General features: G+C 45.5%; 1 protein-coding gene across 1 annotated transcript; it reads right to left on the reverse strand.

The window, feature by feature from the left end:
* Window positions 1-47,263: 47,263 nt before the first annotated feature.
* On the reverse strand, window positions 47,264-56,233 carry PDCL3 (phosducin like 3). The gene is made up of 6 exons (XM_046659949.1): window positions 56,079-56,233; window positions 53,750-53,882; window positions 51,247-51,337; window positions 50,848-50,991; window positions 49,858-50,066; window positions 47,264-47,631 (listed from the first exon to the last, which is right to left on the reverse strand). Exons 1-6 carry the CDS (start codon window positions 56,082-56,084, stop codon window positions 47,489-47,491), a joined length of 726 nt encoding a protein of 241 aa, XP_046515905.1. The 5' UTR covers window positions 56,085-56,233; the 3' UTR covers window positions 47,264-47,488.
* Window positions 56,234-72,089: the final 15,856 nt, after the last annotated feature.

Consider the following 72,089-nt stretch of genomic DNA (forward strand, 5'->3'; position numbering starts at 1 on the left):
GAAGAAAATGAAACCATGGAGCCCCTTGGGGTTTAAAGCAGTGTTGCTGTTATGGGCTGAGTTGTCCCCCCAAATTCTCATGTTGAAGTCTTAACCCCCAGTACTTCAGAATGTGACCTTATTTGAAGGTAGGACCCATACATAGATGATTAAGTTAAAATGGGGTCATTATGGTGGGCCTTAACCCAATATGACTGGTGTCCATATAAGAAGAGGAAATTTGGACACAGACACGCAGAAGGGAGAAGACCACATGAACATGAAGACAAGCCAAGGAGTGAGACCTCAGAAGAAACTAACCCCACTGACACCTTGATGGTGGACTTCTGGTCTCAGAACTATGAGAAAATAAATGTCTGTTGGTTAAACCCCCTAGTCTATGGTACTCTGTTTTGGCAGCCCAAGAAAACTAAATAGTTCCTGTTTCTTGGCAAGGAGACCACTGGCTCCAGGGACGCGTCCATCGGTTCTTTCTCAGTGTGTGCTTTGTTGTTCTCTGCCAGCCAATCCCTCCTGCATGTTAGCTCCACAGTGACACTAATAAAGAACAAGGGTCCAGCAGGGATGTGCTCTTAGTATCCCTGACCCCGGGAAGCCAGGCCCAGGCACCGCTATGGGGAGGGACACAATTCTCATCTGTAGTTGACACACAAAGTACCTGTGGGAAGTGGGACTGTGGCAGGTGACGTCTTGCTCTCTTTGGATGAGACCTGCTGTGCTCGGTGGGCCAGAGACAGGCAGTGCCTTCACCGACTTTTCACACAGGGGAGGCCTGCAAAGGGGTCATTTTTCTTGAACCAGCTGTGACAAGCTGAGGGCCACATAAGCCTCACCACTGTGGTGGAGGCAGGGGCCCTGGTTCAGGAGGAGAAGCTGGTGCCTCCCAGAGGCTTGGGCCTGCGGGGCAGTTATGGGGACCTGGGGAGGCTCTACCTCAGTGCTTTTAAAACAAGTGAAATGTGGCTCAGAGGCCCCATCCTGCTGAGCGGAAACCTACTTTTATTCTCACCCTGCCCCCTCACCGACCCAGGGCTGCACAAGACCCAGGAAGCTTGTGGAGTGTCAGGAAACAGGGGGAAGCCTCGCCCTTTCGGGCCCCAGACTGCCCTTGTCATGCACATTATCCCACGCACACGTCCCTTGAAAGGGGCTCTGCGGCTTCCAGGTCACTAGGGTGAGTCAATGCTGGGAGCCGTGGGGCCGGTGGTCGAGCCCCTGAAGGACACCCCTGTCTGTCTCTTCGGAGGTTTTACCTTTCCAGAGCCTTTCCAGGGAGAAGGGCCTGGTCACCACTCATGAGAGCCTCGAACTCTATTCCTTCCCAGACTTGAGGGTTAACTGATGCTCGCATTAGCTCTCCCTCTCTCTTCTCCTCTCTCTCTCTTTTCCTTCTCTCTCTCCCCTTTTGAGAAGCTCAGGATTCCAGAAAAACAAAATCCAGGGGGGTAAGGTGAAGCTAGGCAGGCTGCCTGCAGGTGGTGGGGAAAGAAGGTGGGGACAAAAGGCAAGTACACACCTTGTCTCGTCTGGCCACACCTGCCACACCCAGCTTTGCTTCCTGGCCTGGTCTTGGGCCAAGAAAGCCTGAGTGTGACTCAGGTCCGGCAGTCTCGTGGCTGCACTCAAGGCTGCTGGACTGCATCTCCCTGAGGTGGGGACCACGTCTTGCTTCTCGTGACGGGTACAACCATTTACTGAGGGCAGGCCATGTGCTGAGTGGTTTTCTATCAATTATCTTTAACCCTCATAACACTTGAAAGTAGGTGTTACCGTCATCATTTAACAAATGGGGAAGTTGAGGTACAGGAAGGTGACTCACCCAAAAGACCTCATAGCAGATAGTTGCCAGAAGTGGATTTGAACCCAGGTCTGAGTAGTTCTAAAGCCTGCCCTCCCAGCGCCCAGCCGGTGCGTGCTCCTGATGGGCCCCCAGTAAATGCAGCTTGGTATGCTTCCTCCTCGGGGAACATGCTGGGAAGGCAGGGGTCAGGACCCAGCCACGCAGCGCCTCCCTCGGCCCGCTCAGGAGAAGTCCTGCTAAGACAGGGGACGAAAAGTTTGAAGAGAAGAGAAGCTTATTCACAGAATTTTCAAGAACCCCACCTTCTCTTGGCTGGGCATCTCTTTCCACTTCCTGCTCAAGGGGCCTGGCACGTGCTCAAGGCCTGAAGCAGCAGCTGCTTTTGCTGGAAATGGACTAGGAGAGGGGCGTGGAGCCAAGTGAGTTCTGTGGCCGCGTCTCTCCTACCCCAGACCTCCGGGGTTCAGGTTTACGGCTCCAGAGCGGGGAAGTGTCCCTATGCCCTCTTTGCACACATCACATTCTTGACGGAATCTGTTTTAGAAGAACATCTCTAGACAGTAGCTGATGTTCCAGGCCCTGAGGCATTCTCCTTGTAGCATCATGTAGCTTGGGTGAGGGTAGGGCATGTGTGAATGTGTGTGTGAGTGATTGTGGGCACGTGTCTGTCAGCCCCTCTGCCCGGCTCCACCATCAGCCACCTCGGCAACATCCCGACAGTTTAACAGGGACACAGTGCGGCCGGAGCAGCCTTTGACAAACCAGCCGCTGAGCTGGCGCCCTCGTTTCTGCCATGACAACAAAGCCTGTTGAGTCGGAGGCTCCAGAGCCGTCCTCTTAAGTCACTCCTTCAACTGTTTCCTTGGGCACGGCCTCTCTGAAGTTACTACTCATTAGGCATATTGCACACAGAGAAAAAGTAGGTCAAGGATTAAAAAAAATCATCTCCAGGAAAAGCACTAGAATTGTGTAAAGCTATTTTGAACTTGCATGAGAGTTTTACAGGGGGAAATATTTTGCGTAGGGCTGTCTGCGGTCACAGCCGCCTTTCGAATGGATGCCCATCCCTGAACCTTTCATGTGTTAAACTCGTGATCTCACACTTTCATTTTTAAAAGATAATTCTGTCCAATGGGATGAGCAGCCTCTAAGTCTAGGTTCTGGATGATATGGGCCACCTTGAGGGTCCCCAGCTGACCAGGAACTCCCTGTAAATGGGCAGAAAGAAAGAGAGGAAAATGTGAGCTTGACCCTCCAGACGGACATGTGCGGCCCAGGGTCAGAGAGAGGCCACCAGGCAGAGCGGCCAAGGGAGCATAGAAAGTCGGAGCCTCTAGAAAGAAACATTCCAGCTCATTCTGCTCTGACACATGCCTGCTCTGTGCCAGAAGCTTTGCTGCTGAAATGGGTATATTTAGGAGGACTAAAAGGTGCATTGGGATCAAGGCAACAGGTTGCAATGTATCTGAATTCAAGGCTTCCTGGGTGTGGTGGTTAATTTTGTGTCAATTTGGCTGGGCCATCGTGCTCAGCTATGTGGTAAAACGTTATTCTGCTTGTGTCTGTGAGGCTGGTTTTAGACGAGATTCACAGTGAAGTCAGTGGACTTGGAGTAAAGCAGCTTGTCCTCCATTATGTGGAGGTTCCTCGTCCAATCAGTGGAAGGCCCCAAAGGAACAAAACCCTGACCTTCCCTGAGGAAAAGGGAATTCTGCAGGCAGACGGCCTTCGGACCTGAGCTGCAGCTCTGGCTTTTCCTCGTCCTCCAGCCCGCCGGCCCACTCTGCAGGTTGTGGGCTTGCAGGCTCTATGATCACGTACATAATATAGTAGATATAAGGATAGAGAGAGAGAGAGATTCTGTTAGTTCTGTTTTTCTGGAGAATTCTGACTAAAACACGGGAGGAAGAAGGCCTTGAGCTAGGAGTCAGTGGAAGGAGGAGTGCAGTAAAGATGGTGGCACCCCCGTGGTATGTGGGCGCGAGTGTGAGCCCCGGTCTTGGCCGCCCTCGGTGGGAGCGTGTTCCACATGCCCAGGCTGCTGCTGCTCTTCCTTGCCGGGCTGCTTTTGCCATGCTGAGCTATCATGATGATCCCCAGCGGTTTACGGGCATTATCTCAGGCAATCTTGTTTTTCTCTTTCACAAAGGGAGGAAGGGAGAGAAAAGGCGGGAGAGAGTGAGAAAGCTAGCCTAGCACAGCTCTGCTAGGTGGTTCCTTGCCTTGGTTGTGCTTCCCTGGAAGGAAGCCAGCACACCTTGCTCATCCTTCACTCAGTGATCAGGTGCTCCTATTGGGAGCACATGATGGTAGTAGGCCATCGCTGTGCCAGTTGGCTAAGAAAGCAGCATTTCTGCTTTTCTGGAAACTTCCATACAATGTAGTTCCCTAAGGAAAACATTTAACAATTGTCGTTTGTGACTCTGATCAAGAGGTAGGCATCAGATAGGACAATAGCATGTGGTTAAAGGCAAAGACACCCCCAAATCTTTAATCATTTTAAGTAATGAAAGTGTGTGAAAGCCTTATAATATTAGAGCTAAAATGTACCATCAGGGAGGGTTTAATCTATTTTTTTTCAAATGAAGAACAAGATCCAGATAATTATGTGAAATATTTACAATCACCCATCATATTGGTGCTGAGCTGAGCATAGAACCCCGATTTCCAAACAGTCTAAACACTCTCCATTTCACCACCCGTTAAGAAGTTCTTTGATAAGAGGGCACCTGTACACGGTGGGTAAGATTGTGGCAATGCTATAAAATCTTCCTACTGCATACCATAAAAGTCTGCTCTACTCATGGTGACCTACCTAAATTCAATGTGCCCACTGCACAATCCACTAATAAACTTGTAAAAACAATGATTGTTGTTCTTTCCTAGAGTTTACCTTAGCTTTGGGGAGACAGTTTGACAGCCAACATTTCTTAAAATTGCTGTTCAGGGCAGACCCAACTGGTAATTTCTTGTTCTCTCAACAAATGTTCCTCTAATAGGCAGTGACCTGTAAAGTCATGCCAGAGATGATTCCTTCTAAAAGTATTCTTTAAATGTTGCATTAATCGATTGGTGAAATGGGAACCTTGGCAGTTCAGTGGGCAAGGCAAGCCAGAGCACAGAAGAATACATGACTGAGTGGTAAATCTGGTGGCAGGCGGTGTAAGGGCTGCAGGGATGCTGGAAACGTGAAGGCAACAGTGCGAGGGTAAACTCTGAGAACTGGAGAGTAGAGTCAGGGCAGGGCCTGAAGGATGACTGTGGATGACTACAGGGACTGGAGATGCAGGCATTTGTGGATTTCAGTGAAAATGGCTGCAGCTTCTTTTTGCTCCTTCTCTCTTACAGTTGCTTTAGCTCTTCCTTAATCCATGCAGGGACACCTTTGATTTCCAGGCGTCATTCTCTCCTTGCTTTCCATGCTGGAAGCCTTGCATGGCTGGCTTGGCAGCCTTAACTAGATGGGACATCTAAATCTTCAAATTGCTTCATTCTGGCCTCCATGTCACCATTCCATCAAAATTGCCCTAGCCGATGAGCACTATATAGCCCAAACCCATGGAACCTTTCCACTGTTCACTCTATATGACTTTTCAACAGCCTTTGGTATAGCTTGGCCATTCTCTCCTTCTTGAAACACTTTTTTCGTCCCTTATTTCTGGGATATTATACTCTCAGCACTTCTACTATGCTATCCCTCCATTACCAGCAACTCCTCCACTACACAATGTTTACATGTTGAGGATCCTCAGTGCTTAGTCCTGAGCCGTCTTCTCGTTTCTCCCCTCCCTCTTGCTCTTAAGGGAGCTACTTGCCCTGCTCAGAAATGCCCTAGATACCAAGGTATCTAGGGAGTACTGGTAGGCAAACCCCTCCCCACTGGGAGAAACACAGCATGAAGGCCTGTTACCCCCTTGGGCAGCAACAGCAGCAGGGACCAGCAGAAGTCCAACAGCACCAGATGAGGCAGGCAGACGAAAAGCTCTGAAAATTTAGCTGTTATCGGAGCCAGAAGACACAAAAGTAAGGCAGGTCACACATGCTAAACCTACACAGGGTATCCAACTGCTAATGGAAAGACTTAAATAGAACCGGAGTCTCCTAACATAATAGACAAAATTTCCAAGATACAATAAAAATAATCACATATCCGACCAAGAACCAAAAATATCACAGCTTGAATGAGGAAAGACAAGAAATGGACATCAATACTGAGATGAATCAGGTGTTGAAATCATCTGATAAGGATTTTAAAGGAGCCATTATAAAAATACTTCAATAATTAATTATAAGTTTTCTTGAAATGAATGAAAAATCTGAGTAAAGAAATGGGAGTTATTAAAAAGAGCCAACTGAAAATTATAGTACTGAAAATACAAAAACAGAAAAAACTCACTGGATGGGCTCAACAGAAGATAGAATCAGTGAAGTTGCAGACAGACAATAGGATTTATCCAATTTGAAAAACAGGGCAAACAGACTGAAAAAAAGTTACCAGAGATTCAAAGAACTGGGCAGTAACAAGAAAATATCCAACATTCATATTATTGGAGTCCCAGAAGGAGAGGAGAAAGAGGGCATGGATGAAAGAGTATTTGAAGAAATCATGGCTGGAGATGTCTTGATTTAGCAAAAGACACAAACCTACAGCTTCAAGAAGCTGCATGAATTCCATACAGTATAAACTCAAAGCAATCGACATCAAAATACATCATAATTTAACTTCTAAAACTAAAGTCAAAGAAAAATCTTACAATCAGTCAAACAGAAACAACACATTACCTATGGGGAGCAGCCATTTGAACGACAGTGGATTTCTCTATGAAATCATGGACGCCAGAGGGAGGTGACACAACAGTTGTCAAGTGCTGAGAGAGAACTGCCAACTGCAAATTCTATATCTGGCAAATTATCCTTCAGGAATGAAGAGGAAATGAAAAACATTCTCAAATAAAGAAAAACTAAAAGAATTTATTGCTGATAGACCTACACTGAAAGATTGGCTAAAGGAAGTTCTCCAAACGGAAAGCAAATGATAAAAGAAGGAATCTTAGAGTATCAGGAAGGAAAAAGGAATACCAAAAAGAGCAGAAATATGAATATATACTAAAGACTATCCTTTTCTTCATGAGCTTTAGAAATTATATTTGATTATTGAAACAACAATTATAACACCATCTGATACTCAAGACAGTGATGTCTAAAAGTGGGGAAGGTAAAGGGACCTAAGTGGAACTGAAGTTTCCATCCCTCAGTTGAAGGTAAATATTGACATCAGTAGACTGTTATAGGTCACACATGTATATTGTGATATCGGGAGTAAGCACTACAAAAACTTTACAAAGAAATATACTCAAAAATACTATCAATAAATCACTGTGGAATCCTAAAATTCTTCAAATAACCTGCAAGGAGTCAAGAAATGTGAAACCGAGAATGAGAAGCAGAAGAAACAAATAGAAACCAAATAATAAAATGCCAGACTTAAGCACTAACATATAGATAATCACCTTAAATATAAATGGTCTAATTAGTCCAATTGGAAGACTGGATTTTAAAAAATGACCCAACTCTATACTGTTTATAAAAAACTCATCTCAAATTCAGTGACGTGGATAGGTTGAAAGTAAAAGATTGGAAAGAGAAGCTATGCAAACATTAATTTTTTAAAAAAGCAGGACTGGCCATATTAATATCTGAAAAAGTAGACTTCAGAGCAAAGAAAACTACTAGAGATGAAGATGGAAGATTACATAACGGTAAAGGGATCAATCCCGCAAGATGCTATAACAGTCCTAAATGTGAGTGCACCAAACAACTAAGGCTCAGAATACAGTAAGCAAAACCTGATAGAGCTGACAGGAGAAATAGAAAAATCCACAATTATACCTGAAGACTGCAATACTCCCCTCTCAGCAACTGATAGATCTACTGGATGGAAAATTAGCAATGATTCAGAAGATCTGAACAACACAATCAAACAATAGGATCTAATTGGCATATACAGTGCACTCCACCAAACAACAGAATAAACATTTTTTTCCAGTGCTTACAGAACATCCATCAAGATCAACCATATCATGGGCCATAAAACAAACCTCAACAAACACTAAAGAATTGAAATTAGAGTGTGATCTCTGGCCATAATGGAATCAAACAAGAAATCAGCACTAGTTGGGCTGGCCCCATGGCTGAGTGGTTAAGTTCATGCACTCCGCTCCTGTGACCCAGGGTTTCACCGTTTCGGATCCTAGGCACAGACATGGCACCGCTCATCAGGCAACACTGAGGTGGCATCCCACATGCTACAACTAGAAGGACTCACAACTAAAATATGCAACTATGTACTAGGGCAATTTGGGGAGAAAAAGAAGAAGAAAAAAAGAAGATTGGCAACAGTTGTTAGCTTAGGTGCCAATCTTAAAAAGAGAAAATCAACACTAGAAAAACAAGAGGAAAATAACTAAACAAGTGGAAATTGAACAACACACTTATAAACAATCCATGGGTCAAAGAGGAAGTCTAAATAGAAATTCTTTAAAAAGTACATAGAACTGAGTGAAAACGAAAATACAGCATGTCAAAATTTACAGGATGCAGCTAAAGGAGTGCTGTGAGGAAATTTAGGGCACCATATGCTTACATTGGAGAAGAGGAAGATCTCAAATCAATAATCTGAGTTCCCACCTCAAGAAACTAGAAAGAGAAGAGCAAAATAAAGCCAAAACAAGCAAAAAAAAAAAAAAAAAAAAAAAAAGAAGGAGTAGAAATGAATGAAATTGAAAATAGGAAAAGAATAGAGAAAATTGATAACAAAATAAAAGCTGGTTTTTCAAAAACAATCAATAAAATTAATAAACCTCTAGCAAGACTGACAAAATGAAAGAAATGCAAATCATCAATATCAGGGATGAAATGGGCTCTATCACTACAGATCCTGCAGCCATTAAAAAGATCATAAGGAAATATTACAAATAACGTTAAGCAGGTATATTTGGCAACTTAGAAGAAATGGATTAATTCCTCGAAAACCACACACTATTGCATCAACCAAGATGATGTAAATTATCAGAATAACTCTATAACCATTAAAGAAATGGAATGTATCATTGAAAAACTCTCACAAAAGAAATCTCTAGACTTACGTTGTTTCACTACAGAATTCCTCCAAACATTTAAAGAATTAACACCAATTTTCCACTATCTCCTCCAGTAAGTAGAATAAGAGGGAACATTTCCCAACTAATTTTATGATACTAATATTATCCTAATAATAAAACCAGAAAAAGACAATACAAACAAAACACCAGACCAACAGCTCTCATGAAGTTAGATGTTAAAATCCTCAACAGAATATTCATAAACCTCATCCAATAATGTATAAAAGAATTATACACTATAAACAAGTGGGATTTCTTTCAGGTATGCAAGGCTGGTTCAACATTTGAAAAATGATTCAGTGTTATTCAATGTCCTCAATAAGTTAATTTAGAAATATTCTATAATCATATCAATTGAAACAGAGAAAGCATTTGACAAAATCTAACACCATTCATAATAAAAATCTCAGCAAGTCAAGAATGGAGGGAAATCACCTTAACTCAACAAAGAGTTTCTACGAAAAAAAAATTACAATTAATATTATACTTAACAAGGAAAGACTGAAATCTAAAATTGGGAACAAGGCAAAGATGTCTATTCTCACCACTCTTACTCAACATAGTACTGGAAGTTCTGCCCACTGAAATAAGGCAAAAACAAGAAATAAACAGCATAAATTTTCTAAAGGAAAAAACAAAACTCTCTTATTTATAGATGACATGATTATCTCTATAGAAAATCCCCAGGAATCTATAAATAACGTTCTAGAACAAATAAGTGGGTTGAGGAAGTTCACAAGCTACAAAAATCAACAAACATATTGCATATTGTATGATTTCATTTAGACAGCATTTTTGAAGTGATATTAGAAATGGAAGATAAATTAGTGGCTGCCAGGGGTTAATGATAGGAATTGTGGGGAGAGAGAGGTGGGTGTGGTTATAAAAGGGTAACATGAGGGAGCCTCATGATGTTGAAATTATTCAGTGTCTTGATTGCATTGTGGATACGTGAACCCACACAGGTGATCAAATTGCATAGGTCCTCACACACACGCACGTACAGACAAATAAAAGGAAAACTCGAGAAATCTGAGTCAGTGGACTGTATCAATGTCAGTATCCTGGTTGAGATATTATACCACAGTTTTGTAAAATGTTGCCATTGGAGAAACTGGGCAAAATACAAGAGGAATCTGTTTCCTGAATCAGGATTTTCTCAAGGTCAAGAATCTCTGCTTCAGCTTTTGATTTCTCATGCAACGCTTAGCACAGAGCCCTTCACATAGCCTATTCTCAATGAAGCCTGAGAATTTCCTTATAATTGATGATATCACCTGAGGAATTAGGCAAGAAAGATTATCAGGATCTTTTTCAACAGAAACTTGGACAAGTTCCAGTTATTTGGTATTTACTTTTCCAAGGCCAATCTTAGCTGTGAAGACCCTTGGTGTAGGCTCTCAGTCCATGCTCTGTTTTGGCCACACAGACACATGACACGCACAACTGCAAAGACAGCGTTCTCACCCCAGTACTATGGAGTCCTGAGTGATGGTTCTCATAGCAACCATCAGAGAGCCACTTCACATGTGTACTTGTAAAATCACTGGACATGACTCATATCTGCAATCCACCTTCTGCCAGGATTAGGTTTCTTTCTTGTGTTTATCTTTTAGCTTATTATCAAGCACATCATGGCTACAACAGGATAAATAATCAGTGTTGTTTAATCTCAAAGAGCCCTATAGTGGGGCTGTCTTTAACCCCAGATGAGAAATGATTACGTTTGATTCAATTAAACAAGTGTTGAGCATTTTCCACATCCGAGGCACTAACCTAGAATCTCTAGGGGCAACAAAGAAGAATAAACAATGGTCCCTGCTCTCAGGCAGCTGACAGTGTCACGTGGAGGGTCTTTGTGCCAACGCTGTAGTAAAAGATTGGCTTTGGGATGAGTTTCTAGTGACTACAGACGTGAGACCTTGGGACCTTGGGAGAGATGAGTTCCTGGTGGGTGGTGTGGATGGTGGCGTGGGGAGATGCACAGAAGGGTTACCAAAAGAGCTATGGGCTACAGCGGTTAAGAGCCTGCTCACCAAATCCACCTGTTTTATTCAAATCCTGGCTTCACCACTTACCAGCAGGTAATCTTGGGCCAGTTCCCCATCTTGAGAATCAGGAAACACTATCAACCACTGACAGGTGGTGTGGGGAATAAAAGGTAATGCGTGAGGCCTGCTTAGCACCGAGTCTGGCATACAGTAAGTGCTTCCTAAATGTTGCCTATTATTCCTGAGCTGGTAGGAAAAAAGATGAATAAAACATAAGTCCTCTTCTTGAGTTGCTCTCAGTGCAATGGAGGAGACAGACACGCATGCAGATAGACTACAGGGCAGTGGGTCTGTGCTGTTACAGACTGGAAGATCCGATCATGGATCTCACTCAAGAGGCTGTAGGGAGCCACTCACAGATGCCTCCTGGTCATCTCAGTGCCTGTCACAGCTGCCTAAAGCAGATTTTATTTACACTGCCACCAGCTTTCGGACTAGCCATTTACCAAGGACAAACACATTACGAGCTGAGCACGCTGGTCACCTTGCCCCCTCACCATGTTCATCTCCTCGTCACTGGTTCATCGCTGCACGTGGCTGCAGAAGGAGGCGTGTTCCACGTGGGCTCCCCTGGTTCCCCACTACAGATGTGGCCGCAGAGAGACACCTGCTGAGGGGCCATCATTACCACAAGCCCCTTCAGGCACAGGCATATCCAGCTCTCCCACAGCTCACCATTTCTGATGTGAGAACAGTCTCAGGACGTTACCGTTTCTTATCCTGAGGAAGGCTCCCCCGTTTCCCGGCAGGGAGCAGTCAGGGAGGCAGATGGATTCCGTCTCGTAGCTCAAAGCATCCTTTTCCTCCTTGCTTTGAGTTGGCTTTGTGCAGTTCTGTGATACAGAGCGCGCCTTCATGGACTCGCTGTCCTGGGGTCCAACTGCTTCGAGGTACAAGTCCTTTCTGCCCAGTATCCTCCCTCGGACCCTGGAACTTGGCAGAGCAGTGCGTTGAGCTCTAGTGTCTGCCAGACACTGAGTCATCCTCGGCACAGAGAGCTATACACACGGGGACAGAGAATCGGTCAGGGCTTAAAGTCTGAGGGGAAAACTTTCAGAATCATCAGTTTGAAGTCTAGTAAATTTTGTCTAAACATAGTAAGAGTTATTTTTCAGAAGGACTAAGAGCAGAGTGGAAGGCGCACCATTCCTCTGCTTCCTTGACTAACACCAGTGCACAGGACACCCAGGGGGGTGGGCTGAGGCCTCGCAGGCCGGCCTGGCCCTGGGGGCTGGGGGCAAAAACTGCAGGGAAGACAGAGTGTCAGAAGTCGGGGCTGGGGGCGCACGGCCCAGGGCGCAGGGCCCGCGACTGAGCGGGGCCGCCCTGTGTCCCTGGCGGGGTGGGAGGGGGTCAGACGGGCTGAGAGCAGGCCCCTCGGGGTCTCTGCTCTGAGTCGGGAGCAGGCAGGAGGGAAGCCGGGGTCCCATCCTGCCCCATGACACTACTAGGGGAGCACATTCTCAGGGAGCGCATTCTCCTGGGGCCCCAGATTAGAGACTGGGAGTGTTTTCTCCAGGTGTGAAGGGAGATTCCTCTTGTAGAGAGAGCAGCTCCCTTTACCCCTTTAGCCCAAGTTCCCAGGTCTAGAGGCTCTGCAGCTGATCAGAAAATAGCCTGAGGAGCGTCACAGCAGAGGTCAAGGACTACAGCCTGGACACGCCCCTAATAGCCTCTGGGGCCAGGGTGGTTCCAGCACTCTTGTCCCTCTGTTGGTGATGGAGCCCAGGAGACCATTCTCCTCCTGCGAGCCGCCTCTCCAGCTCCTGGGACTCAGCCGGTCTTTCTCAACCTGTCCCGGAAGCTCATCCCAAACTGCCTATATTGTTTCAGTCCAAACCCCACTCTAGAGCTCTAGATGTTCCCAGTTTGTTTTAAAAAATAAAAATTCATGCTCCTGGAGTTGGACGAGTACTGACTGGACAAGGGCAATGCTCCCACGTCCTCCCGATGCACAGGTCACACTTGGGGAAGTGAAAGGAGGCACAGCCAGACCAGAAGGTGAGCAGGATGGTGAAGGCACAGAAACCACGGTTCGGGAGAAAGCACCAGTGGAGCTGAGTGATGGGAAGACCGAGGGTCATGCTGCAGGCAGACTCAGGGGTGTCGGAAGGAGGCTGACCCTTGTAGCTCCAAGGGCAGAGGCAGGAGCAATAGGTGGCCATTCTGGGGCTAGGGAACAGATATTGGTGTCACCTAAGTGGGCCTTGAGCCCTTTTTGCAGGTTTCCACAGGGGAGTGCGGTCATGTGCACATACTTGTCCCAAGAAGGATGCCGTCTACGTGGGAAGCCTGTGCATGAAGTTGCAGGCTTGTGCGTGGAACGTGAGAAAGGAAGGGGACACTGCTCACTCCAGCCCATCAGCCCCATTGACTCTGGGGCAGGGCAGACTCTGCAGACTCCACCTCAACTCGAACCTTCCTCATGATACACAGACGGCAATACGCCTGACTCACACACTCCTGAGCATCCATCACTCCTTGAGTTTGGGTGGAACTGGATGCTCAGGCCCTCAGTCGGGGGTTCTGGGGAGAGAACTCCTGCTCTGGGTGGGAGGTTGAGCTAAATAAACCCCCAAGCTCCCTTACAGCTCTGAAAAGCTGCACGAAACTAAGCTTCATCTACTTGTGCTGAAGTAAGCTCCAAGCAATGTACAAGCAAGCCCTCCAAATTTGAGGCCCCCACTGTTCTGGGCACCAGATGTACATGCACTCTCCTCTTTTTTGTGCACCCATGTCTACAGCTGCGTAGCTCCAGAAACATCCTTCCAGTGCCATCTTTTGCTCTTCCCACATCACCACCTGAATACTGGCTTTACTCTGGTTTTTCCTGGGGAGTTCTTGCTCTCTGGAATGCAGCTGCCTCACATCCTGCCTCCTTCATCCAGGGTTTCCATCAGCTGCTGCCAGGCTCCAGGAGCACTGGGCCTTGCAAGGGTCAAACCTCCTTTCTGTTCAGGTTTGCACGGTGACCCACTGACCTACTTTTCCCGTACTGCTTGGCGTAACTCAGCATCCTTGCAGTCAGAGCGCCCCTCCTCCACGGATCTGTGATGTTTAGCTTCTACGACAGGAAACGTGAGGGTAACGGCCTGCAGATAAAAATATAAAGCATCGAGGTGTTCATGGCTCCAGGCAGGCTCTGTCTAATTGCACAAACATCATTTATCATGAGAGATGTGACAAATTCATCTTTATTCTTTTCCAGCTTACAGCTCTGTGCTCTCTCATGCATGTCCATTAGGTTTACTTTTCCCACTTTCATACTTAAATGAAAACAAATTGGCTCATTTACCCTGAGACTCTCAGCTTGACAGAGATTGAAAAAGTGTGTGTGTGTGTGTGTGTGTGTGTGTGTGTGTGTTGCATTTGCTTTGCCTCAAAGGGTTGGGATGTCTAGATGGAATGGATCATTCAAAAAGAAAGAAATTTCTAGAATGTCTTCAATCATCTGCACAAAACAGAGTCTGAAATTGCTCAGAAAAAAGCTCATTGATAAAACAACAACCATAAACAAAACTAAATCAATGTGTCAGTCTGTTACAAATGTCACAGCATCACGTATTATTTATACCTCACAGAGAACTGAAGCCAGTTGTGGAATTACTTTTTCTTGCCTGTGTTAACTGGTTTGAAAGAAGACAGCTGCCAGGGAAGTAAAGCCTGATATGATTCAGAACAGGAATCTGCTGAGAGGATTGGAACAGGAGTAAGCCCCAGATCAAGGAGGAGGCGGGGGTGGTGCCTGCTGATGGCCAGGGGCACTCCCACGGGCCAGGCTGGGGTGCCCTGAGCCCTCCTTGTAGGAAGGGATGTACAAGTCTGGAGACCCAAGTATGGGGGGACCCTCTCCCCTGGAGATATTTCTCCCCTTTTAAATTTCTTGTTATTCTTTTAAAATTTACTGTTCTTCTTTTTAAGTTATGTGAGTAATGCACAGACAGCTGATACAGGAGTGTGAAGAGGAAGTTCCCTTTACCTCCTCCAATCCCCATCCCTAACCCTTTAGTTTGTATTTTTCCGGAACTCCACGTGCGCTTACATGTCTGGTGTTGAGTGTGTGTGTATATATATAGTCTTACCTAAGTGGTATCAACCGCATTTGTTAGAGTTGCTCACTTCCTCCCTCTTGAAGCTCCTCTGCCCTTGGTTTCTGGGAACCTTCCTCTTCAAGCTGTGCTCCTACCTCTCCGTCTGGTCCTTCTCTGCCTCCCATGTGAGTGATCTCTAAATGAGGGCGGGTCCTTGGCTTGGTCCAGGACCACTTCTCTTCCCTCTTTGATCTCTTCATAATGTTTAGGAGATGACAGCTCTCAAATATGTTCTTCTAGCCTGCAGCTGCCCACCTGACGGCTCAGCCTGGACCTCTCACAGGCCATGAAAACTGGTCCAAACAGAATCTTTGGTTTTGTCCCTCCTGAGCCTGCTCCTCTCCCAGTCTGTCCACCATTTACTGGCTACTCACCGGGACTCCTCCTTGGTTCCTCTCTTTTCTTTCTATAGTCCAAACCATCAGCAAATCCCGGGGCTGGACCACCCAGAATCTGCTCACTTCTCAGCACCCCACCTCTGCCACTGTGGTTGAGCCACAGTTATACCTCTCTTGAGCTGCTGCAGAGGCCTCCTAACCTGCTCTCCCCACTTCATAAGCAATGCTTTTTATAGCAGGTAGACCGAGTTTTTAAAAAGTAGAAGCAATCATGTCACATCCCTGCTCAAAACCCTCCCTGCCATCCTCAGAAAAACCCCAGCTCTGCATGGCCCACCCTTCGCACTTCTTGGTCCTATTCCAGCCATGACTCCAGTGGCGTGGACTTCCAGGGGACTGAGCTTTGTTCATTGCTGGGTCCCCAGCACACTAAAGATTCTCTCTCTCTATATATATATATATATTTCAGTTAAATGAATTAATCTTTATTTTACTTTTCAAATGTACTGCCTTGGAATTTTTTCCTCATTGTTATGTAATTTTTATCTGTATCTTTGGAACTGTTGCATAGTATTCATCATTTGAATTTGTTTTGGTTTATTTAACTACTCTCTTACTGATAAAAAATTGAGTTGATCCATTTTCATAAGTGTGATTAACAAATAAGCGGAGAAATTTAGGAGAGGGGTTCTAGTCCTTATAGGGAACCTATGGAGGGATTTGAAGGTGTCTGGGAACCCCTAAAAGGGCATGTGAGCGTGCCTGGGGATGTGAGTATGGAAGTGCTTGGTCCTGGGGAATACTGGTTTCTTAACCTCCTAAAAGTTATGAATCCGTGGATCAGGCTGTTTGTTTAATCTAACCCAGGCCATCTACTGTGCAGGCGCTGCCAAGCCCCAGCAAGGAAAACTACCCAGTTTAGAAGAAAACTGGTCAGTCTAGAGGCCTTGAGGCAGTGTGGTCCAGGTGGAGGGGCCAAAGTTGACACTTGTGGACCTGCCACTACCCCCTAGTGATGGATGGCCACCTCCAAACCTTTGTCGGCCTCTTCGCCCCCTCCTGACCTTGGGCCCCATGAGATCTGCCTACCTCCGAGTAGCATGTGGGAAATGCCTTTGTAACTGAAATCGCCATAAAATGACAGATGCTCTTCTGTTTTTCTGACCTCCCAATTTCCCCATCTCTTAATCCTGCACTAAAGGTGCACAAAGGGGAAAAAGAGAAATATAAAATGAGACCACAATAAGACGAAGTTGACAAGAGTAGCGATGAGCTCTTTAAGACACAGAGTCTCTGAAAATTCCACTGAGGAGAGAGATGCCTCCCAGACCCTTGCCTTGCAGGAGGAAGTATTAAATCTGTGGCTTGGGCTGCTATGGGCTTGTTCGTACCCCTCAGCGCTTCCTGTGGGGGCGATCAAGTCTCAAAGCAGCAGGGAGGAGTTGAAGGAGGACCAAAGGATGCTCCCTAAAAAGCCTTGAGAAGCAGGTCCTCTCCGGGACCCTGAGGAGCAGGTCTTGCCCACCGGCCAGTCTCACAGGAGGTCCCTGTCTGTCCACTCCCTGCCAGCTCCTCAGGGCTCTGACCACTGAGTCCTGGCTCTTGCTTCAGATTCAAGAGTATGGGTGACATCTAGTTCTCCAATCCAATGTCAGGTATCTCAAGGCACTTTCCTGATGAATGAGTGGCTTTGATGCTTTGAGGCAGAAGGATATGGTGGGTGGTCAAATGTGAAGATCTATATTATCTGTTAAAATTAATGTTGTATTATAAATCCAAAGTAGCAGAATGATTGAAAGTATGGACTTACAGCCAGACAACCTGAGTCCAAATCCCAGCTCCGCACTGATTATCCGTACTCTTGGAGGAGTTTCTGCATCATTCTGTGCCTCAGTTTCCTCAACTGTAAAACGCCAGTAAGATAGCAACTCTCTGTGGTGGAACCCCCAGCTGTTCTCCCTTCTCTCTAACAGCAGAATTGCGGCCTGGCAGGTGCTGGCTGGCTATATGTGTTTCCCAGCTTCCCTTGTGGCATGGTCATGTGACTTCATCGTCTCCCACGGAATAAGTGGAAATGACTCACACTATTTCCAGGTTGGGCCTTAGAAGAGCAGCTTCTACCCTCACACTCTTGTTCCTTGCTTCGGATGGCTTGAGCAGCAGTGACTGGAACGACTTTGGAAGGCACATGTAAACAATAGCAGAGTAGCCATCAACCTGGTTATGTTGTCTTCCAACTTGGAACTCAGACTGTCACACGAGGGAGAAATAATCTTCAGTCAGTTTAGAGCCGCGGCATCTTTGCATCTCTTTCCTAAAGCAGCTGTTGTTATCCTTACTAAAACCCTACTTCACAGGGATATTGGAAGCATTTAATACGTCTATAGATACAAAGGAATTAGGACAATGCCTGGCATAGAGTCAGCGCTGTATATGTGTTAGCTAATAGCACTGGTGATGAAAATATTAGAAAACATCATCATGTAATTGGGAAGGAGGAGCGTATGTAGAAATCATGTGGTATATTTCAATGCTACCTATCAATGAGGTGTGCACGATGTGGAGTTTCTATTGTCCAGCCCACAGCTCAGCACCATTGCCCAGACCACCCACATTTGACTGGTAATACAAAATAGAAAAGTACGTAATATTTTGGATTGTGTCTTTGATTACAAAAGTTCTTTATGATGACTAAAATAATACGTCTGACTCAGAAAGTTCCCAAGATGGGGCATTAGCAACTTGTGCCAGGAGGCTAGGAAGGGAGTGCTAACAACATGCTGGACAACCTTTCAATTACCTAGAAATAAAAGTGTGAAGAAACTGACGCACCACCCCTTTTCTAAATTTGACTGTGGTATTTCTTTGTGTCTTCTTTCCTGATTGTCCACTCTTACATTGACACTTTGGGTAGGTGCATTTCCAGAAAATCCTGGAGGCTCTTGAGCACTGTGGAGCAAAAACCCCTTACAGCCGTCACCCTGGATGTGCTCCCCTGGTTGCCTGGTTACTGGAGGAGAGGGCTGTTGGGAGAAGGCTGCCCGGAGGAACAGCAGGTGGACTACGGAACCATGGAGGGGCCAGCAGCGTTTTGTTCTGATCAGTGCACGGAGTTGCTGCCTCTTCACCATGTGACAGCCCGTACAGGGATAGCTGTCCCTGCTGTCAGTCAATGTTAATGGACACATGGCACCCACAGAGGGCCACTGTGGTCGACTGTGTCGATCCCTGCTTTGGACAAGAATGAGAAACACCTGAGCTATTTCCAGCTTCCCTGGCTGGGGATATTGACAACGATCTTCTACTCCCAAGCTGTGGATCTGAGCCAGAGACGGACAGCTCCTGGAACCAAATTCGAGCGGGCAGAAAGGCTGCCATGCTAAGATCACGTCCAACAGCCCGAGTCCAGAGTGCTCCTCTCATTGCCCCGCATTTGTGAATCAGCTCTAGAAGTCCATGCAGAGCTAGATTAACAGAGGGCACTGAGAGCTGTCCGACTCCCAGCCTAGCAAGGGATCCCAGACGTCTGCACTCCCCTTGTAGCCTCTGTACCTAGCCAAGAGCCTGCGCACTGTGGCTACTGCACAGGTGTCTGATACACCTAAGTGAAGCACTAAGTGAGCAGAATGCAAGTCAGCAGGTGGTCCAGGCCCAGGCCCATGCTCTGGGCACAGACAGCCTGGTTCTGCCACTCACAGGTGACACCACCTTAGTCTTGGTCCTTTCCTCTCTCGGGCGTCAGTATTCTGATCTACACAACGGGAATAGACAGACTTACCTAACGGAGCTTTCTACAGATTAGAGATAAGGTAGGCAAAGTGCTTAGCAGAGAGTCTTCCATATAATTTTGTTCAATAAATGGGGTGACAGTCCTAGTTGGACCCATCTGTTGTCCTGGAATAATTATCAACAGCACCCACTTTCACATTCAAAAGTGTTCCAGTCTGAGTGACAAATGATATGGCTGCCCTCTCAATAAGTGATGATGACAACAATGACTAACAGGGGCAGGAGGCTAGTTGGGGACTGGAGTGGTCCCTGCATGGAAGCTTGAGTTGCATGGCTTTGAGCCAATAATCAAGGCATCTTCGTGCTCAGCATCATTCAGCTGCACCATGCAGAGGGCAGAAGCGACGCAGGTCATCCTGCATAGAGCAGATCAAAGCACAGAGATTATACATGGGACGCTCCGTTCAAGAAGGATTCTGTCCTCAAGAAGCCTCCAGCTTTGCAAGATAAGGGCAGTAGGGGATAAATAAGGCAGCCAAGAGGAGATAGAGGTGAGCAGAACAGCGCAGCGAGCCCCGAGGTGTGGAAGCTGGTGTGCTTGTTCACACAAATGCAAAAAGACTCCTTTGAAGGGTGGGGCTGGGCTATAGGAAAACCCCAGAAGATAAAACCATGACTTTCTTCCTGACATTGTTCCTCTCAAGAACTTCCTTTTGTTTTCTCCTCAGCAATGAGCTTTATAGAGACGTCACAGATGACGACAATGGCAGGCATGTGTAGGGCAAAACCACTTACAAACCCAGAAGCAGCAGCTGTCATTTGTTGAGCTAGAATGATGTGCTACACCTGTCGCTGGTCATTTCTTTACCTCGGTGAATCAATAAGGCTTGTACTGTCATCAGCATTTCAGAGAAATGGAACTTGGAGGATGAGGCCGTTCCGCCGTGGTCCACCGGCTGGACAGGGCAGGGACTGGATTCGACCTGGGTCTCTGCAACTCCAGTTGGGCTTCACCGGTTCCCTGGACATGGAGAGTTGTGGTCCATGGCAAAGTCAGAACACGAAGGCTCCCTGCAGCCCAGGCTGTGGCTGCTGCCCCTCGACAGCTCCCACTACAATGGAGTAAGCCAGAGAGTCAGGCACGAAAAGACCAAGAATACCACCGACGGAAGCCCCACCCTCAAAGACAGTCCACAGAGAGACACAGAACATGTGGAGTGTCAGCTTTGTGGAAGCATCAATCTGAGTCTCACCCAAGTCCCCTTTGGGCCAGTGGATGTCCACCTGGGGAATAATACTAGCAATATTCAATGTTACCTGAGCACCTATTATGCGCCAAGTTCAAGGTTTGGCGCCTCACTTGAGCTATTTCTTTTCATCCTCACAGGAACCCTCTGAGCCAGGTGTATCTGAAAGTGTGTACAACCCCCTACATCATAGTCCTGGCCAGCTCCATCTCATACACAGAAACCCAGTGCCCAGAAGTTTCTGGAAGGCAGAATATGTTCTAATTCAGGGTAACAGTTTAACGTCTTCTGAGCATGAAGTGGGACAAGTTCCCACCTATGGGCCGATGGGCCATGGCTGGGGGCAGGGTGGCTTTTAGAGCTGTGAGTCCTGGGCAAGTACGACCCTTTCTGGCCAGTTTGTTTCCCGGCTCCATCTCGAATGATGAGTGTGTGTGTGTCTGTGTGTGTGTGTGTGACATGAACACTCAGTTCTATCCAAGGAAATCACAAAATGTGAAAATTAATCTTTCTCTCTAGGAGAGAAGCCTTGGGGATTATGAAGTACATTAATGGTATAATAAGCAGGGAGGAGCTCACGTCGCTGGCTTTGCTCTTGGAACATAAGAAGGAGCTGTGAGAAGAAAGATGTGCCCCGACAGGCCTCCCGGAACAGGCCATGCCAGAGGCTCCAGCGTGTCGTGTCGTTGGGTGAAGGGCAAGGCCCCAAATGCAGAAGTACAAGAGCGGGCCTCCAGTTTCTGGGGCCGGGACAGGAGGCATAGGCAAGGGTAGGGCCAGAAGAGTCTGGGGGAATAGAGAGATTGTCCGGGCAAGGGTTTGAGCACAAAGATCCAGTTACCCAGTTGGCAGCAAGGTGGGAACCTGGCAGGAGAAAGGTAGAAGGCCAGTTGCTAGGAAAGAGCTCCAAGAGAAGAGCAAGATGAATGGGATGCTGAGTCTACTATTTCCATTCGAGGAGCTCCTCCAGGGTCCCCTGACTCAGGCTGGTAAGAGCCGAGGGCTGCACTGTAGGTGCAGGTCATGGAGAGGTGTGGGAGCCAGGCTGGGAGGAGAGAGACCCGGCAGGTCCCACATGAGACGTACAGTGTTGGTCTGGACGCTGCAGGTAAAATCCAGCACAGAGTAGAGGTGGACGTGGCTGCTCATGCACTGCTTTTCAGGGGCCCCTGGAGTACCCAGCTTCCAACATCCTTCTGACAGCAGGTTGTGTGAAACCTTTGGAAGCCATTCCCTCTCTCATACTTTCAAAAGAATTGGATTCCCTGAAAGTAGGTCAGGAGCTCCTGAGAAACTTAGGGATTCTGGCTTTGATTTTTCCATCTCAAAGTTCAAAGAGCATGAATAAGTTCATTGGAATAAAAAAAAATATTGATTTTTTTTGAAAGCCCAAACATGCTTGGCATGAAGGGAACTGATAACTGAAGGGGTTGGGAACACCCCAGTTGTGGCCCAAACAACACTCACCCACTGTCTGGCCCCACGCTGTGGTCATGGCTGATCCCCTCCTGAGGTGGGGCAGGTGCAGCCCCGGATCCAGAGAGAGACCATGACAGTGGATACAGAGACCAGCATGTCTTTGTGCTGCTACCCTCTGCCCAGTTCCGCTTATGATGACCACAGTGCACACTGTCATTGAAACTGCCTTTCCGCAGGAGTCACAAGGACAGTTTATTATCTCAGTGAACATCAGAAGCCTCCTGTATATTGGACAGGTTTCTTTACTTCTCTTTGCTAGAAAGAGGAAATGAGGGGATTCCCGCCAGGGGGAAGGCATCAATTCATTCTCGGCTCATGGCCCATGATATGAACATAAGTATGAGCCATGCGAAGAACACAGATCTTTAAGAACCGGGACCACACTCTGCTTATTTTGCATCCTCAGCAGTATTTAGCCCAGGACTTCGTCCAGAGTCAGTTCTCAGTGAATGATTGCTGACTACATGAACAAGGGAACAAAGCTTGTGAGCTCAGAGTATGGCATAACAGCATCTGCCTGGGAGGTTTTAGAGGGGATTGGGAGTAAGGCAGAGAGAGTGAATCCCACTGCTTCTTGCCAACCTTGATGGGCATCTATTGGTTCTGCCTCACCAGCATCCCCACTACCTTCTTCAGGCAGCGGCACCCAGATTTTCCAGTGACGCCGCATCTCTTTCCCCTTCTCAAGTCAATTGATCTGATTTGGGTGGACCTGACTTCCCCAGGCTCCAGCGGCATATGATCTAACCTGGATCATATCATCAAGTTGTGACTGTAACCCTAAGCACAAAATCAAGCGAATGACTTATCACAATTTCAATTTCTGGAGGCAAAGGACTCCTACATTAGAAAACGATTTTATCCAAATAAGTCCAGATGGCAATATTCATAATAAACTGCCATCAATGGGCCCAGCCTCTCTCTTTGAAAATGTTAGCAAGTGACTATGGCAGTAGATTCAGGTTACCTCGTCCTCAGAAATCAGAGAACATTTATACAAATGAATAAGTGGAAATAAATTAGATTCCATCTCAAGTCGGTACAATATCAACAGGAAAGAGCACCCCCTGATCTGACGGTTGCACTCAGCTCAGCAACAATGAGATGCGTTTCAAAGTTTGTGCAGGAATCAGAGTGGAATTTATAATGCATCTTGAGATCTCATTCTTCAAACACATATATTAATGCAAAACAAAACAGCAGCCTCATCCTCAGCTTGGTCAGTTTGCTGACTTTGGAATGAGGTTCTAGGAAAGTCTGTGAGTCCCTCGCCTGTCAATCTCCTCATTTCTAGCCAGGTCCTAAGCTTTTGGTTGGAGCAACACTGATAGTTCATTCAATTCCTTCCCAACTGGACAGTCTCTGTCAGCTCCATGGTCTGGAAGGCCCTGATCAACAACCATGGGGTGGTGTTGTCATCTGCATTTTGTCTGTGAGGACTTGCCAAGGTCAGCCACTCTTGGGTGGTGAGCCAGGCGCCCAGCCCAGAAGTATCAGACTCTCAGCTCCGTCTATTAGACGTCACTTTTATTCCAGGGCAAATGGGATCTGAGCGGCTTCTTCAGTAGGCTGAGTGAAGGGGCAATGGGATCAGCTTCAGAAACAACTCCTGGTTTCAACAAGAGCTTGTGTGATTCATTAGACCCACCCAGGGATCGCATGGGCTTCCCATATGACCACTAAAGAAGGGTGACCTGTCACATGGCTGGGACACGAGTCTGTGCTGGGTGTTCTGCACTTTCTGTGCTCTGCTGTGTCGGTCTGTGGGCACTTTGAGAGGGAGAGGGTCCCAAGGGTGTCTGCCTCACGCAGTCACCCCAAGGTGGGGTCTCGACGGGGGGCCTCCCCTCCATCTAAGGTGCTTCGGATAGCGGGAGACTTAGCAAACATCATCCTCCTTCCTTGGAAATGTTTCAAAAATGAATATGGAAGCAGAATTAGGTTCCATCCTTCTCATTGGAGAACCAGTCCTTTGGATTTGCCAAACTTAGTTTCCAGGTAAGAAAGCTACAGTTTGGGACTCACAGATATTCACTGAAACCAAAAGCTGAGATGCAATTGAGGATTACCCCAGTAAATCTTTTTCTTCTTTTATCACTCCAGTAGTTTGTGTGTTTTTTTAATACATTAATGTTAGTCATCTCTGAATTGGAAATGGGGGATGAGGGCGCCAGAGTCACACAGCTTAATTATTGACAAAGCATGGAACTGGCCCTCACTGGAAGTCTGACTTCAGGCTGTCCAGATCCACCGGGGAAGCGGCCCCACCTCCTGCACACACTCCGTGTGCTCAGTAGAGATTTGAGGGGGTAGATGATGACGGAGACCATCGTCTTCATGGAGGAAAAAGTCCGCACACTGCAGGATTATGGCTGCAGCTCAAAAGCCCATGAAATTTACATCCTCTCTCCATTCATCCAAAACACCCCTCTCCACAAGGAAGTCCTTCTCTGTGAAGCCTTTTCACCAAGTCCAGCGTTCAGCTCAGGAGACCAGACCAGAATTTACTGATTTGAAACTGTAATTTTAGTCCAGGGAATCATAAGAACTAATCAAGTCCTGTGTCTGTGTGCCCTTCATTCTCCTCCATGTCCCGCCCTCCACGCCGCTTTATTCCTCAGGTATTGAAAGCAGCTTCCACCATCAGTTCTTTCCACAAAACCACGTGTGATCAGATCTACATGGTTTGGGCTCTGCACTGATTCATGACTCATCGCAAATGGCTTCTGAGAGTATCAGCAGAAAAGGCTGAGCACATTTATAGGCTGGTGTGGCCGGCCACCCCGAGTTCTGTTAGAGAGAGAGAGCCGGGTGACTGCTCTCCTGCAGAGGCCAGGAGCGTGGACACATGGTGGACAGGCTCCTGGCAGGTCTCACGGTGTCCGCATTTTTCCATGCTTCTAGATTTATGGCGTTTAGGGGCAAGCATCCCACCCAGCTTTCTCTAACTCAGAACTGCATGGGGGCTCCTGACCCGCCACCCTGTCCTGGGAACGTGAACCCCCTCCGTGGAGAGGTGCATTGCTCTGAAGGCGCTCAGACGCCCCCGACTCCAAGACCAACAGGGCAATGCTTCCATCGGCACAGGAAGCACGGTGCCTGGGCCCACGATCCTGGGCGGGGCTCATGGAACTGTTTTATTCAAAATCAGAAGAAAAATTAGTATAACGATAATGAATATAAAATAATGAATTTAGCCTGGATTATGTTCATCTTTACACCAACGCAGTCATAAAATATAATTTTTAATACTTTTTTATGGAGGAAGGAGCCCACAGAGGCAAAAGTGCCCGGGGCCTCCTGAAGACCTAGAATCTTCTGACTACAGGAAATGCTCAGAAAGCTGGAAAGCGAGAGCATAGATGCCTTTTTCCTTCCTTCTTTCAGCCCTTCAATTCTTTCTTTTCCTTCCTTCCTTCCATGTGCCCAAGAAGAAAAGTGTGTGCTTGACACAGTGGCTAGACAGCCTGCTCTGTCAGAGAGGAGGTAGAGAGCGAGACACATAAGCCCACATCAAGTGACCAGAGAAGCCTGTGGGACACCTGGAAGACACCTGGCCTCGTGCATGGCTGCCACTCCCAGGGCCAGGCCTGGGTCCCTGACAGTTGGCCTTGCTCCTAGGTCCTCACACTCACTCCGTCACTCCTCTGGGTGACATCCTTGAGCAACTTCTCTGTGCCAGGCACAAGGATGAGAACGACCTGCCTCTGTTGGGGAGGGACAGAGAAGCCAACAGGCAATGACAAAGCAGTGTGATACACACAGTGAGCGAGGCCTTCCCCAGGTGAGCCGGGCTGCAGAGGCTGGACTGTTTTCCTGAGCAGAGCCCCTGAAACCCAGTGTTGGGAGGGGCGGAAGGGCTGGAGTGTGAGAGCAACATCAGATGTGGATCTTAGCATACTGACTCTGCAGCCTGGGGAGAATCAATTGCAAGGGGACAAAGTCGGAAGCAGGAAAGCAATCAGGGAACGGCAGTAAGCCAGGAATGAAGGACGTGGATCTGCCTGAATTTGGAGGTGAGGGCATGGAGAGGAGCCAAGCACATGGGAGAGAGGCTGAAGAAGTGAGATCTCTGAGCCCGAGACAGTGGGGAGGCTCAGACCCTGTGGACCACAGGGAGGATGCAGCACCTGCTGGAGAGGCAGAGAGAGGAGTGGCGCTGGCTGGGTTTGGGGTGTGTTGATTTTGAGAGGTGTCTGGATAGGCTGCAGTGGGCACTTAGAAAGCTGGCAGACGGTCTAGGCGAGAGATGAGCAGGTCCCACAAGTGTGGATGAGCCTGCCCATTCCTTTCCTTGCTGAAAACAACCAGATTAGATCCTCTGAGCTCTGGGAAGCAATGGCCTTTGATCTCATGCTGACAGAGACTTTGCACAAAATACCTTCTGGGCCCCTCAACACAGAGTCTGTGATTCTGAGGGGCACCGGAGGGCAGCAATGGGCTGCTGCCCACAGGATGGCAGTCCCATCACTAGTCTGGCTGCTGCCTGGTCCCAGAACCTCAGGCCTGAGCCCCCACACCCACCACCTGCTCTCTGCAACCATCTGTTCCCAGGCTGAAAAGTGCCGAGTTCTGAGAGCTTGGTACCCACAGAGGCAACGGAGCATGAGGAGGGCGAGACGGAGGCAAGGTGGAACGAGGTGGGCAGGGTAGAAAGGGGGGTGGATGGGAAGTCCAGGAGACTTGATTTCTGGCTAACCCTGTGTGACCTTGGACAAGTCACTGCACCTTTCTGAGCCTCTGTCCTCAAGTGCTAGAGGGAAGGTTGTTCTGGTTTCCTTGGTGGCCTGCAATGTTAGTATCCTGCGAGTTCAGGAACTCACGACTCCAGAATGCCCGGGCTGTGGGCGCTCTTGGGCTCTCACATCCACGTCTGTGTCCTTTTGCACAGGGCTCCCCAGAGCTTCCTGGTTGTGGGGTGAGAGTTTCCTCCCCTAACTCACCTCACACTTCTCCTGACCAGCTGACCCAAAGGAGAAGCAGTCTCCGCTGGTCATGGCTTCAGCCAGACCCTCCCCTCACTGTGGGGCAGCCCTGGCTCCACCCCAGCACTCCTTCTCTGAGGAGCCCATGCAGGCCCAGAGGGGCAGGTGGTCCCCGCACTAGGTGCCTCCTAGATACCTGGAGCGTGGGCAAAGCCCTCCCTCCGCTAGCTTTCCTGGCCCATCAAGCATTTCTATCTTCTAGGAGCCTCTGTGGAGCTGAGGCGAGCATCCCTCAGACCCTTTGTTCAGAACTCATGGGCCTGAATTACTTTCTAAGCAAGACCCCAAGCCTTGGTGGTGCGAGCCTCAGCCTGGGTCCTCCTGCTCGGGGTGCAGGGGTGCTGCCCGCTGGTTACACGGAGTAACCAGGCTCCGAGTTCACCAGGCAGTCAGCAGGAACAGAGTCCTCCCACGCCCACGATGGCCCCCGAGATGTTGCCATGGTAAAGGGGGATGGCAGAGCAGCCAGCACTGGAAGGATTGTCGGCATTTAGAGAGATGCGCTACTACTGCTGGCGGGTGCACGGGATGCGCCCAGCTGCCTTCTGTTCCGACAGCATGAGGGAGAAAAGGCCCTTTGCCTCGCTCTCGAGTCGGTTTATTGTGGCCCTCGTTCCAAGTTCAGCCATAAGGACTCTGCTTATTTGTGAACTTAGGAGACAGGATAAGAAACAAACAAAACCTAGTGCTGACGGCCGTCCCCTAATATATGAAACCACGTAACCAAGCTCCAGGATGGCAGAAAGGGCACAGGCAGAGCCTCTCACATCCAGGCATTTAAGATCCAGTTCTGAGACAACACTAATGAGATTTCAACGCCAGGCAGCCGAGGAAGACCTGAGCAGTGCAGAGGAATGAAAGGTCCCGGGGTCCAGTGGTGTCGGCCCTGTCATTTAGTTCTCTCCACCTGCCCTGTGCAGGGTCGGGGTGAGCTGCTGCTGCCTCCCCGAGCCTCCCAGCAGGTCCTGATTGGCAGTTAGTTCTCTATGGAGCAGCCCCGCTCACAGGCAGGCTCATCATCCCCATTTTCCATCAGGGGAGACGGGAGCGCAGAGAAGTTAGTAACCCACACAGTTAAGGGACAGAACCTAGATTCACAAACGGGTTCCTCAGATTCCTAAAGCCCAAAGAGAGGCTGGCGTGAAAGAGGTGGGCTCCACACAGGCAGAATTTAGTGGACAAATGGGAGCGGAAGAGTCCAAGCAAAGAAGACAAAAGAAAAGATTTGAGGAATTAAACACAACATGAGAAACATTTTGCTATTTGTTTAAGTCAGGTAATTTATGCTCTAGGCTTGCTTCTGCTAATAAAACTCCAGGGGATGCTTAATCTGTCTGAAATTTCCCTCTCTTACAAAATGGGGTGTACTTACAGGGCAACAGGGATGCTGTGTTAAATGTAGTGTCAGCCACGAAGTCGCTTTCAAGGGGTTAAGGCACTGCGTGAGTGCAAGACATCACAGTTAAATAGATCAAGTTTACTGGTGACTAATGAGTGATGAGCAATCTGTGTGAAAAAGACCCAGTGTATCAAAAACTGCTGAGAAAGGATGCTTGAAACGGCCTCCCGGGATGCTGCTCCGCACTCTCGGCGTACCCCAAGCTTCTCCCAAGCTCCCGACCGCCCGCCTCTTCCACGGGGTGAGTGACTGCAGAGGAAACGTCTCACCGCGGAGGCAACGCGGTTCCCTGGTGGACCGCGCCCCCGCGCGGCAGCTCCTCGCCGTGACAGCTGCGCCCGCGGGGCTGGGCGGTCAGGGCAGGGATGCGGTTCTGAGCCAGGCGAACACGTGGCGGGCGATCCCGAGGCTCTGGGAGCCGATCCCCGCTGCCCCTGCGCCCCGTGGCCGTGGCCGTGTCCATCTCGCGACCGCCCTGAGACTCCCCATCCCCTTTCTCCCGCTGACCCAGAACCCCACGGCCCCCCAAACTCCGCTGCCTCAGCTGCCTTGGCCTGCACGAGGAAAAGGCTTTTTTATTTGTATTTGTCTCTGTGTGTTTACTAAATTTAACTTTATTTCTGTAAAACAATTCAAAAAATGGAAAAATTCAAAATAGAAAGGTAAAATTACCCAGTAGCCCACCACCTAGAAATAACAACAGTTTTTTTGTGTGTGTGAATGTTATTCCAGCGGCTCCCCAAACCTACGTACAGAAGAATAGATTTCTGGAAATAATTATTTAAAGTGACATTTTAGTACACAGCATAAGACAAGAAATGAAAAGGACTGGTAAATTTCAGATGAATTTTTCTTTTGTTTTAGGCAAATAACTTTGTATTTATTCTATTATTATGAAACATTACAAACATATGGAAAAGCAGAGTAAACAATAAAGTGACCTTACTGTTCACTTTTAACAAATCTGAACGTGCGCCTGGGATGAGCTTTTCTCTCCTTCTTTCTTTTCAGTGAAAATTTTCACATAAAATGAATTCAGTAAGGGAGTTATACGTGTAGGCAGACTTTCCCAACTGGTCAAATTCTGTTCCTTGATGCTGGACGCCAGGCCCTCAACACTTACCCCCTGTAGTCAAACCAGTGCTCAGTCAGGCTGCAGGGTCCCCACGCACTTACGTGCACTCTCCTGTGCTCACAGTTATCTAGAAGTTTCATCCAATTATTATCCCTGCTCTGGGGAAAGTAAAGCAACTTGTTCAGGTGTCAGTGGCAGAGTTGGGATGCAAGTTCACATCTGTCAGACATCGGAGCCTGGGCACTGGAGATAATTTCTAAAAGGATGTTGGGCTGCACATAAGATGTCCAGGTGCTTAAGGTGACAAGGAACAAAAACTCTCGATGAAAGATTTTGAGGGCAGCTGGTCACCTCCAAGCTCCATTATCCCGAGCAAATTCCCTTCCAGCAGAACATCTCCCTGGCTTTCCTGAGAGAAGAGTTGGTTCGGGAATCCTTTCCTCTCCCCACCATGGCAGGAAGTGAGACCGAGTAAAACATCTTTCAGAAGATGATGGCAACTGAGCATGGCTGGGACACCCTTGCTGATGTTTCCAGAATTCAACCTCTCGTGGAGAATCACACTATTATCAACTGATCAAAATCCAGTGAGCTGTGAATCTCAGATATTAGCTACAAATGAGGGTATTTTTAAAAATTGGAAATTCAAAAATGATCACAGAAGTGATTTAGTTTTTGCTATAATGACTGAAGTAAGGCAACAGTAAATATGAACCTCTTGAGAGCTTGGAGGTCAAAGTCAACCTGAGGGTGCCAGTTGCCAGCTTCAACGGCACAGAGGCAGTGAGATGAGGTGATTCAGTCTGACATTATGTACACTGGGGCCACTGCACCTGCCACCCAGCTGCACGCACCTCCCTCAGCCCTGCCTGATCAACAGGGTACCAAAGGACCTGTGTACAAATGACATCAGTAGGGGTGCAGACAGGAGACGGAAATCACAGCAGTCATTTGGCAGGAAAAACGTAACATAAACATGTATTAGTAACAAGGGATTCACTACTTAGAAGGAATAAAAGCTCTCTAAAGAATACCCTAGGGCTGTGGGAGAGATCCAGGGTAGGAGCAGACTTGGCTGGGACTCAGACCTCAGAGAGGGGGTTCATGGAGTTTTCTGGGCCACCTCTGGTCCACAGCCAGGGCCAAGGTTGGTGGGCAGGAAGCACCCCAGAGTGTCAGGAAGCACCGAAGGCAATCAACAAAGCTTGTTGGAGGGTGAGGGCCCCTGGGTGTCACACATACCACTAGCAGCCATGCCACAAAGCCAGAAGCACCCAGAACCGGGAAGAGAAGCCCCTTCCTTCTGCAATGTCCTTCCAGAATCTTCTAGTGACAAATCTAGCAAAAGAAAAATGTTTACAGGGTGCAGCTCCAGGATCACAAAACAGGGCAGAGCGGTGTGGATTTGGAGTTGAGAAGTAACAAAAGGATACCTGGCTGTAGCACTGTTTGCAATAGCCCCAAACTGGAAATAACCCAAATGCTCATCTATAAAAAAAGGTAAATAAACAAAATGTGGCAGAGACATACAAAAGAATAGTACACTGCAGTGAAAAATGACTGAGTTCTAGCCACACTCAACCACATGGCTGAATCTTAGAAACATAAAGTTGAGTGGGAAAAGAAGTTGCAGAAGACAAATTCTTATAAAGCCTAAAAGGAAACAAAATGATGTTATATACTATTTAGCTATACACACATATATGGTAAAGCTAGTTTTAAATGAGCAAAATAAAGAAACATAATATCCAGGGAAGTGGTAACCTCCAGGGTTGAGATGAGGATGGGAGTTGGGAGGAGCACATGGTAGTTTCAACCATACTGGTAATGTTCTAGTTCTTATATTGATGGCAAGTTCATGAGCATTCATTTGATTACTATGCCTCCTAATTTACATGAATGTAACATTTGTTACATATGCACCTCTATATGTGTCAATTATTACTTAATAAAGTAAAAGGAATCAAATTGTCTAAGTGAGTCAAGGAATTATCTGGTCTACCAGCAGCTCCTGTTTAAAAGGCCTGGACATCTTAATTGGTACAGCTCCATATGAGTCAGCACATGCCAGGTTGTTGGCAAAACAAATGCAAATTTGCAGAAACATAAGGAGAATGTCCAGCACAAAGGAAGCTATGGTTCTCCATCACTCTGTGGGGATCAGATCACACCGGGTCATCTGTCCTCAGTCTTAAGGGGTCTTCCTGAGAACACAGACCATCTGGAGCACTTTCCAGTAATACATGATGGCTTTCTTGCAGAGTGAAGACCAGGCTTCGCCTGCATAGTTCCGGGGCTCACAACTTGGAGCAATGGGAGGAAGTTGAAGGATGTTGGATCTCGGCTCATTTAAAACAACCATGTGTACAACTGAAAATGAAAAGTGTTGATGAGGATGTGCATTGCTGGTGGGGATTTAAAATGGTGCAGCTGCTGTGGAAGAAGGTATGGCCATTTCTCAAGAAATTAAACTTATAATTACCATATGATTCAGCAATTCCACTTCTGGGTGTGTACCCAAAAGAACTGAAAACAGAGGCTCCAACAGATATGTGTAGACCAGTGTTCATAGCAGTGTTATTTACAGCAGCCAAAAGGTGAAAGCAACCCAAGTGTCCATCGACAGATGAATGGATAAACAAAATGTAGTATATACATCCAAATGGAACATGATTCAGTCTTAAAAAGGAAGGAAATTATGACACATGCTACAACATGGATGACCCTTGAGGACGTTATGCTAAGTGAGACAAGCCAGTCACAAGAGGGCACATACGCCCCGATTCCACGTCCATGAGGTAGTAGCCTACTACTCCACTGACTGCCAGAGTGGTCACAGTCATGGAAACAGAAAATAGAATGGTGGTCGGTGGGGTTAGGAGGAGCAAAGATGGGAAGGTATTGCTCAGTGGGCACAGAATTTCAGTTTGGGAAGATAAAAATATCCTGGAAATGAATGGTGGTGATGGTTGCACAACAATGTAAACGTACTTCAGGCCATAGAACTGTGCACTTAAAAAATGGTAAATTTTATATTATGTATATTTTACCACAATTGAAAAAACAAAAGAGAACCGTGTGTACCAACTAGCATGGGCTGTCTTGGTGAGTTCCCCATAACTGAGAAGGTACTCACACAGTTTGGTGAGCATCTTGTCAGGAATAGTCTAGCCTGGGGGCTCTTACAGCTTCGGCCAAAAGCTCTGCTTGCAGGAACCCAGTGTGGGGTTCAGCCCCAGGGAAAGGTCTAAAAGCAGGCCTCCTCCAATCCAAAGGGCTCAGCATCCCCCCAGGAAAAGCAGTTGGGTCTCCCCAGGAGCTACACCGCATCACAGACACCTAGGGCTCCTGGGGAGGAGCTGCCTTGGGAGGCTTGGGACCCACCTGGAGGAAGGTGGGATGGTCTGGAGACTGCTTTCCTCCATTAGCACAGGCCCCTGGGAGTGAACTTATCTGCTTTGGGGTTTGGGCTTGAGCCTCAGACCTTCAGTGTCACCAAGCTACCCTCTGTTTGCATCCATCATGGTGCCCATCCCTAGCAGAACCAGAGCCCTGGGTAAGTCCCACTGGGGGTTACCTGGTCTCCACCCCTGACCAGGATTCTGGCCCGCCACCACTGACCTCCAGGCCCCAGCCCGAGAAGGCTGACCACACAACTCCCTCCAACCCAGCCAACTTCCTCTGTTTCTATAGTGGTCAGGGCCCAATGAGGTGAACTTCAATGCAGTCTTATTGATAGCATGAAAATTTCGAAATCTAAACTGAACTGCAACAAATATCCAGACAGTAAGAAAGAACTGAAAGCAAACCTCAGCCAAAGCTTCCTGACAGGTTAAGAGCTTGGTCCTCAACAAGAACAAAGCCTGAACCAGCTTTCAGGCCACATTCTGCCTTGGATTTCCTAGGAGGAAGAGTTTTTACAAATAACGATTTGAATTCCTTAGCTGTCCTTATCCTTCAAGACTCAATTGAGGAGCCACCTCTCTCAGAGGCCACTCCTGCCTCCTCAGGCATAATCAGGTGCCCGTCCTGGGTGCCTTCATGGGGTTGCCTCTGTCTCAGCACCCGCTGTGGTTTTCTCCCCACCAGGCCAGGCTTTCTAGGACCTGGCACAGCACCAGGCCTGCAGCAGACACTCCACACATGCTGGCTGAAAAAGTGAATGCATGCACGAAAATGAATGCAGGAAAAGCAGAATTTTCAGCCATGAGCCCAAATTTTGCTCGACTCCTGATTCTTGGTGGTGACTAATCTCCATTGTGGACCCAAGAAAATCACAAGCTATTTTCATGAAAAAACAAATAGCAATTAAGCCCTGCCTTTCAAATATGTCCACCCCAACGATCACACATGCCTGTTGAGGCGGGAGATGTGAGACATATTGAAACATACAGGTGTACAGATCTCTAGATAGGTAGAAACATTGCCTTGTGAGAACGGAAAAGCTACATCTGGAGATTCAAGGTGAGCTATATAGTTCTTATTTTCCTTTGGAGTGACATAGTTCTTTCAGATACCCCTAATGAGGTGAATGGACTCTGAGAACAATCCACAGCAACATGCACCAGAGCAGTTCAAAACATGGAAGCCCATGAGCTGAGGCCTTGGGTCCTGGGTCACAGGCTCTGTGCAGCTTCTCTGCCTGGCACAGACTCTTTCCGAGGCTCACATTCACAGCAAATGTAATTACACTTTAATGGCACTCATCTCATTCTGTCACTTTTTCCATAGCTCCTATTTTTAACCAGCACAATGGGAACATTTGTCCTCTGATTCACTAATGAGCTCTTAGGCCAGGAATCTGGCTTTTTAAATGACAGTACCCTTAATCCTATCGCTGATTTTTTAAATGAAATAGCAGCCTGTAATTAAAACAATGGCACACAGGCAACCTCAGTGGGATAAGAATAGCAAGTCAGCACTGATTTCAGGTAATGGGATCTATCAGTCACTGTGCCAGACAGCAGGAATGGAGAACAGGCTCTGATCCTGGCTTTGTGGCCTTGCAAGTCACTTCAAAGTCCTGCACTGCAGTCCCCATGAAAGGGGCTCTGATTCTCAGCTTCCTTTCAGGCAGGCTCACCCAGCGGGGGTGGACCACAGTCCACCCTAGGCTCTCTCTCCTCTGGAAGAATCCTGGGGTGGCGGTCCTGCCCGCTCAGGCGATGCGCATGTGACTTCCAAAGCAGAAGGGGCTGTTGAGGGTCTCCTGTTGGACCAAATGCCATCGAGAAGTGGAGTTGATGTCACCTCCCCTTGAATCTTGACCTGCTGGGGACAGCTTCAACCAGAAGAATGTAGTGGGAGGGACTCCCTGTGATGTCTGGGGCTACACAGCTTCCTTCTGGCTCTCTTCACATGCTCTGGGGACACTCTCTTGGAACCTGGATCACAGGATGTGCAAAGCCAGGGCCATGAGCAAGGCGTGAATGAGTCCCAGCTGAGTGCAGCCTCGAGCTGGCCCCGCCAGGCCCCAGACACGTGAGCGAAGAAGCTTCCAAGGACACAGCCCCAGCCACCTGAGCTCCTCCTAGCATTCTGAGTCTTCCTTGCTGAGGCCCCAACACCGTGGAGGAAAGGCGAGCCATGCCCACCGGGTCTTGATCCAGGGAATTTGTGAGCATCATAAAAGGGGGTTGTTTATGCTGCTATGTTTGCGGTATATTGTTGGGCAGAAATAACAACTGGAACTCCAGGTCTGAGGAATGAGTTCATGTAATAAACACTTACCTAGTGCTTCATATGTGCGAGGCCCTGATCTAAGCAAGATACAAATATTAACTTGCATTGTAATTATATTAATATTGATAACAGCCCTGTGAGGTCCATACTGTGATCATCTATATTTTACAGTTGAAGAAACTGAAGCTCAGAAAAGTTAAGTAACTTTCCCAAAGTCGCACAGCTACCAAGTAGCAAAGGAAGCCTTCAAACTGAGGGGATCTAGCTCCGGAATGTACCCTCTCACTGTCAGACCACTCAGTGTAGGTACTTTGGTTCTGGCCACATCTTTGTAGCCTAAACTGTGCATCGACACCACCTACAGGCCCCAGCATCCACTCGGCATCCTTTGTTTCTTTCTGCAGTGCCTTGCTAAGTAGTAATCGGATGCTCTGGGGAAACTCACCTATTTTGCACACCGTGAGAAAAGCCTCATAAAAAGATCATTTCTCTCAGAAAAGGGCAAGTTCATTGTGCACCTTTCAGACCAGCCTCACAGTGACTCCTGGTCCTGACCTGATTTTTTGCAGGCCCCAGGCAGGGGCCCATTTACTTTGCTGCAGCCATGCATGCAGCCAGAGATTGCTTCTTGAGCTGTAAGGCCCTGCTTGGCAGTCATTTTGTTTGGGTCCACGTTGAGTTCCCTGAGTTCTTGTGTGCTCATTCAGCAGGCTTTCTGTCTCCAAAAGAGGACACCACCTGACAGTAGCCTTGGAGGCCCTTCAGGAGCTCCTAGGTGTTGGAATTCTTTGCTTCTGTAAACATTTATACACATCCACGAGCAAATCCTGATCAATAAAGGGCAATCCTTTGTGGTCTTTTAGCAGACACTCACTTAAACTCTACTTCTGCTATATTTCCAAGTTTTTCCTAGAACCATGGAGTCAAACCCTGATTGTGGTGCCATTAGAGCATGCAAAAATCCTATGCAGAAGCCTCCTCGGCTCTAGGTTTTTTGTTGTTAGCACAATAAGGTCGATTCTGACTCCAGCGACCTTGTGGACAGCAGAGTGGGACCCTCTACAGTATGCGCCATCCTCTCACCTTCCAGCGCTATATCAGACTCCACTGCCATTCATAGGGTTTCATGGCCAATTTTTTCGGAAGTGAGTGGCCAGATCCTTCTTCCTAGTCTGTCTTAGTCTGGAAGCTCTGCTGAAACCTGTCCACCATGGGTGACCCTGTTGGTGTTTGAAATCCTGGTGGCATAGCTTTCAGGATCACAGTAAGCACCACAGGATCACGCAGCCACCACAGTGTGACAACTGACAGATGAGTGGTGTGGTTCCCTGAGGGAGAAATGAATCTGTGAGGCGCCAGTGAGAGCGCGGCATCCTCACCACTAGACGTCCCCTCTACCCTAGATGTCAATTGAAAACTAACAAAATCTTCCCTTTGGTTGATCCTTTCCTAACAAATAAAAACCCTGAACAAAAATGACACAGCTTCTTATCTACTGTTCTATTTGCAAAAGAGAAGAGACAAACTCATTAACTTAAAAATAATTGTCAATACATGGCCTCCAAATATCATTGATTCTTCCCTCCCTCCTTCCCCTTCCATCTCTCTTCTTTTCCGTCTTTCTTTCCCTCTCTCTCTCCCACCCTTCCTTTTTTTCTTTTCTTAAATTGTGTGCTTATTGGGTTTAGGGTAAGAACTATGGAAGTTCACAAATACAAGTGGATGCTGGGAGAGCTGCATCCACTGACATAAGCCACACGTGTTACAAATTCACCTCTAGAATCCTGGAAGAGGACAGGAATGGCCCAGATGCTACACAGCCCAGCAGGTGAATGTTGCTCAAATCCCCTTTCTCTTTCCATGTGGATGCATTCCTGTAGTTTAGAGGGTGCATCCATTAAGAGGGCCGATGAACAGTCTGAGAGAACCCAATCAACTGTCATGCAGTAGAGACTTTGATAGAGAAAAATCAATGCAAACAACCCCAGCATTTAGCACCTCCACGTGGAGGAGAGTGGTCTTGGAAGGGGATACACAAAACACTGAGAACAAAAAATCCCCATGTGCTTTACAGCAAGACTACTACTCACTAGGACACCAAGAAAGTAAAGGATCATCGAGAGAGAGATGAGCATTTCTTAACATCCTAAGAAAATGGAAAAGAGCAGAGAAAAAAATAGATTCTACAAGGAGGATTATGTAATCATGGCGATACAAAAGGGAAGAAGATTATGCGAAGTTCCCCAAATAAGAACGTTAAAAGACGTATTTTAAGATTCTTCCCAAATTGTACTGATAAACTTACCTCTAAGTTTCTGGGTCATGTGAAGCCCAGTTTATAATCGCAAGTCCTAGGACCAAGCAATTCACCTCACAGGGGCAAATCCATCATGATGCCAAAGCCTCATTGCTTTCAAAAAATAGGATGCTGATGATGATGTCGGTGATGCTTACTAACATTACAGCATCGACGACAATAAAACATCGGCAAACTCTTCTAAGTACTTTACACATCTTAGCTCATTTAATCCTCACAATAACCTTATGAGTTGAATCCTTTTTGCAGATGAGAAAATCGAGGCACAGGGAGGTTAGACAGACCCTCACGGCACTGTGAGAAGCTACCAGCTCTGCTGCAGGTGACGATAAGGATGAAGCCTTTGCTCCATGGGAGGTTGGTCCTTGGGGTCATCTGGAGTCACCCTAGGTTTCAGGGTGTGGTCCTCAGCCTGACATATTCAAAAATATCCTTTGTTAATTCAGGGGTAATCAAGTCTCAGAGATGGATTTGTATGAACCATCATAATTTCAGATTGAATTATAAACCAGAATACCAATTTATAGAGATTCCTAAACTTTCATTGCTTCCTGGCTCCGTAATTTTTTCCCTGTGTCCCTGAGCCTAAAAAAATATCTAACAGTTTCTTTTATTAAGCAGTTAGGGCCAAACAACTTAATAAGCATTTATGTCCTAAAAATTTTTGGCTGTTTGAAAAAATATGTATATATGTGAAAACTGAAAGAAAAATAATCTACTTGCTTTATTACTTCTTAATGTGACGCGCGTGCCTGTGGGACACTGCACTCTTTCTCCAGCCTTGGCATTTGACACCCTCATTTCCTGCTCTGTGTTGGTTTTTGAGCTGTACCTGCTTTTATCACAGCAACTGCATAAAAACCCAGCTTTGGAAAGATATGACATCATCAGACGAAACGCAGCGCAAGCCAATGCTGAAGCAGTGAAGCACCTGGAGCTAGCAGTCCTTTGGGGTTCCATAATGAGCAGGATTGCGTGCTTCCCTTGAAAATTTAGAAGATCCCACTCCTGTGAACTTGCTGCGGGGTCTGGGGCACCTCAGCGCAGTTTGGGAACTGCATTAATTTACAGTAAGAAATATAACTGCCGAGTGTACTGAATCTCTCACATTTTCTTCCCCGTCGCACTGGGAAACCAAAACAGAGTCAGAAAGCCTTTGGGACCCAAGGTCAGTAAGGGGGGTAACCTGGGGCAGATAGAGCGACTCTCGCTCTGCTTTAGTTTCTGTAGTTACATTATGTCCAGGATGGTACAGCGTGCCTTCCTGTGTGTGTGTGTTTGTTGCACTGTTTCATTTGGGTATCTCAAATCTCAGAATAGAACAAAAACTTGCAAGTTTTTTATTCTTTTCTATAACATTTGCTAAAAAGCAAAGGATTTTTTAATTATTCAACTTTTTACTAACTACAAGTTTTTATGAAAAGTATATATATGTATTTTGAAATGTTTCTTTAATTTTTTTTTTTTTTGGTGAGGAAGATTGGCCCTGAGCAAACATCTGTGCCAGTCTTCCTCTACTTTGTACGTGGGATGCTGCCACAGCATGGCTTGATGGCTGTAAACCCCAGGCCATTGAAACAGATTGCACAAACTTAACCACCTTACCACAGGTCCGGCCCCTTCCTTTAAAATTTTTTAATCAGCATCTCAGAGAAAGTTACTTACAAAAAAATAAATATTGGTTTTTAATTTTAAAAAACAGCATTTGCTTTGATAGGTATACAAGGAAGAATAGCAGGACTTTTCCTGTTAGGAAGTTGGTATTCTCAACATTTTAAATGTCAGTAAACAGGGCCGGCCGCGTGGCCGAGTGGTTAAGTTCATGTGCTCTGCTTCAGGGGCCCAGGGTTTTGCCGGTTGGGACCTGGGCGCAGACATGGCACCACTCCTCAAGCCATGCTGAGGCGGCATCCCACTTAGCACAACCAGAGGCACTCACAACTAGAATACACAACTATGTCCTGGGGGGCCTTGGGGAGAAGAAGAAGAAGAAAACAGAAGATTGGCAACAGATGTTAGCTCAGGTGCCAATCTTAAAAAAAAGTCAATAAACAGTTAATGATCTGCTTCCAAAATTAAAAGCTAGAACGGTCAAGTTAAAATAGTCTACACCTCCTTCATCCACTGGGCTATAACTACCTCATTTCCTCAATTCTAAGCACCTTTCGCGCTCAGTTTTAACTTCTCTGAGGCCAGGGTGCATCTTGCAGTTGCTGTTGGCCAGGTGGCAACAGTGATCAGGCTGTTATTGCTTGCCACCTTCTGGTTGGATCAAGGAAGTGCCAGCATCAAAACTAGCAGAACATGGCGGCAGACCTGGACTCTTAGCAGAAGGACATTTTAGGAATATCTTAACCAACTCATTTTGCTTGTTTTCCTTTTTACATATACACAAGAGTGATATAGGATAAAGATCTATGTTTGAATATGTCTAAACAAGCTCTTTCAAATGTATAAAATAGAACTAACTTCCAGGCAAGTTCAGACTCATCTTGGACCAACAGCATCCCACCTAAAAGGCTCACCGTGTCTGACTGCTAACGTCCTTCTCCCAGGCGCAGACACGTGCTCACTCTTTGTGCCAGCACAGTCCAGAAGTGCAGGGGAGTTAACTCCCCTGGGAGTAGCCTCCGAGCAGTGAGGGCCAGGATTGGGAGATCAACAACCCAGACTCCCATCTGAGGGTGGACGACTCTACGTGCTTCTCAGAGGTCCCAAAGGGACTGAGTTCCCACTGCCCACAGGACTGACCTCAGATTCCCACCCTTACATTGGCCTTTCTCCTTCCATGCCTCCCTCCCTCAGCCCCTCACTCCTGCATCCTGGGGTCTCCTCTCAAACTCTTCACCCAAATCCTTGCCTCAGGCTCAGCTTTGGGCAGACCCAAACTAAGACTTCTGCCCTGGAGTTCGTGCACCTTACTACAGATATGTGACAATCAAGAACTGAGCACCACCTTTCTTACATTAGTCACAATTTCCATTTTGATGTGATTCATGAACATATTTTTTAACTTTATTTTTTAGTATAGTGTTAGATTTACAGAAAAATTAAGATGATAGGACAGACTATCCATATACCCTGCATCCAGTTTCCTCTATTATTATATCTTACACTAGTGTGGTTCATTCGTTACAATTAACACATCAATATTGATACATAATTATTACCTAAAGTCCGTATTCTATTTAGAATTCTTTTGTTTTGACCTACTGTTCTCTCTCTGGTCCGGGATCCCAACCAGGCACATTACCCTTAGTCGCCATGTCTCCTCAGGCACCACTTGGCTGTCACAGTTCCTCAGATTTTTCCTTGTTTTGGAAGACCTTGACAGTTTTGAGGAGTTCTGGTCAGATATTTTGTAGATTGTTAGATGTTTGTGAGGAAGACCAAAGAGGTAAAGTGTCATTTTCATCACGTCATCTCCAGGGTCCATACCAACAACATGACTCATCACTGTTGATGTTGACCCTGATCACCTGGCTGAGGGCGTGTGTGTCAGGTTTCTGCACTGTAAGGTTACTCTTTCTTCTCCCCTTTCCATATTGCGCACTTTGGAAGGAAGTCCCTACGTGCAACCCACGCTTAAAGAATGGCATATGTTAAGTCTGGAGTACCTACCTCAGTTGGTTAAAATTCTGCATGGGAGATGGTCTCTTCTCCACTTATCTATTCAATGTTTATCAGCGCAGACTCATGGATATTTACTTTATACTTTGGGTTATTTATTTTCTTGCTCATATGGTTACAGCTTTAGCCATCAGATCTCTCAGTTGGTCTCTGCATCCTTTTGACATATTCCTATCATTGTGGGTTTTTGTTTTTAGCACTTGTTTATTTTCTGACACTACAAGATGCTCCAAGCTAATCTTGTATATTTCCTGCTCCAGTTTTAGAATCAGCCATTTCTCTAAAGAATCCTGGTTCCTTTTTTGGAGAGTGGTATTAGAGACCAATGTTTGAGTGCTAAGTGTGGTCTTTGCTGCTGGTGTGTCATTGCTTTTAGGTTCCCTCAGCCGACGGAGGAACAAAATGTGTTTACTAACCTGTGTTTATACACTACCTAAATATATAATCATCTGCATCTATATTAAGCTAAACATGGGTTCACGCTGATGTCTCCATCTCTAATCCATCACCACATGGATCATTCTAACCTCCCCACCTTGCTCATCTGCAACATCATCTCACACTCTAACACTGAGAGACCTGGCTTCCCCATCTGCTATCCATTTATTTAGTGGTCCCATTCTAGTCTATATGTATTATAGCAGTATCAGAATTGTTCACCCACACCATTGTGAGAAACAACTTTATCAAGTAGTGTACCGTGCTTATGCAGTTTTCTTTCCCTTTCATCTTACAGACTCCACGCACTTCCAAGGTTACTTAGGTCAGCACGTCTCCCCCACTCCTCCTGTTAGATTGTTTCATACATTATTTGTAATTGCTAGATTGTTTTGACACATTCTGCATTCCACCCAGGGAACCCAACTCCCTGAATAAAAATTTTTAGATTTGTGTACGTTAATATTCACTCTTTGTGCTGTAAACTTCTATGGGTTTTGATGAATGCATATTGTCATCTCTCTACCGTTATTGTATCGTTCAGAATAGTTTCACTGCCCTAAAAATCCCTGTGCTTTACCTAGTCAACCTTCTCACCCTCCCCCAAGCCCCTGGCACCACTGATCTTTTTAACATCTCCATAGTTTTGCCTTCTCCAGAATGCCATAGAATTAGAACAGTACAGTACACAGCCTTTTCAGATTGGCTTATTTGATTTAGCGTCCATGTTTTTTGTGGCTTGATAGGTCATTTCTTTTTATCACTGAACAACATTCCATTGTATCAATGTAACACAGTTTGTTAATCCATCCATCTATTGATGGACATTTTGGTTGTTTTGGTTTTGCCTATTATGAATAAAGCTGCTATAAACATTTGAGTAGGTTTTTGTGTGGACATAAGTTTCAAATCAGTTGGTTAAATACCTAGGAGCCTGAGGTCTGGGCCATATGGTAAGATTATTAGAAATATTATCCATTTATATTTATTGTGATCACATTTTAGATTTATTTCTAACATCTTATTTTGGACTTTATATGGTTCTGCCTTTTGTTTCTTTTTATTCTTCCTTCTGGTCTTCTTTTGAATTAACTGTTTCCCCTCTCACCCCCACTACTTTAAAAGTTATACTCTTTTTCTTTTACTGTTACTTTGAATAAAATATTTTTTACATGCATATCTATGCCAATATCTTGAATACTTTTTAAGGGTCTAGGAACATTTGAACTCCCATTACGCCTTCTTCAACTTGAATGCTATTTTTTCCTGTTTTTCAGTTCTGTCTTGCTCTTAATGTCACAAAGAAGACATCATCTGTATTGTTTTGTCAGGTCAATGTTCTTTTCAGATTTACTCATGTTTTTGGTCACCATCGTTTCTTGAACCTCAGACCTTTCATCAAATCATTGTCCTTCTACACAAACTTAATCTTCTAAATTTCATTTAGTGAGAGTCTATTGGTTACAAACATACTCATTCTTTGTCTGAAATGTCTGTTTCATCCTCATTCCTAAAATACAGCTTCACCGGGTATTAACAATTCTTGGTTAACAGTTTTTGTTGTTGTCTTCCCTAGACCACTGAAGATACTGTTCTGGTCTTCCAGCTCTCATTGCTGCCGTTGAGATGTCAGTAATGCTTACTGCTATTGTGTTGTACGTAATCTGACTTTTCTCACTGACTACTTTTACAGATTTCTCTCATATTCTGCAGAGGTGTGGATTTATTTTACTTAACTCGCTTGGGATTTGTATAGCTTTCTAAATCTGAGGGTTGGTGTCTTTCATCAATTCTGGAAAATTTTTCTTTATCTTTTCAAATATTGCCTATTTCCAATTCTCTCCTAAAACTCTAAGAGACATGTTAGACCTCAGCCTCTCCTCCACATCTCTTAACCTAACTGTCATATTTCTACCTATTCGTCTCTGTGTGCTGCCTCCTGGGTGATTATTTGGCTCTATTTTCCAGTTCATTAATTCTCTCTTTCAGTGGTTATTTTCATAAAAGATTTACTTTTCTACAAGGAACTCTTGTTCTTTACTCTATTTATTTAAAATGTATTCATCTTATATTTTATATCTGAAAACTCCACTATCCTAAGTCTTTGCAGGTCTGATCATACTATCTGTTTTCTGCTGGCTTCCATTCAGGATGCCTTAAGGCATCCTGCAATTTTGTGGGTTTGTGATTTATGACTGTGAGCTCACGCTCCTTGGAGCTTTACTGTGGAGCATGTGTGAGGACTAAAGCTGTGTTCTAGTGTGGGTATGCAGTTGCTTTGGTTCAGGGGCATTACCAACTTAGGATCCCTTTAAGAACTTGGCTCGAGAAATTTTTAGACCACATGTATCATGAGAATTCAAACTGCAAACCCATGTGAGGGAAGTCTTGTAAGCCACTTCCTAGGGACAACTGTGTTCTTCTTCTTTCCAATTAGTGCCGGTTCCCCCAATACTCAAGGCAGTCCTTTGAGATTCCAGCTGTCTTCAAGGCGATCTCCTATTAAGACTCCCAACTTTGGTGCTCCCCAGGACTATCTCCTGCCACCTGTACCCCACAAGTCCATTCTAAGGAAGCTCGGCACCACTGAGATTTGGGATGAGCCCCTGGGGAGAAAACATGCCGAGGGCCTGCTTCTCTCTGGAGTTTTGTTCTCACTTCGTTCTCGGCCTCTGAGAACACCTCCCTTTCTTGCCAGCTCAGTGGCACATTTAAGAACAGTAAAAAAAGTTTAATCCAACATTTTGAGTTATTACCAGGTGGGTTGTTCAGAGTATCTAGTCCTCCACACACTGCAAATGGACGTCCTAAAGTCTGATTCCTGAAGCTCCCGAAAGGCAGTGATGATGAGGTTGAGGCAGGTGACATAGAGTGCTCTGTTTGTCAAGCAATTGGAAAGTGGGGCATAGAAAGCTACAATGGTGGAGGTTTTCTTTGGAGATGGGTGGCTTTTTCAGAAAATGCATCAAGTGCTACTAAGAGAGGGCAGTTTGTTAAGATGGAAGTTACTTCTTTCCAATAGAAGTGCAGAGAGGGTAGTCAAGAGCCAGGTAGTGGCTCCACAATGTCATCAGGAATATTACTCCCACTGCTTTGCCTCTATAAAGATACCCTATGGCCCAAGTAGGCTGCAATCACATCCACATTCAGTCAGAAAGCAGGAGGTCCAGGCCCAAAAGGGCACATGCCAGTTGTCTGCCCCTCTTGAGAAGCCTGCCCAGAACTCCCAGCCAACCTCTGCCCCCTCCCTCTGGCAATCCGTAGCTCCAAGGGAGGCTGGGGGTTTAATCTTCCAGCTGGTCCACTGCTGCTCGAATAGAACTGGAGAATCCTGGATACTTGGCAGGCAGGCAGCAGTCTCTACCACGGGACCTAAACACGCTTACTGCCTGAGGCCCCACAGCAGGGAGAGACTGAAATCAAGACGATGATTTACCGGAACAGAGTCCTAAACAATGTGGGAGAGAACAGGGTCTAAAGCACAGAGGGAGGACGCAGACTTGGAGAGAAGACACATCTTCACTTGAGACTGAACGGAACAGAAAGAGAAGACAAGCCGCTGTGCAGGTACGGGGCGGTGAGACTGGAAGCCGAGGGGTTCCTTGTAGCTCACAGTGGCAAGGTCTCCTGGAGGTCGGTCACTGAGCGTAGGGGGAGCATGCAGAGGGTGGAAAGCTTGGACCTTCTGCTGTGTGAATGGAAATATGAAGAATGCATGTTGAAAGCCACCTGTCAAAAAGGTTATATTCTTAAGTAACAACCGGCTTCCAAAAGCAGGACAGAATCACTTTCATAGGAACACGTTTCTAAAGTAGGTAACACAGTCATGACACATTTGGCTGGTTACACTTGAAAAGCACTGTGTCAAAATTTGGGCTCGCTATATAAGAAAACTAAATTAGAGCTGGAGGTAATAAATGACAAAAAAATTTAGGCACTGGTGACAGAGGACACCTTTCTAACAGCCCTTCCACATCTCTCACACAGCGCCTCTCCCATCCAGTACAACTTCTCGCAAGTACCTGATCCCCGGAAGCCGCTCTGTGGTAGGTCTCTGCCTAAGGAACGGTCTGCAACCTCGGCGAGTGAGAATGTGAATTTAGGTCTGCAATGAGCTAGGTGTATAACCTAGCTACATCCTTTTCCTCCTCTACAAATAAGAAAATATGGAAGAATCAATTGTATTTGACTATATAGTCTTACTCCATTTCCCTTCCCCCATTTACTATCCCTGCTTTCTGGAAGTTGGATCACTTAAGAAAGGGCTCCCTGGCACTTACTGAACACCCTCCTCCATCACCCTTTCCTCCAAATACCAGAAGACAGACTCCAGGTATCTTTCTTGTCTGCCTTCCCCTGGTCACCGTGTGTTTCTGCTGTGGAATTAGATGAACTCAACACCTAACAGGCAAGTTTGTATCACCTCTGTCACGTCATGGATGAAAGAGAAAGAAGTTAATGGTAAATATTCCAGGGCAGTCTCCCAGAATGAACTCACCTGGAGAAACGTGCTCAGGTTCTAAACCACAATCCTAATTTTAGGATAGAGATGCTTCTCTCTCCCTCTTTTTAAATCAAGTTCAGTCAGCATGCCTAAACAGCTGCCTGGGGCCTGGGTGCCAGACAAGCCTCATTAACCAAATCCGTGGACACCTGAGCTTTTGTTGAGTTCAAACTGTCTGAGTCTGGCACGGAGGCCAGATCACGAGGCAGTTTTCAGACTTACACAGATCAGAGGCAAAGTGAATATTTAGAATTACATCCTGAATGGGCTCCACAGTGGAATAATGCGGACGCTGCCTCCCCACCACCCTCAAGCACAGCTGGTCTCTCTTCCTGGGGAGCTGCGTGCACTGCGGCTCCCAGGCAAACGCAGCACCCAGGCTTTTCCGCTTTGTTCTTCCCTCAGCACCTCATCGCACTGCCAGCTAACAGACAATCTCAGAAGGCAGTTCTCCCACAAAACCCATGGGGCCGGCACAGAAATGACAGAACTGAGCAACCTCGTTTCAACCCTGCAACTAAAACGTCATGAAAAACCCTTTAAGGTAAACCGTTACAGAGTATGTTTTTATCAGCAGTGCTGGCTCTCATGTGTGTAGAAAAACAAATATCCACCAACGCAGACACTTCTGACAGATAAAATGGGTCACGGAGGCTTGACATTCTTTGAATTAGAGCAAAAATAAATTGTACAATAACCTGAAGGAACTCTGTACCCTCTCTGATTCATATTTTTAAGATTCAAACCAGCATTTAGTACTACATCATTCAACACGAATATTAGGGAATATTTTCCCTAATTTTTCTGTCAATGTCAACTTGACAAGGACTCTGGTTCAGAAAACACCTTGATACATTTTTGATTGACTGAGATACAGTTTATTTATGTGTGTGCTGGTATCCACCTATTTCCAAAAAAAGAATTTAAGGTGGATTTCGACAGTAATTAAAATCACCTGACATGTCAAGAGTCTGAGACAAAAAACTATTTTAACTAGAAAAAAGTATTCTGGCCCAAAGGGCAGTAAATTCTAATCTTTCAGTTATTGCTTTGATAAGAATGTTTGTTTCATAAAAATTATTGCCTATTCCTTCTAAATAGGATAAATAACATTTTTTCCTATCAATCATTCCTTTGAGCTAATAATCCTGTTGCTACCTTTATAAAAGAATAAAAATAAAGAATAATGTGACTGCCAAGTTTAGTTTGTAATTTTTCCACTGTATAATTTACTCAAATTATTAAAAAACTCTATATTCCTTTTTATTTAGTTATATGTGAACAAATAGTGACAGTTTTACAGCTTAGTTAAAATATAAGAGAAGAAAACATACACATTTGCCATACCAATAGCTCGTTTTTATTGTTTAAGGAAATGTTATTAATTTAAAAAGAAAGTTCCAGGAAATTTAATAGGATTCCCAGCAATGATTGTTTCTGAAATCCATGAGATTTGAAACATAATTATAAAAGGCTAAAAACCAAAGGATACACTCCTTTTTAAAAAAATGAAGATGATCTGTCACATCAAGAAAGTCCGGCGTGTCCCTGCGGCTGCAGCCTTAGTCATCCTCAGAATCGCTGTCTCTCCTCGTGGGGACGGAGCACCGCACTGAGGACAGCAAGGCGTCTTCAACTGGTTTCTTAGGGTTTTCCTCCAGGTCTGTCTTGATGGCTCCAGACTCAGACAATTTCCACTCCAACTCTGCACGACAAAGAAAGAGCAAATCACCTAAGACACAGTGCGCAGGGGCCCTCACCCTCAACTCCAATAAGCCAGGGTTCTTTCTAAGCACAAATTACAATTATCAGCATTTGATGACAATTTAATTTTAGTGCCATAATTTTAAGGTAGGTACCTAGAAGAAAAAAAATGAGACTTTTAGGAAGTAAAACAAAAATACTTTCAAATACTTTTTCAGAAGATGAAATCAAATGAGATATTACATACATTTGAAACTATATGGTAATTAAAATAAAAAACAGGGGCCGTTCCCGTGGCTGAGTGGTTAAGTTCATGCGCTCCACTTCGGCGGCCCAGGGTTTCACTGGTTCGGATCCTGGGCAGGGACATGGTGCCACTTGTCAGGCCACATTGAAGCAGCGTCCCACAGGCCACAACTAGAAGGACACACAACTAAAAAATATACAACTATGTACTGGGGGGATTTGCGAAGAAAAAGCAGAAAAGGAAAAAAAAAAAGAAGACTGGCAACAGTTGTTAGCTCAGGTGCCAACTTTTAAAAAAATAAAATAAAATAAGAAACAAAGACTAAACTTGTCTTCTAACAACTAGTTTTCCAACTTGCACAATTTCCCAGGAAAGAAATCAGCATAGATCGTTTACAGGAAACACTTTTCACAGTCTTACTGGCAATCTAATCATTAAATCTAATTTTAGTTAACAAAAGGAAATTCTTAAGCCTCATGTCCAATATCTCAATCTATTAGAGTCAAAAGATGAATGCATGATGACATTCTAGAAGCGATACATTTGTTCCAAGTAAAAAATAAAAAAGACCAGAAAATAAAGAGGGATTGACTATAATTCCCGTATTTCATTCTCTTATAATTACTGAAACTCCACATGGATGTGAGACCTTGTGAAGCAAAATCAAGTGATGTGTTTTTCCACTGCAGAGAAGACCCTGGGCAGAACTGAGGCCCCATGTGAGAGATTCCACAACAAAGAGCCTGCTTTAAAAGTGAGGCTCTGCTAATGAGCTACTTCCGCAGACTCTGACAACTCATGCTCCTGAAGTCACATTAATTTAAAGTGCTCCACAGAGATGACCACCACCAGTATTTTCACCTCTGGGTACCTCAGCTGAATGTTATAATTCAACAAATTTCTTACCAAAAAAATCTTACGATTTCTGATTCTGGATTCAAGAATATGTTTAGACCCCCACACACGTACATACGTCTAAGTGCATGTATTTAACGTGATTGTTCACTTATATGCAGTAATCACTGTTTTATAAGTTTACTAATCCTCAAAGACTTCTCCTAGAAATAAAGACTGTAACTACTATTGTACACCTCTCTCTCCCCTCGTGGTACGTTCAAAAGGACCAAAATAAGATGCAAAATATATTTAGTTTGAAACGCTGTACGCCTCTGAAGACTGGAATCGTGTGTAACTGATGTAATATTTGTGTGTGTGTGTGTGTTTATACTTTTCCCAGATCAATACCTTATATAAGAAGTTATATAAAGTAGTATATAAAGTCATATTTTAACATATGTTTTTAAATACTACTAAAGCATAGTTGGACATATTATTTCAATAAAGAGATAAAGAATTTGACTTAGCAGGATGCCTCGGGCCTCAGGTTCTCTCTTTCACGTCATGTATGTCTGTGTAGTTTTACACCTCCGTGTGTAACAGGTGGTGGAAAGGAATACAAAGACACATCCTTTAGGAGTTAAGAGGCAGAATAAACTTTTGATTTAATTTAAAAGCTACTAAGCTACTCAACTGAGAAAATATTTCTATAGAGATTTATATATATACACATAATATATACAGATAAGATTCTGTCACTAATTTGTTCATATGAATTAAATAAAACATGAACGATGTGATGTTCAGCTACAACTTAAAACATATTCAACTGTAGGGGCAAATAAAACATATTAGACGTTGATTTTAAATATATATATTTTAAAGTCCATGTGCCCTGTCTTAACTGAGAATTATGAGAGTCCAGCTGTAAGTGCCCCAATGACTTGTCTAAGATGAGAGATTAAATGTGCTTCTTCCCTTTTAACAATCACTCACACAGGACACAGGGGCAAAGGTGAATTTGACAAATCATCGTAACACATGTCTAGGAAACAGGCACCCTCTTCAAGAGAAATATCCCCTCGCCATCTCTACGCACTGGCATCACTCACGTGCCCTGGACTATCTCAAAGAGGCCCTTACCATCTACTGTCAGGTTCATGCCACCAAACACCAGAGGTCCAATAAACTGAGCCTTGATATCACCTTCAAGGTAAACAAATACCGTGGGCAGGTTCTTATCAGGATAATTGGGTATGCAGGTTGTTGAAATGGCTTTGATAAACTTGACATCAGGAAACTTCCTGGCAAGTGCACTGAAGTGCTGATTTATCAGGGCGCAGAGGGGAATCCTATAAAATAGAAATAGGAAACAATGTGAGAGGGGAATCCTGTAAAACAGAAACAGAAGCAATCGTGATTCTGCATTCAGAGACAGAAGAAAGCTCAACTACCCTCCAGCCTACATAAAACCTCATAATAGCTTCACAAGTGATTCTGCCACTCCAGCCAAGAGGAATTAACATTTTAAAAAAACTTTCTACTACGTTCAAGGAAAGCGAAGAACTCGAAATCCAAAGTCCAATTTAATTTGATCCAACAATATGTCAGAAAAGCAGCTTCAATGTAGAGATAATTGTTATGCCCTTCTATATGAGAGAACATTCAGGATTTAGAAGGTGTGAAACAGGTCAGAAAGCATTTCCTGCTTTAAAGAAACTACCACACCAGCGCTTGACTGCACAGTACGGAGAACAGACCGGAGGTGAGGAACACTGAGGACCACTGCCTCTCTCACCGTGACAATGATTATAAAGGTCTCCCGCATCATGAACAAGAGTGATTCATTACACGGAATTCTGAAACGCCAGAGTTTCCCTAGAGGGATAAATAACAGGAACTCCTTTTCAATAAAAGCCAAGTCTTCACTGCCACACTGTAACAAAGGCATTCGTATTAGCCACAAATACTAATGTGAAAGCCTGAAGACAAAAATTAGGCTTTAAGGTTTTGGCAAATCAGCGACGAAAACACATAAACAGTAGTAAAAATCCCTCCAATGTGGATTAAGCCCGAGATGGTCGAGACATAAATTCGGGTTAACATTTAAAGACAGTGATAAGATCAGCTCACCCTTGTTTGTAGAGGTGCAAGATGACCCACAAGCCCTCACCGGCTTTCGTAACTTCTTGAACATAATCCTTTCCTGAGATCTCCAAAACTTCTCCAAATTTATTCTTTAATTTAGTTGCTTTCCACTCAGCCAGTCTTTGCTGTCTGCACAACAGGAGAGAGAGACATCTTACACACACACGCATGTGCACACACACGCACCTTTCAGACAGCAACTTTTATAAAGGTCCAGGTCTATTTATTTGCTCCATGGCAAAAGTCTAAGACCAGAAATCTCTAACATTATTATTTAATTATAGTCCTTTCCTAATGTTATCTCAGTCAGAAAGTTAATTTTTCAAAGGGCACATATTTTAGTGCCACACAAAAAATCGAACAGTCCCTCTGGGCGGCACTAACCTGTACATTTCAATAGCACGTTCGTCCTCCTCATTAAATTCATCTTCATGGTCCTCCAGTTCTTCCAAAGTCATGTCTTCATACGTTTTCACTGAATGTAGTTACGTTAGCAAAAATCGAAAAATTTAAAAGATAAACATGCAATTTTTTTTCCTTCGCTTTTCTCCTAAAGATGTGCATGCAACACCAAAAGACCCCCAGCCCACCAAAACCTAAATAAAAAGTACTTTAGGTATTACACTAGGAAATAAGAAGTTGAGGGTGTTTTAAGAGAGAACCATGTTGATATCTGTGGGCCTGACTCTCTTACGGCCACACAATAACAAGGACATGAATGAGACGTTTCCCCAGTCTATGAAACCAGAGAGCTGTGTCTGCCTGAACTCAGCTGGTCTGAACTCAGCTGGTCTGATCTTCAAGCACGGGCACAGACTGGGGTGTCACCAGTTCTCATATCTCTGAGCAGGTGGGAGGATACCAGTGGGTGCCCCCCCCACCGCCAGCACACCCTTCTAGAGTTAAAGCGATTATCACGCCATTGCTTGCTCTTTTCCTGAGAGCGGTAGGCAGCTCTATCTTTTCTTTTACCCAATGGCTAAAAAATGTGTATTTTGTTTTTATTGCCATAAACACTTGCTTCCTGACATCAAATCAGGCTTTTGTCCCCTGAACCCCACCCCATCACTACACAAAACTGCTCTTATCAAGGTCAACAATGACCCTGACTTCTTCACTGATGAGGGAGCGGCCTTTGATCCAGCCCATCCTGCCTCCTTTGTGCAAGGCCGTCCTCCTCACCTTCCAGGCGCCTCCTCGCCTCCTTCCTCTACGGCCGCCCCTCCTTTAGACCCTAAGCCGATTGACCCCTTTTCTTCCTTATCTATACCCACTCCCTTGGTGGCCGCATCTCACAGCTTTAAATACTGCCAATATGCTGACAACTCCCAAATCTATGCCTCCAGCCCCTATTTCTCTGATTGGGAGAAAGACACCCAACTGTCCACTTACCATCTCTATTTGTCTAATAAAAATCTCACAAGAGATGAGCCATCCTCATGCCAGTTGGTGTAACTCCATCCTTTGGGCGCGAAGCCTTGCAGTCACCCAGACTTTCTCTCACGCCCCTCATAGGCTCCATCAGCAAACCCTGTTGGCCCCACCTTCAAAATATATCCAGATCTGACCACTTCTCACCACTTCCACTGCCACCACACTGGTCCAAGCCAACAGTATCTCTTGCCTGAATGACTGTAGTAGTTTCCAGACAGGTCCTCCTACTTCCTGCCTGGCCCCCCACAGTCCATGCTCACTAAGGCAGCAGCAGGATGGTGCTGTCAACATGGTGGGCACATCACCACTCTGTTCACACCTCCAACGACTTTCACTGTAGTAGGTGTAAAGCCAAGGACATTCCTAGAAGCTACAAGGTCCTGAATGGTTTGACCCCTAGTCGGCTCTCTGACCTCACTACTTCTCTCTCGCAGTCACACTGACTTCCTCAGGGATGCCCCAACGTGCTTTTCACCTGCTAAAGTAGCTCGGTTCACCTCCCTCAGGTGACCCAACGTCATCCCCATGAGGCCCTCTCTGACCCCATCCAGAATTATACTCACCCCTCCAGCCCTTTCTAGGCCCTTTCCCTGCCATATTTTCCTACATTTCACTTATGTATTACTTGTTCTCCTCTCCCCCACTAGAATGGAAGTTCCACGAGGACAGGGATTGTCGTCTGGCCTGTATGCAGCTACACCCCACTGCCTAGAGCAGCACCTGGCACACAGTCATCTTCCAGTAAAGGTTCGCTGGATAAATGTAATAAATCTTTCTCCAAATTAGCTCCAACGTGTAAATGGGACAAAAGTACTAGCCTCTGTGATCAACAGTTCTCAAACGTTGCTGTGACTCAGAAAGCCTTTGGGCACTTGTATAAATGCAGATTCCTGGGCCCCGCCCCCGGAGATTCGGATTCAGTAGGGGCTGGGCTTTTACAGGCACCCCAGGGATTCTGATCCAGAGGGTACAGCTCCTTTGAGAAAACTCCTCTCCCAGACCCTACACATTGCAAACATCCTGTGCTTTCCCAAATTAAGCCATTTTAATATTCTAAAACCACAAAGATAATAAAGGATAAGCTCAGGAGAATATGAACATCAAAACTTTGAGCAAATTTTCATGACGTTATCCAAAGTGAATCAGAGACCAGAAATTCAAGACTCAGAAATACTTTCTTCAGGATTATCACGTGCGCCTCTGACACAGACTAGGAATTACGGAAATGAAGGGAGCCTCTGATGGCCCCCTAAGTCTGTGGCCCAGAAAGGTGAAGGCCAGAGACATCCTGTGACTCGAATGAGTTCCCACAGTGTCCGATCCAGCACTCCAAGCCCTGGCTCCTGCCTCCTGCTCAGAGGGTCCTTCTACCAAAGCAGTCAGAGGATTAGACAGCTGTCTCCTAACCCAGACAGACACAGAACAAATAAGGAATCACCCGCTGACTGCTCACCAATTGACTGCTGAAGGACTCGCTGCTCCTCCTCCTCTTCAGCCTTCTTTTCCAATTCTTTCAAACTTTCCTTTGAGGGCAGGATGCCCTTTTTTCGTAAGATGTCATTCCACTCAGTGTCTGCGTTGGGGTCCTAGAGCAGGTGGACCGAGGATACCATGAGTGCAAAGCCCAGTATGGAAGGTGCCATGTTGTGCAAGGGGTCAAATGGGAAAGGTGTTGGGAAGAAGGATTCAAGCCAAATTATTTTGTGGCCTATTTCTGAGAAAGTATCAAAAGACCCAGAGGCCCTGTTCCATTCTTCTCGTCCTCCACTCCATCCCCCACTGAGGAGCTAGTCTTGGGGCAAAAATCAGGATATGACACACAGATTGGCATCAATGCTGATACCAAGGCTCTGAGCTGGTTTCTGTTCAATTATTTTTATTAATGACTTGGAGTGATTCATCCAACAGATATTTACTAAGTTCCTACTATATGTAAATTATTGTCCTAGATGGTAGGGAAGCATGGTGAATGCCAGTCACCTTCTTATAGTCGAGAGGAAGAGACAGGCAATGCACAATTAAACATACAAATAGATATATACTACAAACTGTGGCAAATACACTGACTAACAGGCTGCTGACCTAGAGAGTTACAGGCGGCCTGCATTCCACAGGATGGGCAGGGACGTTCTCTCAGAAGAGGTGACAATTTACCATCATGGGAGGATGAGAAGGAACCAGACATCAGGAGAATTTAGGAAGTCATTTTCCAGGCAGAAGGACCAGCACGTGCACAGGACCCAAGAGCGGGGATATTGAGCATGGCCAAGTTCTAAGCGGCTGCAGTAGAATCTGAGAGGGCGGAGAGCCCAATGCCAGGCTGACAGATTCTCCGATGGCCGAACCCCAGAGGAAGAGCTCAGACCCCATGCAACAGCTCACAAAAGCTGACACTTACCGAGTACCAGGTGCTGAGCACTCTCCCAAGCCCTTTACCTGTGTCTACTTAGTTAACCCTCACAAGCCACAGAGAGGCGCGGCATCTAGGAAGACACTGCCTCGCTAGAACAGGTCAGATTTGCCAGGATCAAATGTCAGAAGGATAAATGTCACAGGGGGCTCTTAGCTCCAGAACGCAGCGGCCCAAACACTGGTTTTGCCTGGCTTGGCAGGAACTGCTAATGGACCCAATTTGGAACACGAAATCAAGGAGCCCTGTAGAAAGGGCACTGGGACAAGGCTCCAGCCGTAGCCCCGTGTCACGGTCTTGCTGAGATACATCAAAAGAAAAACGATCAGAATCCTTTCAACGGAGTGGTCAGGGGAGGCCTCTGAAGAGGTGACATTTTTAAAAGGGACCTGAAGGATAGAGAATGTGCGGGAGGCCAGGGCAGCCCTGGGGCTTTCTTCACCATTTGAGGGGGTCTGGCTTGAGGCAGATTGCTGCATCTGCAGATGATCATCTTCTCCAGCCTCCAATACCTCCTGCCCCAACCAAACCCACACTAACCCCATTTGCTAGTTGTCACTGTCAGAATTCCTGGCCACAGCACGATGCGGGAGGCAGCAGAATGACTTTTAAAGGAGGGTCCTTGGACAGTGACAAAATTTAGCTGTCACCTATTTTGCTCATAAAAGCATCCATCCACGGTGTCTTCATGCATCTTCTTTCCCTTTTCTTTGGGTTTTAGTCAAATTCCCTCAGCAAATTCCAAGTACAAAAGAACAAAACTAGGGGATTTGGTTGTATCCATTTTATGACAGTAACTGCGCAGAGGGACCCTTGAGCTGAGCTCTGGAAGCCAGGGAGCCCGAAAGAGGCGCACCTCTACCTGAACACCAAGGTTAGGGGGAAGAGGGTGTAACTAACCCCACAAAGCTCGAAGAAGAGTCAGGAACACTGTTTCACGTTATGGGACCCCCAGGCGGGGCTCTTCACTGCTCCAAGCCTCAGTTCCCACATCTGTACAGGGGGTCCACAACACACCTGCTCAGGTGCTCACTAACAGAGTTAATAGTAGGAAGTAACTTTGTCAGGTGGGACGGGCGAGTCCTTCACAGGCCCCACGGGATCCTATCTCTAGGAGAGGCAGCGCGAAAGCACCGAGATTTGCGGGGCGGGACACACAGGAGTAGGGACGCCTGGCCCGCAGGTCCCGACGGGACCACGCCCGCCCTCCCGCACTGCGCCTGCGCCCGGCCTCCACCCGCGTGGCCTCCCCCGTGCCAGTGGCGCCCGGCGCTTCCCGCAGGCCGGGCTGGGACAGTCCCCCATCGGCGCGGACCCAGTGGGGTAAACAAGCGGCCGCGGCCTCCAGGCCTCCCGCCCTCGGCTCGCTCACCTGCATCTTGTCTCAAATGCCTCCAGCCAGGCCCCTCAGCGCTCTTCCGCGCACGCGCGCAGCCGCCGCCCCGCCTCTTCTCCCAGCGCGGCCTTAGCCCCGCCCCCAGGCGTGAGCGGGGCGGAGCCAGGGAGGACGCGGGGCCCCTGGGGCTGCGTGCGCTCCCCAGGGACAGGCGCGGAGGCTGTGCGCATGAGCGGGGCTGGAGACGCCTACTGTCTGTCCTTGCCGCCGCGGTCACGTGACCCAGAGCCAATCGCGGGCGCTACCGTATTAGGGCAGGTTTTCGGTCTGGGAGCAGCGGGGCCGGACGGAGGAGGTATGCGGTCCCCGTGCGCCCTCTCCAGCCGCAGACCAATCGTGTAAAAGAGGTCTTGGCCCAAGATGTCAGGAATAGTATCTTTCAGTGACCCAATGTTACAACGAAAAATGATGCAGGGCCACCTCGAATTCACTCGCTATCATTTCAGCATCAGAGAAGGCAATTCATTCATAAGACGTATTTATTGAGGGCCTACTATGTGCCAGGCACTATTCTAGGCTCTGCGTATACGACAGTGGTCATGACAGAAAAACACCAGAAAGGCGAAAGTCATTTCACCTAGTTGAGCCCCAGGCGATCCATATTTGCAAAAGTGCTTAGCGCCATCAGGGGCACACAGAAGGCACTGAATAAAACTGAGCAGGGTCTGAATGGTACAATCCAGGCGCTGGGCTCCAGGCTTTTGTTTACGGAGCACTCCAAATTTGAGCTAAGAAAGCAGTGTCCCTCCCTGGACGCCTGGGCTGACTTGCCGCCTCGGGGCAACGAAGCGGACGGAGAGAACACAAACCCACACATCTGTGGGGTAGGCGTAGGACTCCCAACGTTGGCTGCGTATTAGAAACACCTGGGAGGTTTCAAAAACTGCAACTAGCTACCCCGGAGCTCCATCTCCTGTCAAATTACATCCCTGGAGATGGGGGCTGAAACTTATTTTCTTAAAGATCCTCAGGTGTTGCGAATATGCATAACCATTAATATAGAGTGAATCAAATGATTCCTTGAGGGCAAAGAACTTTCACTTAATTTATAAGGCTCCTTAAGAGTTACCTAGCTCCTTCCCATAGAATTATAGGCCTCTTAAAACATTTGTTTATTCATTTATCTAGCAGCACACTGAATGAATTTTCCCTGGTCTCACCATTAAAGTCAGGACCCAGACTAGTTCGGGTGGATTTGGCCCCATGCTAAGGTTTGCGTCCTCCGCAGCAGCAGTGTGGGTGCTCTTAGATCCTTTCCTGATTCCCAGCCTTAGCTATCTCCTGAGGCCCAAACTCACCTCCAATACATGATCCCTCTCTCTGGAGGAGATTAACAATCCAAAATCTCAAACTTTACTGCCTTTGCTCCGCAAGAAAGCTGCCTATCCCACTTTCGTCGAAGACTGGCGCTTTCCTCCTGTGCAGTCGGTCCCACCTCTGCAGAGACTCTGTTTTTCATTCCATCACTCTTGGCTCCGAAGAAAATAATTAGAGCTCAGGAGAAAAAAATAGAGCCATAAGAATTAGAAAAGAAAGGAAATGGAAAAAATATTTCCATTTGTGGATGATTTGATATGATTATCGTATTTGGAAAACCTTGGGAGAATCAAGGCTTAAATTCGTATTGACAATATGAGAATTCAATATAGGAGCAGGATATAAAATTAGCATACAAAAAATAGCCTTAGTCTGTATTTACAATAACACGCTACAGGACATAATGAACCCTGATTACAATAACAACAGAAAAGAAAAAAGCACTTAGGAATAAGCTCAAGAAGTGCACAGAAACCTACATGAGAAAAATTATAAAGCATTCCTGAAGATGCAAAAGTCAACTTGGACGAGAGGAAAGAAATCACTCATTTTTGGATAAGATGACTCAACTCACAGAGATGTCAATTTTCTCCAAGTTAATGTGTTAAAATTAACACAGTCTTATTTTAAAAACTCAACAAATTGTTTTCTGAGGCTAGAGAGGTTGGTTCTAAAGTTTTTTATGATAAAATAAACAAGGAGAATGGCAAACTGAGGAGCCCACCCTTGGCTTAGTGGTTAGGTTCCAGGGCTCTGCTTTGCAGAAGGTTGGCAGGTTGGGATCCCTGTGCTGACCTAGCACCACTCGTCAAGCCATGTTGTGGCGGCATCCCACATAAAAAAATAGAGGAAGATTGGCACAGATGTTAGTTCAGCCACAATCTTCCTCAAGGGAAAAGAGGAAGATTGGCAACAAACGTTAGCTCAGGATCAATCTTCCTCACACACACACACACACACACACACACACAAAAGAATGGCAAACTGAGGGGACAGCTAACCCTACGAGATATTAAAACAGTTTGGTACTGATGCATGAATAGACAAATCGATCAATGGTGCAGCAGGTTCAGAACAAGTCTGGAAATAGAGCCAAGCACACAAACATTAGTGTATGCCCTAGAAGGCCTCTCAATCTGCCGAGGAGGGATGGGCTTTTTATCATAAATGGTGTTGGGAAGATGGGATAGCCATTCGAAAATAAATAAAATTGGATACATGCTTCACAGTGTATATCAAATTAAAAGTTAAAAACTAAAAGTACTGGAAGAAAACAGGGGATAATTTCATTATAACCTAAAAATGGAAAAAACCTCTGATGATTATTACTCAAAATCCAGAAAGTCAAATGAAAGAAATGATGGATTTTACCACTAAAAATTTTTATTTTTGCATAAGAATAATGAATACAAGCATGCCAGCTTTGGTGTAAAATAAAAGGTTAAGTAAGAATACACATGTGTATTCATATCTGCTTAATTTTGCAAAAAGAATCACAGACAGAAGAAGTCAGAAATTAATGAAATAGCAAACATGGTGGTCAGGTGGGGTGAGAGGAGGGTAGGGATGAGGTGGTAGTGACAGAAAGTCGGGAGTGAGAATCCTCTGATAAACCTTTATTTAGGGGCAGATAAGTTTTGTGGGGCCCAAAACACATTCCGTTTTGGAGGCCCTCTTTTAGAATACATCACTTATCTGAAGAAGAAAAAAAAAAGCCCAAAATTCATAGAAATAAGAGATCAGATTTGTGGTTACCAGAGGTGGAGGGTGGGGAAAGGGGGAAATGGAGGAAGGTGATCAAAAGGTACGAACTTTCAGTTAAACGATAAATGAGTACTAGAGATGTGATGAACAACATGATGACTATAACTAATACTGTTGTATCATATACAGGAAAGTCAGCAAGAGAGTAAATCTTAAGAATTCTCATCAAAAGGAGAAATTTTTTTCCTTTTTTCTTTTCTTCTTTCTCTTCTTTTTATCATATCTAGTGAGAAGATGGATGTTAGCTGAACCTATTGTGGTAATCATTTCACAATATGATATGGCAAGAATAGTAATTTTATTATGCTGTATTTCCTGTCTTTATAATTTGTGATACAATATAAACATTCAAAAAAGGGAGAACTCAAGTATAATTTCTGTATTGAATAGACATCAACCTGTATAAATATTATGATGACATTTTGACCAAATAAAAAATAGAAAGTTAAAAAAAATACAAAATTATGAATATAAAAGTAGGCATGAAAGTGAATATTGATTTAGAATGGAAAAAGAAACGATTACAAATTGCCAATTTTAAAAGGCTGACAAAGTGGCCAGCCTGGTGGCATAGTGGTTAAATTCATGCACTCCACTTTGGCAGCCCTGCGTTTACGGGTTCCAATCCTGGGTGTGGACCTACACACTGATTATTAAGCCATACTGTGGTGGCGTCCCACATACAAAATGGAGGAAGATTGGCATAGATGTTAGCTCAGGGTCAATCTTCCTTACCAAAAAAAAAAAAGAAAGAAAAAAAATTGACAAACATCACAAAATCTAGAAAAATAGCATAATATTTGTATTAATTAACTGCCTGACATGTCTATATGATATCATAGACTAACTTCTGGCTTGTATACATCAAGCCCGTCTCTTCTAGAACCTCATTCCAAGGTCAGAGCTCCATAGATTACAGTCATATCACTTTACGTTTTCTGGCCCTGCGACTTCATGTCACATCACTGCGCAAGAGGCCAATGGCAGTATTCCTGCAAGTCCTTTCTACCCTGGATGACCAGCAACAGTATGCATGGAAGTAACTGCAGATACATAAACGTATATCAGTACATATACCCCCATTCAGTTTTCCCTTAGCCAGATCCGCAAAATATGCATGACCGATCTAATACGACCTGACAAAGAGAAGTGGGGGTCAGTGTGAGGGAGGGGAAGCTGGAGTAGAAGGCAACGGTGATCTGAACTGGTGATAGTTAAAATACCCTATTTTTATAAACATTCACAAAAAGGCACACAGCTCCTGTGAACACATTGCCAGAACCCTTTCCAGTACCTTGGAGAAGCCTGAACAAATGAGGGTCTCGGAATATATTTTTATCACTTGGAATTTTTATTTTTTAATTCTTGAATGAAGTCATTTAGACAGATTTTTGTCGCATGTTACTTTTGTGCATACGTAAAAAGGAGAACATAAAGGAAATAAATTGGTTAAGGCATTTCTAAGGAAATGACAATTACACAATTGTTACCTGGCTAATGGGGATTATAAGACCTTCCTAATTTCAGAGATGTTGAAATGTGAAAAAGAAAAACATGGTAACACACAGACAGTTACCATCTTGCTTAAGAAACAGAACAATTCCCAACACCGCTGAAGCCGTTGTGTGTACCCCTCTTTTCTTTCCATCTGGAAAGAACTTCTGACCTGCGTGTTGTGTCATCGTTTCCTTGTTTTTCTCTCCAGTTATTGTAAATATATACAATATGTTGCTTGGTCTTAAAGTTCTCTATAAATGAAACAATATCATATGTATTCTTTGGATGTGCTTTTTCAGCTCAACATTATATGAGATTCATCAATGCTAATGCGTATAGTGACTATTTGTTTTCACTGTTGTGTAATATCACACTGTATGTTTATACAACAATTTACCAATTTTCCTGTTGATGGGCATTTGGTCTGTGTTTCTATTACAAATTATTTTGTCATACACAATTTCAGTATCATCCCTTGGAATGTGTATATATAAATGAGGTGTATACCTAGGAATGGAATTGCTAAGTCACATGATAGACTTTCCTATTCTGATTGCCAACAAAAGCCACTGCACCCCTCCTACCTTCCGTGAGGGGTGTGAGTCCTATCCTTGCTCAGTTTGTACTGGACCAAACGACCTTGGTGGATGAGGGCAGGGAGAAGAGGGGAGAGAGATGTGTCTTAGTCTGCTTGGGCAGCCATAACAAAATACCATAGAATGAGTGGCTTACACAACAGACATTTATTTTCTCACAGTTCTGGAGGCTGGACTGTCCAAAAGCAAGGTGCTGGCTGATTCAGTTCGTACTGAAGGCTCTCTTCCTGGCTTACTGACAGTCAGCCACCTTCTTGCTGTGTCCTCACGTGGCTGAGCCTGCACACGTTCTCTGGTGTCTCTTTTGTAAGGATGCTAATCCTATCGGATCAGAGCCCCACCCTTATGACTTCATTTAACCTTAACTACTCCCATAAAGGCTTATTCCAAAGGCTAAGCCGCATTGGGGGTTAGGGCTTCGACATAAGAATTTTGGGAGGACACAATTCAGTCCATGCAAGATGATACTTCCCTGCCCACAGACTGTGACTTTCAGCCATAGCCCTGGGGAATCAAAAGTGACAGCAATTGAGGCAGGATGGAGCATTCCTATTGGCTCTGTTGGGCTCTGATGTGACATGGGGCTCTGCTTAACTGGAGACTAGGTCTCAGGCTTCAGCCTGTTGACATGAGAAAGTCCACTGTGAGTTGGAATCTGCTCCCTGGAGATATCTGTATATTGAGCATCAAATTTTGCTGTCTCCTTGGTCTCAAATGGTCTGGTACCCATGACTTCCAGCCCTGCCCCCTTGGCCGCCCCCAGGATGGCCTCCATGCAGCTTCCCTCCATAGAAGAGAGCACAACATCCAGCTCTCCACCACGTGCTTTGTAATAGGGCTGGCTTTGAAGTTCCTAGTGGTAGAACTAGTTGTGTGTTGGTGCCCCTGACTTGTGAGATGTCCTGGACCCCTTCACTGTGGGGCTGTGACTGATGCTCTTTTGAGGGGAGGAGCTGTGCCTGGCCCCTCCGGGGCTCGTCTCCCTGATACAGTTGTTGCTGTATTTGCCCCGTGGAGATCTTGAACATGTCCACTGCGTGGTGGTTATGGGTTGTGAAATAAAAAAGATTCTCCGCTCACGGCTATCTTCTTTCCAAGACAGCTCTGCATCTGGCGCTTGAGCCTCCTGGGGGCCTTCAAACCTCAAAGCAATTTTACCTGCTTGTCTTCCATGGGGAAGACGCCTCACCACCTAGCCATATGTATCCTCTGCAGCCCTCTGTGACCTGTTGCTGTCACACACCCTTTTGTCCTTACTCCCCAACAACCCCCCTTAGGAGAAGGACACCAGTCACCATTTTTCTTGTGCAAAGCTTTAGGATGGCATTCACTAGAAACAGCATTTGACGAAATCTAACACTCATTCATGATAAAAACTCAGCAAACAAGGATTAGAGGGTAACTTCCTCAACTTGATAAAGAACATCTACCAAAAACATACCCTGACACCATACTTAATAGTGAGAAACCAGATGCTTCCCCAATAAGATCAGGAACAAGAAAAGGATGTCCACTCTCACCACTCCTACTCAGCATCACACCAGAAGTCCTGGCTAACGCAATAAGACAAGAAAGCCACTAGGCTTTGCTGTAGAAAATGAAAAGCTTATTCTAAAATTCATACAGAAATGCAAAGGACCTGGAATAGCCAAAACAACTTTGAAAAAGAACAGAAAGTTAGAATACTTACACTACCTGATTTCAGCACTTAATATTAAGCTACAGTAATTAAGACAGTGTGATGTTGGCATCAAGATAAAGAGCTCAATCAATGGAGCAGAAGGGAGTCCCAAAATAGACCCTCTCATACACTGAATTTGAACAATGGTGAGAATGCAATTCAGCGTAGAAAAGATAATTGGATATCTATATGCAAAAAAAGAATAATGAGAAGAATATAGAGCCATACTTCACACGAAAACCCAAAATTAACAAGATGGATCATTGACTTAACTCTATAACCTAAAATTATAAAACTTCTAGGAGAAAACAAAGGACAAAATCTTTGTGACTTTGTGTTAAAGAGGCCTTAGATTCAACACCACAGCATACATTAGAAATCATCAAAATTAAGAATTTCTATTCTTTGGAAGGAAGTGTTCAGAGAATGAGAAGATTAACCACAGACTAGGAGAAAATATTTGCAAAATCATGCATCTGATAAAGGACTTGTATCTGGAATATACAAAGAACTTTCATGGGGCTGGCCTGGTGGTGGAGCGGTAAAGTTTGCATGTTCTGCGTCTTGGTGGCCCGGGGTTTGCAGGTTCAGATCCGGGGTGCGGACATGGTACCTCTTGGCACGCCATGCTGTGGTAGGCGTCCCACATATAAAGTAGAGGAAGATGGGCACAGATGTTAGCTCAGGGTCAGGCTTCCTCAGCAAAAAGAGGAGGACTGGCAGTAGTTAGCTCAGGGCTAATCTTCCTCAAAAAAAAAAAACCAGAACTTTCAAAACTCATTAAGAAGACAAAAAATCCAATGAAAAAATGGATTAAAAATTTCATCGAAAAAGATGTATGAACGGCAAATAAGCACACAAGAAACTCTCCACATTGTTACTCATTAAGGCAATGCAAATTAAACCACATCAAGCTAGTACACACCTATTAAGAGTGGCTAAAATTAAAAAGGTTGACTATACCAAGTGTTGACAAGGGTGTGAAGCAATTCAATCTCTCATATGCTTTTGGCAGGAATGTAAAATGGTGCTTTGGAAAACACTTTGGCAGTTTCTTAGAAAGTTAAACACACATCTGTCTGCCATATGATCCAGCTATTCCAGTTCCAGGTTTTTTTCCTAAGAGGAAAAAAGGCATATGTCCATTAAAAGACTTGTATACAAATGCTTATAGCAGCCTTATTTGAAATGGCCAAAGGCTAGAACCAACATAAATGCCCATCAAATGATAAGTAGATAAACAAATTGTTATCTATCTGTATAATGGAATACTACTCAGCAGTGAAAGGAATGAACTATTGCTATGCACAACCTCATGGATGAATCTTTGTAGGGAGCCAAACCAAAAACAATACATATTGTATGATAATATTTATATCAAATTCTTGAAGATGCAATGTAATCTATACTGCCAGATAGCCTATCAGTGGTTGCCTGCAGGTGGGAAGAGTGTATGGAAGGGCCAAAGGGAAAGATTAAGGGGAAGCTTTGGGGGGTGATGGATATGTTCATTATTTTGATAGTGGTGATGGTTTCACTGGGATATACACATGTCAAAATTCGTCAAATTGTACATTTAAATGTGTAGTTTATTGTATATCAATTATCTATTTTCAATATTGTATCTCAATAAATCTGATTGTTTTAAAAGGTGTTCAAATTTGAGCAGATTTGGCTGCTCTGTATCTCCTTTCTTAAGAACTGCTATGCTGAGAGACAGGAGTTGGAGCTCCAGGTTGCAGGGTTCTCCTCATAGCAATTGCCAAGTCCTGCCTATTCTACCACCTGAGTTTTTCTGGAATCCCCTCTTGCACCTCTTAGCACTTCTCCTGCCTGTACCCTAATCCAAACCATCAGACCTCACTCCTAGATTCTTGCACAGCCTCCTTTGGAATTACTCTAGTCTCATTCTCTTCTAGTCCATTCTACTTATTGAGCTCTTCCTAACATGAAAATTTCATCTTGCTCATGTTTAAATCTATCAACAGCTCTCAATGACTTTTTAACAGGGTACAAACCCTTTAATAGGCCCTACAAGGTCTTGTAGCAGGCAGTCCTCTCTTCTCTCTATTGTCATGGCTCCCTTGGCCTCTCCACTCTGCATTCCAGCTGTCTTGCCCATCTTTTTCAGGTTCCTCCCTTGCACAGTATTCTCTTTTGCTCCAAATCACACACTTGAGTTCTCTCTGTGCCAGCAAGCTCCCAGAATACTCACTCTGCCACCTCAGCCAAATGTGACAATACTCTCTTTCCTGGTCTTCCTTTCACACAGCGGTTCTCAAGCCTGCCAGACCCCACAACCCTTAGGTAAGAGATACCATGTGTATCTTCTTCACTATTCTGAAGTGAAGTTTATAGGTAACATAATTACTAACAGAGCAATTTTTAAAAAATCAACGTAATGCCTTAACTATAAAGTAGAAAAATATATTTTCAATATGTAAATCCTCCAGTGAACCTACACTAGGATACATAATCAAGTAGTCAGGTGATTGCACCAATTTCTGATGAAAAACACCAGTTTTTCTTTATTTCTAACACTTTGAAATGAGTTAAATAAATATGTTTATGTATACACAAGTAGAATCACCATGTATACAATTGATACAGAGGTAGGTTAATACTGGATGTTGCTTTGGTAACTGAAATATTACAGGCAGAGTGACAATTTTCTAAAATAGTGAACAACTTGGTAAAATTCCAGTCAAAACAAAGTACAGTCTTCCCCAATTTAAAAGAGAATAGCTTGCCTAGAAAATTTGGTGTATTCCTAGAAAAATCCAGTTAAAAGTGCACAAAAATGTATGCTTGCATTTAAGCAGTTTTTACAGCTACGTGAAGGCCCTATGCCTTGTGGAACAGCTAGTGTTCCTGAGCCCATGAAGGCCAGCTGTGCTCCTTTCCCCATCCGGTCATTGAGGCCACCCAAAAATTCTCACTAATTTCTGAGATGTCCCCTAGGGGCTGTCCCTGCCCTCCTTGGAAACCACTGCCATAACCCAACCCTGTCAAGCTGATATAGTCAAAGTCAACTTCAGTAATCCTAAGGTCAACAAAGAGGACATTTCTTAAAATGTAAGAAAATACTAAGAAAGATGTGGTATTTTCCAAAGCAAAGGATCCTTATCTCATTGGTACAACTTTCCCCAAAATGAGCAGATTTTTTGGACTCTCAAGATCTGGCAGTAGTGCTCTTTTATTTAGAGAATAGTGTGGAATAGCATGGGGAGAGGACCCATGGGCAGGAGGAGCTGCTGCTGCCCCCGCTACTGCTGCAGACATGGGTGCAGAGTAAGGCTAAATTTAAGGCATAGGTATGTGAGACATCTCTTTACAAGACAAAGGAAAGAACATGTAAAAAAGTTAAAATGGTATCAGTGCAGGTGGGGTCTGGCCATTGGGTGGTCCCACAACTTTTAGATAAAAATCAAATCAGATTAAGTAAAGGCCAGAAGCCACCACCCTAAATCAGTTACATGAGGTTGCCAGACAGTAACCAACTTAAGTCCTTGCCTTCCCCATTAAGAGTTTCCAGAGATAAGGCCATCCCACCTTCCTCCTGGTGCAGAGGCAGAGGCATGTTTACAGATGGAGATTTCCCTTACAAATGTAAATGTTTCCCAACAAAGGGCAAGCAAACTCTGCTCCTCGGAGCCTGCTTCTCATCTGCAGTTTTAAAAGTAACCAGCCTAAAATTCCTCATCAGCTTGTACATAAGAATTAACACATGGAAAAAAGTTAATCTCTTTTACCAGTTTTTTCAGCTATAAAATGGGGACAATGACCTCATGAGGCTGTTGTAAAGAGTCAATGATTCAATTCCTGTAAACACTCGGGACAGTGCTCAGCATGTGGTCGGTGCTCAGTGTTACCTATTTTCACTAGGCCATGTCACAGGACTTACATTACTAGAAAATAAACATGAAATGGACCCTCTCAGGGAATGCTCTTGACCTCACCTTGTCTGACAGGATTGAAGGGCGTGTCTAGAGCTTCACCTGCTCCAGGTAAAACGGCCCCCCTCACCCATACCTCACCTCAAATTCAAGCAGGATCTAAGTTGGTCCACAGGGCTCCACTCCCTGAATCCCAACTCATCTTTCTCTCTAATTTCTCCACTCCGCCATTTTTGGCCCATTGACCTGCCACCTTTTCACTGTTTCTCAGGCTCCTGAAGCTGTAAGAAGGGAAGTGAGGATTCATGAATTCATGACCCTTCATTTTGATCACTCTAGACTCCCGTTGGGGACTGGAATTGGCCACCCAAAGATATGTCTCTTTGGCATGAGGATTATTTTGGGCTGGTTACTTTTAAAAACTGAAGACAGAAGAGAAACTGAAAAGTAGAATTTACTTACCCTTTGTTAAGAGATATTTACATTTGTAAGGGAAATCTCCATCTGTTAAGGTGTCTCCCTCTCTGTACCAGGAAGAAGAGGGATGACCTTATCTCTAGAAACTCTTATCAATGCGGAAGGCAAGGACTTAAATCTGCATAATAATCTTACTCTTGTTTACCACACTTGTCTGGTAACCTCCTGTAACTGACTTCCCCCACCCCCAACATCCTTCTTTGTCTTTAGCTGAAGATGATATTTAAGGTGGTGGCTTTGGCCATTTTGGCGAGTTGCTCAGCTTGCCTGAGCCTCTCCCACATGTACATGTTATAAAGCTGTGTTTAATTTTCTCCTGTTATTCTGTCTCATGTGAATTTAATTCGTTCTCCGTCCAGAAGAACCCAGAGCTGGTGGAGGAAATGTCTTCCTCCCCTACACTCCCTTGCTCTTTCATCAAACTTGCACTCCATACCCCAGTGCTAGTTACATCCCATTCCTTGCCCACTTTGGGCCTATACTGAGCTATGGAAACACACACAACCAATCTGACTTCATCTTGCTTTAAATTTGTGACTGTGAATTTCCAGTGGGCTCCCTATTTCGTATCTTCTCTCTTCTCAAAATCCTGGTGCCTTCTCCCTCCCCCCATTCTCAGAGGATGATCTTGAGTTTATTACACCAAGAAAAGAAAAGCAATCAGAAGAGAAACTCCCGTGCTCCCACTTCCAGCTCTACCCATCCACATGCACTTGAACCAGTTGAATCTACTGTCTTCCTGCCTTGTGATTGTGCTGTCTGTGCTACTGAGATAGGGAAGCACCCCCTCCTCCTTGTATACTGGAATCCCCCCCCCCCCACATCTTTTGTTCACAGCTGAACTTTGTTCAGCACTCATTCCTCCTCCCACACCTGTGCCCACTGTAGGTTTTCCCCTCTTTAGTAGATTATTCTCATCAACACAGGAACATGCTGAAATATTTCCAATGTTAAAGACAAAAAAACCCTTCCATGACCCCACATTCCCCTCGGCTACAGACACATTCTTCAGAGCCGCTTTCCTGCAAAGCTCCCAAGGACTGTGCCATTGTCTCCACCCCCTCCTTCCCATTCTATTCAACTCACTTCAGTCAGGCTTTTGTTCACTCATTAAAGAGGCTTTTGTTGAGGACACCCTTGACCTCTGCAGTGGGAAATCCAATAGCTCATTCTCTATGCACTTCCTCTGCCCTCAGCAGATTTGACTTGGTCGCACACTCCCTCCTCCATGAAACCCTTTCTTTGCTTGGCTACCTCGGACTCCAGGCTCTCTAGATTCTCCTACCTCACTGGCTGCTCCTTTCAGCTCCCTTGCTGGTTCCTTCTCCTCTTCCTAAAGCCTAAGCTTGGGATTTCACAAGGATTCAGTCCTTAGCTCTCTTCTCTATCTACACTCTCTTCTTGAAGGATCTCAATTGGTGGCACGATTATAAACACCATCTATGTGCTGAAAGCTTTGGAAATGAAACTCCCCCCTTGGACTGTCTGCTGTACTCCAGGCTCATAGACCCCATGGCCCACCTGGATGGCTGTTAGGTGTCTCAAATTTAACATGCCAGCCCCAAGTACCCCATCCCAATCTTCTCCCTCCAGTATTCTTATCCTGGTAGCATTAGGCTCAGACCCAATGCCTCAGTTTCTCTCACACCCCACATGTAATCTGGCATTAAATTCTGTCCTCCCTTCTCCCCTCCCTCATCCTCTCTGTTCTACCACGTTACTTTCATGCTCTCCTGGACACTACAATGTCTTGATGGATCTCCCTGCTCCACTTTTACTCCCCTTCCTGCTCCATAGTCCATTCTCCCAGGAGAAGAAGGGACCTGTCCAGTTGTGATATCAGATATTACTTTTGTCAATGAAAATAATCCATAACCAATCTATAAACGAAAATTTGGGAGAGTTTATTCTGAGCTAAAATCTGAGGACCATGGCCTGGGGCCTTTCTTCCCAAAGGAAGAAAGGGCACCAAAGGAGTTGGGTGCACAGAGTGGTTATATACCCACAGAGAGGATATTTCACATAGGATTGAAATGTCCCTTTTACAATAGTAGTGAGACTGCTCTGTCGGCACAGCGATTGATGGAAACAGCAGATAGGTCTGCTGTCTTAGTGAACACAGCAGGGTGGCAGGTCTGTTGTCTCGAGCTGGGTGGTCACAGGTGAGCTGGGTGGTCAAAGGTGAGTGCAGCCATCAGTTCCTAGGCTAAGGAAAGATGATTATCCTTAAGGAAATGCCAATGTGGGGGGAAATTGCACCTTTATCTTAAGGCCATTTGTTCTTGCCATAGTAAATGTTTTAAAGAAGATATACAATGTGTGCTCAATGGCCACAGTCAGGCCCTTTTGGGAAAAAACAAAGTCAGGCTGAATTAGGTTTATACCAAATGGCTTCCTCATATACTTCGATATAGCCTATTGCTTGCCATTTCTATTTGTCACTTTTGTCAACCTTCCTTTGGCACCACATCATAATTAGAATAAACTCCAGAGTTTCAATACATTCAGGCCCCTGGTCCCTCCCTGACTTCCCTGCCACTCTCCCCATCTCTATGCTCCAGCCACACTGGCCTTTTGCTCCTCTGCGAGCGTGCCAAGCACGATTCTGTCTGGGCTTTTGTATCTGCTGTTTCCTCTGTCTGAAAACCTGGCCCCAGATCTCTGTGTGGGTCACTTTCTCACTTCTCTCAGTTCTCTGCTCAGACATCTCTCCTGGGAAGACTTCTCCATGACTCTTTCTAAAATAGCAGCCTTCCCCTCCACGTCACTCCTGACCCTTCTTTACTTGTCTTCATAGAACTTCCCTGCTACTATGTTTTATAGTTACTTATCTATTGATTATCTGTGTCTCGCCTCTGTCTTGTGTGCTGTGTCCCTGAAACCTAGAACAGGACTTGGCACATCACACTGGTGGTGCACGGGGATGCAAAGTGACAGCGGCTTTCAAGCTTGGTTTTAACGATGGAATCCTTTCTCCCCTTCACATCAAGGCCACGTATCCGGTTGAAGTGGCTGAAGAGAGCCCCTCAGCTCAGCCTCTCTCCTCTCTCCAGCTGAGCCCTGGGCTTCTGTCTCGCCCACTTGAAGACCCCTCAGGAGCCTCTCTGGCTTCCAAACAGAATCAAATCTGAAGATTCCATGCCTGTGTTACCAACTTGTTCTGAAACCCCTTCAACAGAAGAGGTTCCCCTTTTCCCTTCTTCTCCCCCTCTGTTTGGTGACACATCCCAGGTTTTGGGGCCAATTCATCTGATTTGATTACCTTTTCCTCTAAATCACACTGATAAGTAAATGAAAAGCAATAGGATATATTGGAGTATATGAGAAAGCCATTTGGTCTAAAACTAACTCAGCCTACGTTTTTCCTAAAGGGCCTGACGTGGCTTATTGAGCATGCATTGTACATCTGCTTTCAACCTTTATAATGTCCCAAAGACAAGAATGATGCCCTTAAAGATAGGAATGCAGCTTCCCTCCGTGTCATCATTTCCTTAAAGATAAGCACCTCCTCCTGGGAACTAAGGGTTATTCACCGAATTGCTGTGCTCCCTTTGTGACCACCTGATCACCACCTGCTGCGCCAGCAAAGCAAAGCAACCTCGTGGCTATTGTAAAAGGAACACTCCTATCACGTGTGATGGATGCTCTTTGTTCCACGACAGATATAACCACTCTGTACACCCCACTTCTTTCATGCCCTTCCTCCTTGGGGAAAGAAGGCCCCAGGCCTCATACCTGGCTCATAATAAACTCACCCCAAATTTTGAATTATAGATTGATTATGGATTATTTGTGTTAACAAAACTAAGTGTAATTTTGAATTCGGTAAAAGTAAAGAAACCCCACAAACAGCTCATTCTCTCTCTTTTTAAAATCAGTATAGGCAATGACACCTACTTAGTTGTTCCAAGTCAAATTTAATCTGACTTCTGCATAGAAGGACTTCAACCTCTTTCTCACCCTTGGCTCCCTCAGGTTGGAGGAGAATCCGGGGGATTTACCAGGTGCACAGAGAGCAGCCAGGGTCCCACTCCTCACACCATGGTGGTGGTCGTTGTCCTGCTACATGACATTCCTGGTGACCTGGCCCCACAGGACAGGAGCTAATGCCTGGAAGAGAGCTCCCCAAACTGACCACAGGCCAGTCCCTGAAACCCCACTGCTGCTTCCACCCCAACAGAGCTTTTCTGTGCAGCCTCAACACACAACCACAGCCCAGCTGCACCTGCCACTGTGAGCAAGTCTCCATGGCTCCCAGCATCCTCAAATCTCTATCCCCTCCCCCTGCTCAGGGAAGATGCCTCTCCTCTCCCGGCACAGTCTTCAGCTTGCAACGTCAGTGTCCTTCCTCTCCCTATTAGCCTCTGCCTCCCAATCAAACACCACCTGTAGTTGCCTTCAGGGGAGTTCCCAAAACAGAAAGCAACTGTGCTCCCTGCCCCCAGTGCAACAGGGCGCAAGAGTACCCAGCACACAGAACACAGACTCAGCTGCCTTCTTGATGTGTGGAAGTCAAAATTATTTTGAATCTCTTAAAGAATTAACATCCTACCATACCAGGTTTTTATTAGTAAAAGGTAAACTGAGGCACATTAATTTTTTTTTTCAAGAGTTTGAGCGTACATCAATTCGAATTAGGCAGCACCAAACTGACAGTGGTTAGATGTGCTCCACCAACATGAGCGAGGGGAGAGGTTTTTATAGAGAAGATGCAGAAGCAAAGCAAAGCAACTATTTGATTGCCCATAGCCTAAGCAGT

This window comes from Equus quagga, chromosome 5 (assembly GCF_021613505.1).
Source record: "Equus quagga isolate Etosha38 chromosome 5, UCLA_HA_Equagga_1.0, whole genome shotgun sequence".
NCBI lineage: Eukaryota > Metazoa > Chordata > Mammalia > Perissodactyla > Equidae > Equus > Equus quagga.

Excerpts from the sequence above, each read along its gene's own strand:
- PDCL3 (XM_046659949.1), bottom strand. Across the intron at positions 51,338-53,749 it reads AGTCCTTCAGCAGTCAATTG|TGAAAACGTATGAAGACATG; the intron begins GTGAGCAGTCAG and ends AACTACATTCAG. Across the intron at positions 50,992-51,246 it reads CGTGCTATTGAAATGTACAG|ACAGCAAAGACTGGCTGAGT; the intron begins GTTAGTGCCGCC and ends CCTGTTGTGCAG.